Raw genomic sequence first — 72,089 nt, 5'->3', positions numbered from 1 at the left:
GCGCATGGACCTCACCCTTTTAGGAGACCACGACAGCGAGGCAGCACTTGCCGCGTCATTGATGGCAGTGTTCGCTCCGGGCGCACGACTTTCGGAGCGGGACGAGCTGAAGGCCGAGTGGCGGGAGGTGCTCATAAGAGCAGGACGCGACCGAAGACGGCGCCTCACGCGCAGCCTAAACGAAACGCAGCGTCGGCTGAGAATAGTTCAGGAGGGCGGCAGCCTTATCTTCGCGATGCTCGATTACATAAATCAGCTAAGAGTGAGGTACGACACCTTACTGCGGCAGTCTTCACCAGCCGCGAGTCTGGCGCAGACTAGGGGCAGGCCGGTGTCCAACCCCTCGATACTCCAGCACGTACGGGTGGGGACCATGCCGGACGAGTCTCCGGCACGCGTACTATTTGTGACTTTGGACGACGGCTCAGAGACCGCCGATCCGGGTCACATCGAGGAAACCTTTACAACATACTTTGAGTCTCTTTTCGCGACAGACGGAGTACAGTTCAGGGACGATATTTTCTGGAACGAGCTGCGCACCTTTTGTGCCGGCCTCCCTTCAGTGAAACCTGAAGCACACAGCATGCTGCGTGCACCCGCGACAGCACATGAAATGCACAACTTATTGCGGGGGCTGAAGATGAATTCGGCCCCAGGCTCCGACGGAATCCCCATCTCCTTTTATCAAAAGTTTTTCGGTCAAATCATGGATGCCCTTTTAGAGATGATTAATGAATTTCTAGAGTCGGGCAGACGCCCCCGGTCATTTTCAGATGGGCGGGTTGTCCTCCTCCTAAAAACAAACGGGCAGGGCTCCGACCCCGTGGCTTGGCGCCCAGTAGCACTATTAAACACCGGCTAGAGGCTAGTCGCCGTCCTACTGGCCAAACGACTCAGCGCGGTACTTCCTGACATAATAGGCCAGTCCCAGTTTTGCAGCATTTCTGGAAGGTCTATTTTTTCCGCACTCTCTCTTAAGAGAGATGTTTTATTGTATACTCAGCGAACCGGCATTGCCGGCTGCCTTGTGTCCGTAGACCAAGCAAAGGCATTCGACCGTGTGGAACATGAGTACCTCTTCGGGTTGCTCACGCAATATGCCTTCCCGGATCCCTTCGTACAGTTGCTGTGCGCCCTGTACAGCGACCTTGAAGTCAGGGTAACGATCAACGGAGCCCTTAGTGACCACATAAACGTAACACGAGGCATACGGCAGAGGTGCCCACTTTCACCGGCCTTTTTTGTAATTTGCTTAGAACCTCTCCTCAGTCGCATCATAGCCTCGTGCGACATTAGGGGATTACTTCTCTCTCCCCAGGAGCAGCTGCGGGTGCCGGACGACGTGTCGCTCTTCCTGCGCGATGCGGACAGCTGCGTCGCCTTCCTTCAGCTGTTCAGGGCTCACAGCCATCTTTCCGGCGCACTTTTGAACCCCGCCAAATGCAGCGCCATGCGGTTGGGCCCGTTCTCGGGTGCACTGCCGAGCGGCATACAGTGGGTTGAAAGGATGAAAGTCCTCGGCGTGACCTTTCTCCCCACAGGAGAGGTGTCGGCGCGAACTTGGGTACAACTTCGCCGCACAGCGGCACAGCGCTTTACCGTTGCTTCTCAGTTCAGGCTTTCCCTGTCTGAGCGAGTTTTTATAATCAAGACAAGTGTGTCATCGGCACTTTTTTATGTAGGGCACATCGCTCACCCCCCCCCCCCCCCCGGCCGTTTTTTGCGTAGTTTGCCTCAATGTGCAACGCGTTTTTGTGGGAGGGCAGAGCGGAGGTCGTGGCTCGTCAGCTGACGCGTTTGCCGCGAAGCATGGGCGGCTTGGGCCTTCCCTGCCCTACCACTGTATGCGAGGTACTTGCAGTACGAGAAACGTTAGCATTATTGCAAAACCAGGCATATGCTGGATACCACTTGGTGCAGTATTTTTCGGGGATCTCCCTCCGTCATTTTCAACCGGACCACCAGTACTCAGGCCCGAGATCCGTGAACCCGCCGGCACACTATACCTACGTCTCATGCGCTTTCACGCGGCTCACAGCCGCACTACCGAACGAAGACATCCGGCGTACGCCCCCGGTCCGCGTTTGCGAGGCGCCGGCTGTGAGCCGCCTGACAGCCGATAGCCTCAGGCGAAGCCAAGCGGCTAGGTGGCGGCAACTTCCTCTCATCTGCGCGCTCATGTACGGGATTTCGGTTGGCTTCGGGGTTGGCGAGTTTTGCCGACCGCGGATCGCCTGTCAGTGTGGAGAGTGATACCGTCAAACACTTGCCCCCAGTGTCGGAGCGTTGAGACACTCGACCACGCTCTCTTCGAGTGCGTCGTGGCGCGCGTGTTTTGGCGATTACTGTAGAGCATGTTTAAAATCCGGTTTCGTGCTCATTCGCGCAGGCGAGACGTGATCAGAGACTTGCTTGTGTGCCTAGGCGCATGTGTGAGAAGCTGCGTGGTATAGCTGCTTGGCGCAGGCGCCCGCAGCGAGCCATGCATCCCCTCTTACTTCGCTTCCGCCGTCAGATGGCCGAACACTTAAACACTTAAACAGTCAACTAGTTGTGCTGGGAGAGGCCGCCTTCCTTCGCAGGTGGCACACACGCTTCATTAAAATCGAAGGAGGCCGGTTGTCGCTAGTCGCGACAGCCTACTGACATCTTCAGGGTCCTACGCACTTTCAGGCACTATATCATGCCCACATAACTTTCTGGGTTGTCGCCCCTCCCCCTTTTTTTTTTCGAGAGTGGTTTACGGGTGAGCATAGTATTTGTGTATTCATGCTAGAGGTATTTGTGCAATTTATAACATTTCAGCTTGTCATTTTTTTGTTTGCTTCTTGCCGAGGCAGCAGGGTTGTCATTGTATATATGTGTATGTTAAAAGTGTATATATATATATGAGTATGTATGTACAGTACATGTATGCAGATGTGCATGACCTCTTTGTCCCCTCTGGATTTCTTGTCAATTTTGTATCCATTGTTTCACACTACATTAAACTTCTCATGATTCGCCTTTTACTAAAGATTACCGTCGGGAGGGACACTCTAATGAGCCTAAAGGCCAATTTTTGTCAGGTCTTGCCCGTTTGGGTGAGGCCTAATACTGAAATCCAGAGAAAGAATCATGCAGAAGAACACTATGGGCACGGCAGCGGGTCTGTGTGCATATAAGCTCACCAGAGAGCGCATCCTGACTGCGGTCATTTTTATTTCTCGCTGCAGGGTAACGACGATTGGAACGGGTGCCCGACCTTCTGTGTCCGGAAGGATGCGCAGGCACCGAAACCGATGTGCACGTCGGAGAGAACGAAGGGGATCATTTTCGCGCACACGGAGCTGATTCTTAATTAAAACGACAATGTAAGATAATTTCCAGTAGATTGTTGAAAGGCATCTGCCTCTCTGCATGCATGTGTCGACACAGCATTGCGAAGTGCTCCATACAAAAATGTCAGAACCATATAAAATATACATGAGCACAATTATTGTGTATTTATTTTCCTTTGACTAAGGGCTTACTCACACTCGAAGAGGTCGCGCGTTTGTTTTGGTCGAAAAGCGACAGTCGCAAGTGGTAACGTTGTCAACAGCCAGTCTCTTGCTGCTCGATTTTGCAGCCCTGCGACTGCGAGTCGCAAACCGCTGAACCAATCAGTGAGGGAGCCGAGCTTTCGGCAGCGACGCCGCTCGCTGGTGCGGCGAGCAACGAATTGCGCTTTCTGCTTTTCGGCTGCGTAGTCGTCGCTAAGCATAGCCGGTTCCGCATCGATGCCTCAGCTGAGGGCGTTTCGGAACTGACCAGCGCTGTACCCGAGATTCTACTTTATCGTGAACCCCGTCTCACAATAATATAAAAATATGCTCGATTTCCGCGATGCCTTCAGCAGCGGAGGTCGCCAGGTGATCGAGCCGCTTTGAGCAACAGCAGCAAAGCGGGCCAAAGCGGCTCTGAGAAGAAATTTGCTTGTATCCAGCAGCTCGGCATTTGCCAACGACCCTCAAAAACTGATTCATTTTTTTTTTAATTTCGACTTCCGAGAGCATAGAATGAACGCGAACAAACAACGTACCAGCGCATTTTTCTGACGCTAGCGGCCGGCATCCAGGCTGGCTGGCAGGCCCCTTGTACGGCCGCGGTGCACATTGCCTTTATATCTTCCTCTTCACTCAGGTCGTCGCAGTACATTGCTAATATCGAGGGACCAGAGCACTTTCGAGGACAAAGCGCGAGCGCCGGAGACGCGGCCAGAGCAGACGAAATTCTCGAAAGCGCGCGAACGGCGTCATTCCCAAGGGTTCTCATTTCAACGAGATTCGAACGAGAAGGCGACCCGCAGGTCGCCCTTGCAAGTGTGAACATCGGTGTTGTCGAACTGCGGTGTAGTCGCAGGCGACTGCTGGTCGCGCGACCTCTGCGACTCTCAAGTGTGAATGAGCCCTAAGAAAACTTCCTACTCAAAACTATTCAAAACTATTCAGACTATTCAAAATTAAGCTCACTAATAGAATATGGTTAAGAAATGCATAAAAAGGCACCTGATTTTGCAAGACAACTATCAGTATGATTCTGGAGGCCTGATTTCGAAAGAAAAGCCTGAATTTACGTTTTGTTACTCTCAGCTTGAATCATCAGCAAATATATGAAAACAGATGACATAATCTAATTAATGAACTGTGTGACTTACGAATGTTTCAGTGTGTGTTCTCACAAGAAAACCATAGCATGATATGTGCACGGCAACTTTTTTGCGGTCGTTTCCATTGGGAGTTGGTGGACGTTGTTCATGGCGTTTCTTATTCAGGCATTCGGCTACTGCTGTCAGGAGCTGCAAGAGATAGCACGCAGCAAGGAGGCGCCCTATCGGTTTGTGAAGACTTTCTTGAAGCAGATAATCACAGGATTTCTGAAGGGCGTTGCGAAGGCACAGGCTGATAATGCCGAGCTTTATTAACTTGGTATGGGCAGACTATTGTATCGATGGCAGCGATGGCGTAGAGATAGAGCATCCGCCTCGCGTGCAAGAGGACCGGTGTTCGAACTCTGGTGCCGCGCAATTCTCCACCGGGTTTCAAAAAAAAATCTGCGTGTCGATGGAATTGCATAACCAGGCCTGGAGCGTGGCCTGATCTCGGTGACCACAACCGACAACGCACTCTCTCACCAAAGCAGGATTTGGCCACCCTGGTGTAGTACTTGGCCACAACCTTCTATGATCAAACCAATTAACCCTCGGCCCTCAGTCCCCAGCGGCTGCTGAACTACTCACCACGGCGGCGGTCAGACCTGTGACGCAGCGGAGGGTGCTAAGAATCTCTGGCTCCGGACAGGCCGCCATTGGAATCTAAACCTGACAACGTTCAACGCTAGAACTTTATCTAGTGAGGCTAGCCAGCAGTGCTTTTCGAGGAACTAGCTGGAATTAAATGGGATGTGATAGGGCTTAGCGAAGTTAGGAGGACAGGTGAGGCGTATACAGCACTAAAGGACGGACACATATTGTGCTATCGCGGATTAGAGGATAGACGAGATCTAGGTGTGGGATTCCTCATTAATAAGGATATAGCTGGCAACGTAGAGGAGCCCTATAGTATTAACGAGAGGGTACCAGCTATAGTATTTAGGCTGAATAGGAGGTACAAGCTGAAAGGGGTGCATGCCTTCGCGCCCACATCCAGCCATGATGACCAGACCGTTGAAAGCTTCTATGAGGACGTAGAATCGGCAATGAATAAAGTAAAATCACAGTACACTGTACCGATGGGCGGCTTCAATGCGAAGGTGGGCAAGATGCAAACTGACGACCACGGGGTAGGTGATTATGGGATAGGTTCTAGAAATAGCAGGGAAGAGTTATTAGTCGAATTCGCAGATAGAAATAATTTACGCATCATGAATACCTCCTCCCGCAAACGAGAAAACACGAAGTGGACCTGGAAGAGCCCCAATGGTGAGACTAAAAATGAAATCGACTTCATAGTATGCGCTAAACCTGGCATCATTCAGGATGTGGCCGTCCTCGGAAAGGTGCGTTGTAGCGACCACAGAATGCCAAGGTCTCGAATTAGCTTAGACTTGAAGAGGGAACGGAAGAAGCTAGAGAAGAGGGAGACCATTAACGAGTTAGCCGTAAGAGGGAAAGTACAGGAGTTTAGGATAGCGCTGCAAAACAGATATACTTCTTTAACTGAGGAAGACGATCTTGATGTTCATACAATGCACGATAATCTGACATCAATAATTACGGAGTGCGCAGTAGAAGTAGGCGGTAGGACAGTTCGACAGGATACTAGAAAGCAATCTCAGGTGACGAAAGATCTGATTAAGAGGCGCCAAAGCATGAGGGCGTCTAACCCTACCGTCAGAATAGAACTAACGGAGCTATCAAAGTTAATAAATAAGCGCAAGGTAGCCGACATAAGGAAGTATAATATGGAGAGAATCTAGCATGCTCTAAAGAACGAAGGAAGCCTAAAAGTAGTGAAGAGGAAAGTAGGCATAGGTAAAAACCAGATGTATGTATTAAGAGACAAGCACGGCAATGTCATTAGCAATATGGATAAGATAGTTAACGTAGCCGAAGAGTTCTACACAGACCTGTACAGTAGCCAATGTAATCTGAGCCTTAATGAGAAAGACAGCAGTGCACACCAAAGCGTCATGTCGCCAGTAACTAAAGATGAAGTAAAGAAAGCCTAAAGAGCAATGAAAAAGGGAAAAGCAGCTGGGGAGGATCAGGTAACAGCAGATCTGTTGAAGGATGGTAGAGACATAGTGCTAGAAAAACAACACCCTCTATACGCAATGCCTTAAGATCTCGACTGTACCCGAAGCTTGGAAGAATGCAAACATTATCGTAATTCATAGGAAGTGAGACGCCAAGGACTTGAAAAATTACAGGCCGGTCAGCTTACTATCCGTGGCCTACAAAGTATTTACTAAGGTAATCGCTAATAGAGTCAGGGCAACCTTAGACTTCAATCAACCAAATGATCAGGCGGGCTTTCGTTAAGAATATTCCCCAATAGATCATATTCACACTCTCAATCAGGTGATAGAGAAATGCGCTGAATATATATATATATATATATATATATATATATATATATATATATATATATATATATATATATATATATATATATATATACAGCTTTCATTGATTACGAGAAAGCATTCGACTCAGTGGAAACCTCAGCAGTCATACAGGCATTGCGTAATCAGGGGGTAGAAGAGCCGTATGTCAAAATACTGGAAGATATATATCGCAACTGCACAGCTAATATAGTCCTCCATAAAGTCAGCAATAAAATTCTAATAAGGAAGGGCGTCAGGCAAGGAGACACGATCTCGCCAATGCTATTCACCGCCTGTTTACAGGAGGTATTCCGAGGCCTGAATTTGGAACAGTTGGGAATAAGAATAAATAGAGAATACCTAAATATTCTGTGATTCGCTGATGAAATTGCCTTGATGAGTCACTCAGGAGGTGAACTGCAAATGATGATCAATGAGTTAGACAGGCAGAGCAGAACGATGGGTATAAAAATTAACATGCAGAAGACCAAGGTAATGTTCAATAGTCTAGCAAGGAAACAACAGCTCACAATTGGCAGCGAGAGCCTGGAAATTGTGACGGAATACGTCTACTTAGGGCAGGTAGTGACAGCTGATCCGGATCATGAGAGGGAGATAACTAGAAGGATAAGAATGGGGTGGAGCGCATATGGCAGGTTCTCGCAGATCATGAGTGGCGGTTTACCAATTTCCCTCAAAAGAAAAGTGTACAACAGCTTTATCTTACCGGTACTCACCTACGGTGCAGAAACATGGAGGCTAACGAAAAGAGTTCAGCTTAAGTTAAGGACAACGCAGCGAGCCATGGAAAGAAAAATGATAGGTGTAACCTTAAGATACCGGAAGCGGGCAGAGTGGGTGAGGGAACAAACGCGGGTTAATGACATCCTAGTCGAAATCAAGAGAAAGAAATGGGCTTGGGCAGGGCACGTAATGCGAAGGCAAGATAACCGCTGGTCCTTAAGGGTAACGGAGTGGATTCCAAGAGAAAGTAAGCGTAGTAGAGGGCGGAAGAAGTCTAGGTGGGCGGATGAGTTAAGAAGTTTGCAGGCAAAGGGTAGACGCAGATGGCAAAGGATAGGGTTAATTAGAGAGACATGGGAGAGGCCTTTGCCCTGCAGTGGGTGTAGTAAGGCTGATGATGATGACTCCCAAAATTGGCCCTTACCCTCCAAAATATGACTTCGGCTGGTTTGGCCCAAAATCGATGTCCAATCTAATTAAGAGAAGCGCTTACCTCACAGAGGCGAGTATTGTTCTTTGGAACAAATTTCTCCCGCCGGATTCTGTGGAGCCGTATAGCTCGTCGCTTGTAGTCTTTTTTTCCGCTGGGAATGGCAAACAGCGTTTTTCCCGTTTCTCGCCGACGGCTGCACCCAAAGGCGCAGCAGCCAGGCGTTCTCGCAGTTTCTACGCAGGTATGAACTGAACAAGCGTCACGTCGCAACTGGAAATGCTGTGCACGCTTATCTCGGCCCATAAGAGCATGTGCTACGTAATGCTCCGAACAATCTGTGTGCCGGCGGCCGGGATAAAGAAGCGAGCGGGCCATTTATGGCGGGGAATGACCACGTCACCACGGAGTAGAGACATACAAGAACATTCATATAGATCAGTGTGCAGAGCGGAAAACGACATATTTTAGTCCAAGATATGTTTTCAATATACTTGTGCAATAAAGTTATTATACTTATTTATATCATAACTGACCGAGTGAAACAAAAACAGGGATGAAGGGCGGTGAGATAGCCATAGGCGTGATGCCTGCGACCCGTGCCTTCCTAGTGGGAGACAGCAGTATCATTCAGTTGAACATCAGATCTCTGAGACTAATCAAGTCGAACCAGGATATAGTGATTTCTAAGAGGATCAAAAAAAGATCGATATAGTGAAAATTCAATACACAGATAGAGGCTTAAGCCACCCTCAAAAGCATAACAAATTGTGACTTAGCGGTCACAGGAGTCATGTGCCACAAAGTTCGGGCACGGAAGGTTAAAGCACTTTATTTCACGGAGAAAAATTACTAATTTTCGACTGCTTTTTGCTCTGAGTAATGAATTGAAAACGCTAGTGTCGATCTTCTCGGCAGTGTCCAGGCACGGCAGCCCAGTACCTTCCATTTCGCCGCAACAACGCCGAATGAGGCTGAATGCTGACGCCAGTTCAGCGGCTGTGCACGGGTGCATCTCTTCTGGAACACAGTTGTCCTCATCATCGCTGAAATCGCCTTCTTGGGCGCCAGCTATTCCGGCCACAATGTCATCAGCGAGGTCAGCTACAGCCTGAACTTCGCTGTCAACGTTGATAAGTCCTCAACAGTAAGTTCCGATAGGACAACGCCGGGAAATTGGGACAAGTCGCGAAGCGTGTCCTCCAAGCATTCATTGCCGTCATCCAAAGCTTCAGGACATTCATCTCCAGCCCCTTCAAGGCCTGCCTTGCCGAAAGATTTGGCTACCGTGGCCTGTTTTATGGCGTTCCAAGCGCCAGTAATCATCTGGATGGCGCCGAGCAGGTCAATCTTGAGATCAGTTTCTATGAGGAGGTTTATGAGGAGCCGCTGAACAAGTTGCCTTCTGTAACCTACCTTGAAAGCCCTGGTCTATGGGCTGCAGTCTCGCTATGGTATTCAGCGGGAGAAACTTGAGTGCAATGTTCTGCAGCATGCACGTTATTAGATGGGCTGAGCAGTTGTCTAACAGAAGGCATACTTGGCGTCCCGACCTGCCCAACTCGGCGTCCCGAGCCTGACGCCATTCAACAAAAAGTTGGCGTGTCATCCAGGCCTACAGCCGTACAGCCGTAGTCGATGGGAAGCTGCTTGCCATTCTTGAAACAGCGTGATGACGTGCTCTTTCCAGAAACAAATGAACGCAGCTTGCACAGGCCATCCATTTTTCCCACAAGCAGAACTGACATACGCACTTTGTTCAATTTCCTGCCGTGACATGAGCTCCCACGAAGATCAAGTGCCTTATTCGGCAACATTTGCCAAAAGAGACCAGTCTCGTCTGCACTGAAGACATCGGCAGGAGAAAACTTTGCAGCGATCTTCGACCACTCCTCTGAAAGCCACTGCTGCATCTCCAGGCTGCTAGCAGCCCCACTTTCGCCTGAAATAACTTTTCCCACAATGCCGTGGTGGTTTTTAAACCGTTGCAGCTACCCAGTGCCCCCGCAAATGTTTTCTTCGCCAAGAAGACTATGAAGTGGCTCTAGAGTAGAACGCCGTCCCTTCGCCTCTTCAGTTTTTTACTGTTTTACGACATTATAATGAAAGCACTGTTTCTTTTTTGGTGACGGTCCGTCCGTCCGTCCGTCCATCCGTCCGTCCATCCGTCCGTCCGTCCGTCCGTCCGTCCGTCCGTCCATCCATCCCTCCATCCATCCATCCATCCATCCATCCATCCATCCATGTCCAATACAGGGAAACATCTCTTTCTGGTGTTTTGTAATGGAGGACACTTCAGCAGAGCGTGGAGCTCAGACAAGCAGACCTCAAACTTGAAACGTTTGTTTTTCTATTGTGTTTCTACCTATATGCGGTTCGGTAGTAGGCAGTTAATTATCTCTAAGCTTATGCTACTCATCCGATCATTGCAATCTAAGTTTTCTTCGTATCTGCGGTCTGAAATGTCACGTGTTATATACCGTGTTTCGAAGAGCAGCTCATGTAGCCTGTCCTTTCGAGTCCTTTCATGAAGTTATATCCTTTCTTAAAGTAGGCGAGAAGGTTCCCCTCGGGGATATCGACAGCACTTCGTGTTCATGTAGTTGTAGTTCAACTGTGCCGAGTTTTATGTGCATGCTTCAAAATCTTCTGTGGTTCCCCCTGTGGTGCACGGCCCTATTTGAAGAAAAACGTGCACGATAAATACCAACACAAGCATTTTCATAGCTTACATGAACACCATTGACTTTACAGCGGCCGTTGTAGGCGCGAGGCAGTGCCCAGAAAGTTTTACTTTCTCTGCCTTTGTACCCGCCGCGGTAGCTCAGTGGTTAGGGCGCTCGGCTACTGATCCGGAGTTCGCGGGTTCGAACCCGACCGCGGCGGCTGCGTCTTTATGGAGGCAAAACGCTAAGGCGCCCGTGTGCTGTGCGATGTCAGTGCACGTTAAAGATCCCCAGGTTGTCGAAATTATTCCGGAGCCCTCCACTACGGCACCTCCTTCTTCCTTTCTTTCACTCCCTCCCTTATCCCTTCCCTAACGGCGCGGTTCAGGTGTCCAACGATATATGAGACAGATACTGCGCCATTTCCTTTCCCCAAAAAAACCAATTATTATTAATTATTATCTCTGCCTTTGCGCCATCGATCTTTACTGACAAACATTCAGAGGAGATGGCTGGAAGGACGTTATAATGTATCGGCGCAACACTTGATAAAAAGAGAAAAAAATGCCGGCTTTCGTCGATAGCTAGGCCTGGTACGCGGCTTCTCTGCGGTGAAATGTTTGAGAAAATGTTTTTTTTGATCCCATCTTGGGCAGACCAAGCATTCGATACCCATGGCCAAGCTGCCTTTGCGCCGTCAAAATCGAACTGTCGCAAAAAAAAAAGCATCATGCTCCTCCACAACCAAAGACCAAAGAGCGAACAAGGGCCAGTCTTGGAGCAAGGCGGGCACAGTGTTTTCTCCGTCCTGTTCATCCCACACAGAGAGAACCACGGCATCGGTGGCGCGCCCCACGTCTCAGACAGGAGGTACTAGTGCCAAATCGCGGCTACACTGAATCCAGGTGATACGCGGTCACTGACCATACCTCGCCGAGTGGTCTGGTCGAACCTTTCTCCTGCGACGTGTGGTCCGTCAGAAATCCGCCGCCAGACACTTCCTAGTTTTGCGGTTTTATTATTTCCCTTACGCACGGCCTAACTTCAATGTAAGTACCCTTGCCAACCAACCTTCGCGTTCATTACCCTGAAGGAAACCAGTTAAAGTTGCGAAACTAACATTTCTTCAGCACCCTCGTCCCGTCTGGAATGTCCTCGACCGTGGCGTCTATCGATTGGAAACCAATGATAGCTTCGAGCAACTAGTGGCACAGGACTATCGGAAATTGAATACCGATAATGCCGATAGTTTTTAGTACCGGAATGAAATTAACGGCTGCACTTACACCTCCCTTGTTAAAAAATTTGGCCCGTCCACAGCACCGGAAAGCTCGGGAAAATAATATACATGTTTCAGTCGTATTCGAACCCACGCCCTTCGGTGCTAGGCTGACGCACAAACCACTCGGCCACTGCCGCAGGGCTGCAGTTGATATTTCTGTACGGTATTTCTGTCTACCTCATAAGGAACTGGTGACGGACGTTTTACAAACGGTCACTCGTCTTAAGTAAAGAAGGCGAAGAAGGCGACGCAAAAAGAGAAAGAAAAACAAAGCGGGCAGAAGGTCACAAGATAAAAAAGGAAATTACGCGATAGAAGGCGAAGCAGCTGATGTAAAGCAGTGGTAGGGTGTTAACGTAGTAAACCGAGTACACATGCGAGAGCAATGACACTTAAACTTCGCCGTAAGGGGTTTACAGGGTTAACGCCCATGTATGCAGAATTGGTCACTATGTACTTAACAGTCATACATCTCGCCGAGCCCCCGTAGCACTACTAGGCTGGCAGGTGGCCGTTTCTACCATAGCCACCGGTATGGATCGTGCGACCCGTGTTGCTCTTCCTGAGCAACCGCTCGTGATTAATCGTTAATTTAATTGCCACCTAGCAGGGCGGGGCAGGTTGTGATGAAAGCACAATGTTGCGAAACTTAGTTGACGCGAAGCCCTCCTCCCGTTGGCCACAGATGGCGCGACGCTCCTGCGAACTGACCCGGGTTGGTTTGGAGCACAAGACAAGATTGTTGGTACGTCCGGAATAGTGCTTTCGCGCCAAAAGCGCGTGCGCCGGCGGGAAGCGGATGATGGTAGAAAGGAGACGCTCGTGCCCGTCCTCCAGAAGGTTTTCTCCTCCAGGGCTAAGAAAACACGGTCTGTTGCCTACTGCCGCATCTGCAGCAAGACACCGCTGGCCCAGCTGTGACAGCGACTTTTACCCGAGCATATCTTCTGACGCCTGCTTTTACGACGCACTCCAAGGCTCTGACGGTCGAGGGCAGGCCAACCGCGCCGTGAGCAAAGTGGCATTCAAACTTTTGTTTGCGCTCTTGTGGAGGTGAGATACCAGGAATGTAACATTGTGCGTTTAAATATAATAAAAAAACGCCTATTTATCGTATTGGAACGCGCAGAGTGCCTTTCTTTGGTATGCGTTCTCTTTGGCGTTCGATCCCGCATTTGTGGCCTTCATCGCACCTGCGCTTGCCGGGGCTCGATGTGCTCGTGGTGTGCGTTGGTTCTCTTCGTGTCAGATTTTGCGTGTTTAGTGGTCTCGCCGTGTGCATTAAACGTGTGTGATTGTGCCAATGCTGGCGTCCTCGTTCCTTTGTTCCCCCCTGACGGGCTTCTCCCGGAAAACGTTACATTGCTGAAAAAGAAGGTTTTTAACATAAACACATCCCCCCGCCGAGATGCCGGGAACAGGAAGTGACTTAAGCAGACCGTACGTCCGCGCTCCATCATCTTGGCCGCAATATTCGCTTTGTAAACCTGCCAAAACACGACACTGCGCACATGTATTCCTGCAGTAGGTTAATCCAGGGGTAGCACGGATTAGGCCTCAACGTTTTCTTTACACTAGGAGCATTGTAAAAATAATGTCGCTAGTATTACAATAGTTCGTTAATGTTTGCTGTCGATAGTTCTATCGATACTTTTACAAATGTTGGCTTATGATAGCACCAAATATTTTGCAATAACTGACTATTAGTAACACTCAGTTCCTGAAGTTTCGCTGCAGTTTTTTTCGCGAATCAAAAAAATTATTATACGAAGCTGTGAATGTTCTAAATATGGCCATCGCTATAGTCATGAACAATACTAACCCACACCAACAAAGAAACTAAGCTCATAGAAGGCGACTGCGGGGCGGCTTATCGCATGAATATGCCATCAGAGATAACACTGAGGTCAAAGAGAACGACCTCCAAATCATCGCGAAAATTTTCCTGCGGCCATTTTTTTTTCTTTTTCCTACTAAGCCCGGGTCGAAGCAACGTGCGACAGTTCGCCACCAGTCGCGTTAAACGATAAAATTAATGGACGCGGCATCCGAAACAAATTCCTCCAATTTCTGAAATCTTGGAGAGGTGCAACACACAAAGAACTTAAAGCAGGTTAAAATGTAGGGTAGAAAAGCGAAAGTTTTATTAAAAATGCTCCGCTTACGGGTTCCGAAGTGTTCGCAATCGTTGGGCTGTTGTAATCTACATCGTCGGCTCCCTCACGCTGAGTGTTCCGCGCAAGCTTATCTGACACTACTGGCAGCTCCTACTGTTTCGTAAGCAGCAGCTAAACTACTAAGAGCAAGAAAATCTGCTAACATATTGGTTTAGGAGCAGGTGCGCCCAGTGTGGTGCGTCTCCGGCCACTGGTACCCTTATGGACGGCGCCGGTGGCTGTTGCCAGCACGACCAGGAGCTTCGCGGTACTACCACTATACCAATACCTTATCCAGTGACTCTGCGGAGGGTACATCTGTAGTGCTTGGTGACGAGTGGACAGAGAGCCCATCGTCTGTACCACTCATTCCGCGTGCTCGGGACACGCGGGAAAACGTCGCCAAGTTTATGCTTCAGTGTTTACAAGCGGCAAGTTTCTTGATCTTAAACTTTCCATAGCACTGTCGATTGTATTAGAGCGATAGCTCTACTAGATGCCCAGTCGGTCCGATCCTTGACCGCGACTAACCTTGATAAGCTGCTGAGCAGCTGCTTGAAGTTAAACGTAAGATGGCCAACTGACCGTGCACAACAAGATGGCAACCTTCAAATTTTGCCTGGGTCATTTCCTATATGTTTTACCATCGATAGTTCGACAGTGACTCAACTATTGATGGTACTATCGATAGTCTTGCATCACTGCGATCAACGCCTTTCGGAGGTATACGCACCGTGAAAATTGCGAGTGGTTAAGAGCCAGGCTCTCGAGCTTGATGCAGAAGCCAACGTCGCAGCTGGCCACTATGTTCTGCACCTTGAAGTCGGCAAACCTTGCCTGCGAGGGAGTTGTGGGAGGACGCTTGTGGCATTTGTGCAACACACGAATAGTGAACAGACTAGCCGTAAACACCAACGTTGTTACAAGCAAGGGGCCACGCACGTTGCCCGTATTTGCGCCAAATGGCTGCAATGCCCTCGTCGGCGGCGCCATGCACCACGCGTAAATCAGAACGGCGCGTTCTTCTAGAGACCGGCCGTGAGGTCAGCTGGAAATTTCGCGCCCGAAAATCGTCATGCCAAAGGCACAGGTTCTGCATACATATGCTCTCTGCTGCGGAAGTTGAAAAATTGAGCACTAAAGAAGCCGAAAGGAAGCACGAATGATGATACAAAATATACAGCTTGCCCCTACTACTTTTGGTGCCCATGTGCATTTCATAAAGTGTTCGGAGAAAGTGCTGCCTGCCTTCTTAACGTGTATTATTGTTCCTTGCCTACTTTTGTTATTTCTTTATAGTAGCTGAAATAAAACTGGAACATATATAAAGAGGTTTGCATGCAATGATGTAATGTGCCTCCGAAGCGGAAACATTACAACATAAAAAAACGAAGATGCGTTAGCTGAATATATATCACAGGTGAAAAATGTTGGCACGGCTATGCATGCGCCGTATTGATTTCGACGTGGGCTGATTCGTTGGTAGATGAGGCAATAACATTAACTGCCCTTTCATCTCCGGCATGAAAGAAAAACAGTCATCTGGTCCCAGGACAACGTGACCACGTGACTAGGTGAGAACTTTTTTGCCTTTCATTTCGTCTTGCAGGGGTCTGCCTAGTGTATCGGAAGCTTTTATGAACGCTGAACTAACTGCCACTTTATAGAACACAATGGAAGCATGTGCACCTTCACAGAGCGAGCCACTCTATGTGAAGAAATGCCGATTCTTTTTCATACCGACCAGTATACTTAGTAGGACATCATTCAAAGAGCATAGCTTACGTTGTATCCAAACTTCTGCGTGATTCGTGCAAACTTTCTTGCTGCAATCCTGGCCTGTAGTTCGCTGTAAAAATAAAAACAAATTTAGCATATTGTGCGAACTCTCATATGTCCGAGTAAAAAAAACAACTTCAAGCCGTCACGTGACTCAAAACTGTGGGCGATATATAACTAGTCAAGCTCTAACTCCAGAGTCCTTGAATCGAAGGTATACGGACAACTGCAGCGCGTGCCACCTAGAGCGACCTTGCGCGCCCGGGACAGACGACGCCCGTGGCGACTGCGGCAACATGAATATTTATGGGATCAAGGAGGGACTGCACGCAACATATCTGCGGAGTATGAAAATGAGACCAGGCGGCACTAAAAAAGGTGGAAGGTTTGCTATGAAATATTTTACTGGAAGCGTGAAGAGGTGAGTCGCACAATTTTAAAAATGTTTGAACTGTTAAATAGCGAAACCTAGCTGATAACGATGGGATTCGCGCCTCAAAGTGCAGAACAGCATTGGCGACATAATTTGGAAGCCCCAGACAAAGGCGAAACGCCTCAGGCTTCAACAGCACAAGAGGGCGAAGTTTATAGACAGGAGCTCCGGAGAATAACACACTCGAACTCCAAAATTGGGCTGACGTACATTTTATAAATCATCATAAGTGTATGCCTTCTCATGCCTGACCTAGCACTACAAAGCCTGCGTAGGATGCCAATGACCCGAACTCCTTTTGCAGAACCTTGCTCAATGTGTGGCCGCCAGGACAGAGTAGAGTCGTATATTACTCCGAGATACTTCACCGTCTGAACTTGAGGTATGTTATTTCTATAGACCAGGCAGATATTTACAGGAACAGAAACCGGAAATACTAACAATGCGCATTTCTTCACATTGAGGGACAGATGAATTCTTCCTAACCAGTTGTCAAGAACATTGAGGTAATTTTGCAGGGTTCCATAAAGAGTGTGAATGTCACCTGCTGATGCAAAAAAATGCAATATCGTCGGCGTACACATAAGTTTTCACATTTTGAATGCATTTTGAATGAAAATGTTAAAAAGAGAAGGTGAGAGAACTGATCCCTGCGGTACACCTCTTGTCTGTGGAAATCTCCTTGAGGAAACACCATTTTGGCAGCAGTTTCATTTTTCAAAAAAAAAACAACCAGAAATCCAGGCTACAGAATAGCTTGGGAAGTTCAGTTCCCGTAATCTTAGTAGCAGAGTCGAGTGCTCAACGCTGTCGTATGCTTTACTGACATCCAAGCTGGCAAGCGCAGCAAACTATTTTCAATTACGAGCTAATTTAATACGACTCTCTAGGTCAGTATGAGCACACCAAATTGAACAACCCGGCCTGAAACCAATTTGACATGGATTCAAGAGAGCCTTTTCTGAAATGAATGACATGACACGGCTGAGAAGGACCCTTTCCACCTATTTCACTAGGTTCGATGTTAATGAAATAGGACGTATGTTGTCCAAAGTTAAGCCCTTCCCTTGCTTTTTAAGCAATGGAACTATTTCAGCAAGACGCCACTCATGAGGTATCCAAGGACCTTTAATAAAATGGTTAACTAGAGCCAACGGATCTGCAGGAGATTCATTGAATAAAATTTTGATCACAAATGAAGCGACTTTATCGGAACCAGGAGACGCTGGGGATGAGCGCAGAACAATTTGCGACAGATCAGACATAGAGACGTCAGTGAAATCACTTGAGATGCATGTGAATATAGTAGGAGAAGGCAGAGCAGATGTAAAGCGAAGCTCTAGGCCACACGCAATACCCTCTAAGGCCTTTGCTATGTCAGCAGGGGACTGAACGAGGGATTCAATGTTGGCAGCCGGTGGAATCACCTTGATGCGCCTCATGAAATTAAACAAAGCTCGTTTATTTTCTGATTGTGAAAGGAAATTATAATGATTTGTATTATACTCCTCCTTTGCACGGGCGAGAGTGCGCTTAAATGTTGCTGCAACATACTTATAATGTAGCCAATTTTTTGGGCATTGATTGATGAGAAGTTTCTTCCAAGCTGCTTTCCGTCGTCTAAATGCACGCGTGCACTCAGCATTCCACCAATTGTTCGCGATTGCACCCTTGGTTTCCTTAACAAAAAATTCAGACTATTGCCTTGCATGGTCCAGCACTGAACATATATGTGTAGCCTTGCTTTCGGCACTTGTCTGAGTGCAAGAGTCTGAAGTGATTTGGAGGGCTGATTTTAACGTATCTTTAAAGCAACTTTAATTTATTAACGGCGCTGATGTCGCTCAGGAGGAGTTAATTTATACGCAAACTTGAAACTAATCGTGAGATGAGCACTGTTTTTTGCACAGTCAACAGGCGTCCAAGACATAACGAAGACTCCTGGGGAGGAAAACGTTAAATCCAAGGCAGAGTGGCATTGACTCCGAACAAACGTAAGCAATCCGGAATTGTTGCAGACCAATTTTGTTGGCAGAAGCCAAATCAAATGGTCTAGAACCAAAGCTGTCTGTTTTAAACCCCAACGTCACATGGTGCGAATTGAAGTCTCCCAGTACTAGAACCTGAGATCGGCTACTAGACATGAGTGAGTCAAAGGGCCAAGTGTCACGCACACCAGACGGGAAATATGCATTAGCTACCGTAAAGGGCTGTTAACCTGGGACACTGAGGTCAACCGCAAGGATTTCACATTAATTGTCCGCATATTGGAAAGAAATCCATGCCATGTGGCAAAATTTTGTACAGAAGAGCACTAACAACCCTCTCCCTCGTGATGACATGTCAAGCCAGAACGGACGGTAATCCTTGAGATGATAATTGAAATTTGTAGTTAGCTATGTTTCCTGTAAAACAACTAGTTCGGGTAGAAGCTGATTGCATAGGCACTTTAAGTCTGTTGAAGCTGAGAATATTGATCGACAATTCCACTGGAGTACACTTAAGAACCCTATCTTGGCTGGAGTGCCACAGCCGCGACCACCATTTCTAGAATCCTGGTCTTAGCATTTTTATTTGCGTTACTTTTCTTTGTCTTTGACTGGGGGCAAGATGGACCTGCAATATTCAGAGAAGACGCACTTCGTTTCTGGGCGCGGAGAACAGACTCCATATTCATACAGTCCATAAAAGATGCGTCCATAACGCTGTTCGAAGGAGAGGCCTGAGAGGTCTTTTGTTGCTCACATTGCTTTTGGCTCTGTGGAGCGGAATCGATTACTACAGAAGGAGGAGTAGCTTCCGAAGCCAAAGAAGGCAAGAGCGGAGCGGTGGACACCTGCAGAAGATTGGTCATCTGAGCAGCTATGACCTGAGAAATGCACGTGGATACCGTTTCCATAATGCGATACATTGCATTTGCCACAGCTTTCTCAACTGCCGCTGTAATAACCTGCGACCAACTGGAATCCATTATGGGTGGGCATTTGGCGGCCACACTAGAGTAGCCTGAGGCTCTCTCCCTGACTGCGGCAAAAGCCTCTCTCCGCGTGCATCTGCGCTTGTCTATAAGCTCAAGCACCTGAACTTCTTGTGCTCATGCAGAACAGTCAGGCGAATCAGGAGGGTGAGCACCATTACACAAACAACATTTCTCTTTCTGTTCAGGACATTCCTCTCTGCAATGACGTTCCCCATAGGCACAGCAGCGTAAGGCCGATTTGCAGGCGTTGCCGCTGTTGCCAAATCGCCAGCAGTTCTGACACTGAAGGGGCCGAGAGTTAAAGGCATCTACTCGAAAAGTCAATGGCCACACCTTAATCTCTGACGGGCAAAATATCCCTGCAAGTGTGGCAATGACGGACTCCGTAGGAATTTTGACTCCGTCAACCATCCTGCTGCATCGATAGACAGCAACCACTCCCGCAGGCGAGAGGTTCTCAAGCGTTTCCACAGTGCTCAATCGAGAGTCGACCCCTCGGACCAAGCCCTTGGAGCATGCTAGATGAGGCGGAATGAATGCGCTCATCGGCTGGTTGGCGAAGTTCGTACACTTCAGCAGGTCTTCAATACAGTCTTTATCGGTGACCTGCACAAAATACAACCCCTGCCGAACTGCGGGACATCAGTAATGCGCATGAGGTGCTTGGATGTGGATTGAAGAGCCACCTGTGCTGCCTCTGGGTTGTTCAGTCGGATAGTGCCTCCATCGGAAGGCACTAAAGCGACCGGAATTCTCGAAACTCCACTGCGGAAAAACAGATCAAGTTGGAGCTGATCTTGAAGAAGAGATGCCGACTAAGGGGAAAGCCCCTGGCCAGGAGTAGAAGTAGACATTAAACTCTCGTTCCGCGCCCAATCCCCCAGAACAGGTGCAAGCAGGCACAGACAAAAAGAAGGAGAAATTGAGCAAGCTAGCGCAACATCGCCAGGTACTTAGCCGCTACCCCGCAGCCTGGGTAGCTGGGCCACGTCACCTTCCAGAGCTCCCAACGGTTAACCTCCCTGCCTTTCCTCTTCTTCCTACTCCTCCTCTTCCTCCTCCTCATAGTAGCAACAATGCGCCTCACGATGGCATCAGATAGCCAGGTTTTAGTTTTTACGATGACGACCTCCAGAAACCAGCCACCTGAAAGCTTTGTTTTCTGACTGCTGCCAATTTATTGATTTTGTGCTACCTATAAGATGCAATCTATAATGATGTTCGCAGTATTAAGGCCGTGATTTGCCCCATGTCTACATTATGTTTCCAAGGTTTCCTCTAGCCATCTCTTCAGCGACAGCCTGAGAAAAGATACTCTCTTTCGGGTTTGCGCTGTGCAACGAAGGCAAACAGATGAGAGACAATAAGACTTCAGACAACAGGATTAAGTGTATCTGGATGTTCATCTTGAGCAAGCAACCTTGAGCCAAAGCCGCTGACACACACACAAAAAGTTCGCAGGTGCAGACATTTCCAGCAGTCTTAGACAAAAATTATGAATATTGGAAAATTGTATGGCACTGTTACGCAAATAATGAAAGAAATGGTCCTTTCTTCCGATGTGCACCAAAATCTTTTTTTTTTAACTTTTTCCAACGCTCGCATGGAGACGTTAAGTCGGCCATAGAAAACCAGTGGAGAACGCTTTTGACGAGGGCAAAAACGTTAACAGCAAATAATTCGGCAGAGATACTTAAGACTGCTTGCGTGTGAGAAGGCAAAAGCCCGCCCGCTCACCACGCGTTAACGCAGTCGTTCTCTGTCCATAGCACACGACCACACACAACCGGCCGCTATGACTACTTGCGGTGAAGTGACGCGGCAGAGGGGTAATCATCGCGTTGCCACGCAGCCAGCAACGTCCTACCTCTACATGACTGTTCGAAGCCGCCGCTGCGGCGCCGCTGCACCCTACGCGCGCTGCGGCGTGGTGTAACCCGATGTCACACTGCTTGCAATTCTACCTCTAAGCCGTCGACTTCGCCAACGCAGTCGCCGCCCTAGCGTGCGCCCCTCCCCCACCAGCTGCCGCATCAGGTTGCATTCGGATGTACCGACCGTCCGCATGAGGACGCCATCTTTTATGGGTACCATCAGGTGTTATCACACACACAGAGGAGTTTCCGCTCAGTGGGGCAAATCAGGCTTTCGCCTTAAAAATGCAAGCCTGTCAAAGGGAGATCTGCGCATACATTGGTTGTTATAGTGACATCTTACAATATATGAAAAAAATGCGTTCATATACTCTTTCCCGTTCGAGAATACTTTTGTCCAGGATTGTTTAGCATGGCTGCAAAATTCGATGCCTTGCTCATTTGTAAGAACATCTATCGCAATGGTGCCAGGTTCTTTTCTGGTCTTCTCATTGCCAGGCATTTTACAGCTCTTCTAGGCGTATTTAGTGGCTGTATGTGTCTTTCAACATTAAGAATCTGTTTTGCCCAGAAGCTCGTGAGCCTTGGGCAGTGAAGTTTATTTTTGTAGCTTTAACCATTGTTGAAGGTAAACAGTACATGTGTACTGCACTTGGTTGCAATGTTTGGAAACATTTCGTGCACCTGATATATTCAGTCAATTTTTTTCTTTTATGATATTGGTATGTATGTTGAACTTTTGCTGTAGCAATCACTCAATTTTCGTTCCAATTTTTCTTGTGCTACAATTCAACGTTAATTCTTCAAATATTGTCATTGAGAAGAACGTATTTTCTACCTTTTATTAACCAAATATTGTATAATTATGTACTGTTTTCTGTACTTTTTACTCCGTTCTGTAATGCATTCAGGCTCGAAAACTATGTGAAATAAATAAACAAATAAGTTTGCTGATGTGTTTAGACTCTCTATCATCTTTAAATAAATGAATTTGGCGAGAAAAACTCTCCTTTTGTAACACACTCAAGAAACACATTATTTGAGCCAGCAAATGTTTTGCAGCTTGAATTTCTGATAAGTCAGAACACTGAAACTTCTAGGAGCTTTATGCTGTAAAACAAATAACGTTTTGCATATCTCAAACCTTAAAGTATTTTTTTGTGTTACAGACATAATGTCCAGTATTTGTCATAAATTTTTTACATTAGACGAAAATTTTTTATCATACTGCCAAAAATTTCTATAATAGGTGCATATTATAAAAGAGCGCACTGATATGTTACATTTTTATGTGCTGTTTGTTAGTGTGACTGCCGTATATTTTCCATCAAAAATAAAATTAACCCATAAAAAACGAGCATTTTTTCCACGGTAAAATAGTAGGAAGGGTGGTGGCAGCGCAGACATAGCGAGGGCTGGCGCCATTAGTGTACTTGGTCATACACTGAAAATAACATTTTTTTCTGGAACTGCTAAAATGTTTCTGTGACTTCTGGCAGCAAAACTGGAAGACACGGGCTTAAAACACGACAGGCATTTTCGGACTATTTTCTGCAAATGCACAAATTTAGCTGCAGATTCCTATGAGCGGTTTAATGTGCTTTTGTGGTGTCATAAAGATCCTCAAATACTTAGATATCTTCTCAAAATAAATAAGCTGAATGCCGGTTACGCAAGCGGCATCGCTCTTGAACACTTAGGCACATGAGTGAAATACCATCGGCAGCCGTACGTGATATCCTTCTCTTTCCTCATATGCATGCTCGGTTGTTATCTCGCATAGTAGTGCGCGTTTTGAAGGCTCATATTTCGTCAATCACCTTTTTTATTGTTCTCTGCTTGTGCATCCCGCGTGGGATGCGAAATAATTTTTTCCCGTCATGGATGCGGCCTGCCGACCGCACGCAGCGGAAAGGCATCCCTGCCCTTCCACAATGGAAGGCCTGGAGTGCCTGAAACACATGATATAAACGGTTTAAATGCGTGTTGTGTTGTGTTTTATGACACATAGGCAACTGAGGCCATCATGCGCCAAGAACAAGGTATAGGAAAAGTCTTTTTTTTGAATATTATATAAATGCAAGAATCATCCCTGCTCCAGCGGCCCTCAAACATTAATATTACCCAGTGAACACATACACAAATATTATAAATGGCTACAAATAAAGCTTTAAAGAGGGCCGGGTAACATCAGTAGCCCTCCTTGGCTGCGGAAGGATATCGAGGCTTCCAACCAATCATAATAAAAGCCTCAGCTTTTTTCTCAGGCATGAGAAATTGGCTGAGGTGTACTACAATTCAAACAAACCAGTGAGGAGAAAATTTAGAGTCTCTTCAGCAATCCAGTTTCGTTAAGAAAGCTAAAAAGACATGATATATTAACAATTGCATCATCTCCTAAAAGCAGTGCTGGATGAAAAGGAATGCATTTATTATAAAATTCAGTAAAATACGTTTTTCTTAGTTCTTCCAATTCCACACAAGAGAATAAAATGTGGTTAACCGTGAGTTCATCTCCACATTCTTCGCAAACAGGTTTCTCTTGTTTTGTTAGTAGGAAGTTGTGCCTAAGGTGCGTGTGGTCTATTCGGAGACGGCATAAGATCACTTCCTTGAAACGTTCTTGGTGCACACACGACTTAAATTCACCTAAAACTGGTTTTACCAAGTGTAGTTTATTTTTACCTCATTGTTCCATGCCGACTGCCATTTTTTTCTTAGTTTCCTTGCTACTAATTTCATTCAATCATTAAACGGCGTATTTACTTTCATTATTTTCTCGCCACGTGCTTTACCAGCACACACATCTGCTCTCTCATTGCCTTTTATTCCCACATGACTCGGGACCCAGCACAGTTTTATATTTGGTCCTTGAGCTGTCGCAGTTACTATGTTGTGTATGATATCACCAAGAAGAGGGGAGCTTGCATTCTTAGAATTGAGAGCTCTAAGTACACTTAAGGAGTCTGTGTAAATAACAGCATTTTTGAGGTTCTCACTTAGTATTTTTTCTATGGTCATACATACTGCGTAGTACTCCGCGGTGAAGATGGAGGAACAGTGTGGTAGTCTTTCTATTTGCTCCGAATTTCCTCGCACCACTGCGCTTCCTACGCAACTATCTCTTTTTGATCCATCAGTATAAAATTCTGTAAAACTACTGTATTTTTATTCAAGGGCACGGGATTCTTGTAATATATGTTGCTGTGGAGTTCGCTTTTTACGAAAATGTGCAAGAGTGAGGTCACAGATTTCAGGAAAATTGAACCATGGAGGCAGTGGACCACGTCTTCGAGCAACGCCAGGTAATGCATCCTTTACGCCGAGGTTTTTTCACATATATTCAAAACGCAGGAGAAGTGGCCTTATAGCTAATGGTTTGTTGATATATAGTGTTCTAGATGGGCACTTAGTGACTATTTTCTTACTGATATGTTTAGGTAGTGAACGTATTTTTAAAACGTACGAGCATGTGAGCATGGTTCTTCTCTCTGTAAGTGATGGTTCGTTGGTATCCACATAAAGACTGTTTATCGGTGACGTCCTGTATGCACCGGTGGAAAGAAGCAAACCTAAATTGTGTACTGGGTCTAGCCGTTTAAGGTACGAGTGCCTCGCTGATCTATAAACTATGCATCCTTAATCTAATGTAGAACGTACTACAGAGCGATGAATCTGTAAAAGACAAGTCCTATCGGAACCCCAATGTTTTCGTGAAAGTACTTTTAGTATATTCAGAGATTTAGAAGCTTTCTTTTTGAGTATGTTTATGCGCGGTAGGAATGTGAGCTTTTTGTCATAAGTTATTCCTGAGAAATTTGTGCTCATCTTTAATTGGTAGTGCGACTTCATTTAAATACAGGGAGGGATCAGTGTGCAGTCCTATTCTAAGCGAAAAAAGAACAGCTACTGAATTTTGCGTAGAAAACTTGAAACCGTTTTTGTCTGCCAAAGTTGCTAGTTTATTTACTGTCATCTGTATTTGCCTCTCACACGATGTAACGCTAGAGGATGTGCAAGCAATCTGGAGATAGTCGACGTAGACAGAATACATGATAGACTTCGGGATTATTTTTGCTAGGGAATTCATTTTTACTATAAAAAGCGTGGGGCTTAAAATACAGCCCTGAGGCACGCCGTTCTCTTGAATGAAATTCTTAGAAGGCGTGGCACCCAGGCGTACTTGAAATGAACGGTTGGTCAAAAAGTCACTCAATCATTTTAGCAGTCTACCAAGGATTCCGAGGTCTCCAAGGTCCCGCAGTATGCCAAACCTCCATGTTCTGTCATAGGCTTTCTCTAAATCGAAAAAGACCGCAAGGCAGTGTTGCTTGTGCAAAAATGCTTCTCGGACTGTGTTCTCTAGGCGGACTAGGTGGTCGGTTGTAGAGCACGCCTTTTTAAACCCACACTGATGGATGTCAAGAAGATCACGGGATTGTAATATAAACATTAATCTAATGTCAAGGACGCTTTCGAAGGATTTGGCAAGTACGCTTGTTAGGGCTATAGGCCTGTAATTGCCAGGGGATGTAGGCACTTTTCCCGGCTTCAACAACGGTGGCTCTGGAATCTCTCCATGCCTCTGGAATCTCTCCTGATAACCATATTTTGTTAAAAAAATTTCAGAAGCTAGTCTACAGCATGTGCGGACAAGTGGGCAAGCATTTCGTAATGGACTTCATCTGGTCCTGGTGCAGTCTGTTTACCCGAAGAAACTACACTGTTAATTTCGTGTAGTGTAAAGGGGCGATTATATGCTTCCTGAGCAATGCCCTTTATCGGCAGTCTTTATTTTTCGGCTGTGTTCTTATATTTTAAAAATTATTCTGTATAGTTAGATGAACTAGATACAGTGGAAAAATGTTCGCCTAATATGCCTGCTTGTTCTTTTATATTTGTCGGTACACCATGGGCGCTCAGAAGAGGGACTGTGAATGGAGAGTAGCGACCATCCATTTTGTGTACTGCCTCCCACATTTTTTTCGAAGAGATTTGGCTCCTTATCGAGGAAATGAAATGCTGCCAGGATGATTTTTCGGCATTTCGACGTATGTACCGCGCTTTTGCTCTTGCTTTTTAAAGTTTATAGGGTTCTCCTGTGTGAGGTATCGACGAAATATACCCCAAGCTTTATTTTGTTGTTTTTTTCCTTCTTTGCAATCTCGTGTCCGCCACATTTTATGGTTGCGTTGTGCTATTCCTGAAGATTGAGGGATAGCCAAGCGTGCGGCAGAAAGAATGCAATTTGTGAACTTTTCATTTATTTCATTTACATTAAGATTTTCTAACGTAATATTCTGTAACGTGGCTGCTGTTCTAAAAAGCTGCCAGTCTGCTAAATTGAGCTTCCAACACCGTGGTTTTGTCTGGGTGACTGATGGTGGGGATGACAGGCAGATTTTAACAGGGAGATGATCGATTCCGTACGGGTTGTCTAAGACATCCCATTTAAAATCGTTAAAAACTGAAGGAGAGCTAAAAGACAAATCTAAACCACTCATTTTTCCTGAACTGGGGGAGCAATAAGTAGGTTTACCGGTGTTCCATAAACAAATATTCTTGGGTAGTATAAAATCCTCAATAACCTGACCTCTGCTATCGGTTTTCTCACTGCCCCAGAAACAAGAGTGTGCATTAAAATCGCCAACTATCGAGTATGGCTCTGGTAACTGTTGTAAAGGCTCTGCAATTCATGTTGTCTTACTTCGAGATGTGGTTGAATATATACGCTACAAACTTTAATGGTTTTGTAACCAGCCACGTTGGCTTCTACGGCTTCGAACCTAGTTTTGAGTGTGATCTCGCTAGCTGCTACGCCAGGTGTCACAATGATGCCTACGCCTCCGGAGAGTTTGCTCGCCCCCTCTCGGTCACGGCGGAAGACAGTATACTTCTTTAGCACCTTAGTATGCGGAGGGCCTAGACTGGTTTCCTGCACACATAAAGCGATAGGGTGAATTGTGTTTAAAATATATTTTATGTCGTTAAAGTTATTTACGGGGCCTCTGCAGTTTCAGTGTATTATGAAAGCCATCTTAATGTTGTGTGCATGTGTGCACATAAAATTAGATTAACTTTGATTTAGCCCCTTGACTCGGAGCCTCATATTTTTTGATCGATCCAAAGACCTCCGCCGTCCGTCCTATGTGGACGGCACGTTGCTTCCCTGGGTCGTGTCCATCGCCTCAGCAGAGGCGCTGGACGACCGTGCAGGATGCACGCTGACTTTTGAGTTAGACCTCGACCTATGGGAAGAGGTCTTGAGGCCCGCTGACCCGGGGGTCTGCGCAGCCTGCTTTGGGGTTGGCGGAGTAGTATCAGCTACTCCACCAGGGGGCGCGGATGGCCCTGCCACAGGCCCACTGCGGGCGGCCTGGACAGGTGCCGAAGCCTGGTGTGATGCGCCGCGCCCACGCACCACATCGGCGAAGGTTGTTTTCGCAGTGAAGAAGAATCGGTTTGTTTCGGCGTATCGCCTTCTCGCTTCCTTGAAAGAAATGTTTTCAGTGGTTTTGAGAGCAATTATTTCTTTTTCTTTTTTCCACAACGGACAAGCCCTGGAGTATGCAGCATGGTCTCCCTCACAATTTGTGCATCGCCGGGCAGGAACACATTCATCTGACTGGTGGTCCTTCGAGGTGCATTTCTCGCAAGTTTTGCGGCTGCGACAACTCTGTGAGCCGTGGCCGAACCTCTGGCAATTGAATCATCTGCGTGGGTTGGGTATATATGGCCTTACATTTATTTTCAGGTACCCGACTTCAATGCTTTCAGGTAGTGTGCTGGTGTTGAAAGTAAAGATAATGTGTTTCGTATCTATTTCCTTGTTATCCTTCCGGATCTTTATCCGCTGAACATTTATGACATCTTTGTTGGCAAGGCCTTCAAGCATTTGTTTTTCAGAGAGGTGAACAAAATCAATTTCTGATATAACGCCTCGGACTGTGTTCAAAGATCGGTGTGAAGTGATGGAGACAGGAATCTCCCCTATTGATACAATGTTTGCAAGTTTCTAGTGCTGTACGGTGTCACGTATTTCGAGCAGTAAGTCGCCACTAGCCATTTTTGATACCTTGTACCTAAACCCCAAGGTATCTGTCAGGCACTTTCCTACCAAGAATGTGGAAATCAGTCTTGCTTGTTGTTCTTCAGCTTGGCTATGAATGACATGAAATTTTGGGAATGACACTCTTCTTTTTTGAAAAAAAATCTTCATCGTTCCGCTCTCTTTTTAGAGAGCGATCAGGTTGGGAATGGAGGGGAGCCATAAAAAAAATAGTTTTTCAGCCACGGTTGCAGCCACCCACCACGGAGCCCAACAAGGGGACGGGACAGCAACTTGCACGCAAGTCCTGCCCACGCCAGCTGTACATCTCAACTATAACCAAATGTGACGAAACCCATGGTAGTTCGCCACACAAGGTTAACCCTAGCAGCCCATGAAGAAATGAAAAAACTAAGAAACAACGAGGAGACCGGACAGTGGTCAGAAAGAAGATAGGAAAGTAAAAGATGTAGAGGAGGACAGGAAGGGGCGACTGCCGATTTCCCCCGGTCGGGTCAGGCCGGAGGTGCCGTCTACAGGAAGCTGGGGCCAAAGTGGTGTGTTGCCTCCGCCGAGGGGCCTTAAAGGTCCAAGTGCTCGGCATCGACTCAACCACCAGGATCCCATTTTCCCCGGACACGGCGATGCCACGCACGGCGAGGCGCGGGTGCTCGGGTTCGTGGTGATGCACTGTTCACCATCATCCCCCTGCGGGGTTGTCCCTGCGGATGCTCGGGAACCCATGGTGTCGCCACTAACCAACGCCTGCAAGTTGCAGACGCCCCCCTGCGGGGAGGTTTAAATGCATTCTCCCGTTTTGGAACGTAGGAAATCATCGGAAGACGGAAGGGAAAGCTCAAATGCGAAATGGTCGCGATAGTCGCTGTACTGTGTTCGCAACCGGGTAGATATATCATCACTCCTTCCGTTGGCATGCTGCAAAATATAATTGTTCTTCCTTCGTGAAAATTATTGTGTTTTCTTTTAATGCCCTCGACGTTTTCTCGGGATTTTGTTCCCCATTCATGAGCCCTTTTTTCACACTTGCTTTGAGATTGTTTTCTGGTGCACAGCCGCACTTGATGTACAGAAGCCGCAGTGCGGCTTCTAGAAATTTCAGTTGCTAACACCACCGGCCATTTGTTTCCTCTTCCGCATTACTGTCCCCTTCGCGGTAATTTGTTCCCATTATAATCTATTCGTTTCCATAAGCACAAATTCCGCTCTAAAGCTTTACGAGCGAACCGATGGTGGCGATGAGCGTAAGCCAAATATATTCATATATGCACTCCTTATCAAGGCCAACTCCGCGAGACTGAGGACAACTGCAACCAATCGGCGCTCTAATAAATAATCGAGTCTACGGCTCTTTCTGGGTCATGTTAATGTCTGCCCGTCAGCGAAAGACGTATTTATTGCTGAGGAAATTGCACTCAAAAATTTTCCCGCCAATCTTATCAAACTCGTGAAGACTGCACCGAAATGGACTCCGTGATCGCGGTTTCGAAGTGAATGACGATGTAGCCTAGCCTCTGGGATCTTCACAAAAAACACCCGTCGACGTACCACAGTTTACTTGAGAAATCGGGCGATGATGGCGACGCCTGTAGTTCATTTTCTCTCTTTTTCTAGCTTATAAAAGCTCCGTTTCAAGTTAAAGTAGTGTCCTTGTCGATAGAATGCGGCAATGTATCGATGCAGATCAACCTCGGTTATTTCATATACTCTGCGGTATTCTTTCTGTAAAACTGCACTGTCCGGTGTCATCGTCCATAATCGAAAGCCCGACCTTCCTTCTTTTTCTCACAATGCGTGTTTCATCGAAGAGGGCGAGAAGCCACTTGCCCGGAGAGTGCGGAAGATTACTCTTGCGTTATGTCATGTGAAGTCACAGGAAGATTACCTCTGACTTCCTTACCTGGACCGACCAAGGAGAATAAAAAGTATTCCGCCTTGAAAAAAAGACAAAAAAACGCCTAGAACGGCGGTGAAATAGACCGCACCTGCGAACCCCAGTGTAGACGATCTTCCCGGATTGGAACAGCAGCGCCGTGGTGCGGTGTTCCCGGCTACGCATGATGACGGCTGCGAAGCGCCGTGGGTTGTACTCGACGTTGCGCGCGCGCAGCGCGATCTGGCGAAGGTCCAGCTGGCAGCACAGGTTCACCGTGGCCACGATGTTCCTGCGGTGGGCAAGAGGTAGCAGCTGTAGCTCGCCGACGGCCTGTAACGAACGTTTCTCCGCACATAAACTTTTGCAGCACGCGTTGACTTCGTTTTGGTCCTCCCTGATATTAATGACTGTTTAGCTTCTTTTAGTCCTACGGCTACCCAGCCCCTCAGTCCACAAATTTTCAAAAACCTTGCGGTTCAGAGTTGCAAGATGCATAGCGGACGCCATCCTGAGCTGGCTTGGCGAGCACCCTTTGGTATGGACGTCCTCGGCCACATTTCGGGAGAGACACGCCGTTTATTTTTGAACTGGACAGCCAAGGGCACTGTCGGCGCGAAATTTTTCACAGGCGGCAGCACGTGACCTTATCTCTGCTTGCTTAGTGCTGGTTTGAGACACATGCCGAGTTCGCCAAATAAGTTTGTTTTTCACTCTGTCAGTGCCCTTTTTGAGTGCCGTCGCCGCTAAGCGACAATACATTCCGTTACTACCCCTTAGATGGGAAGGCGTCATCGAACCCGCGGCCCCATTCCGCCGCTCTCGCGGCATTAGCATTGCAGTTCTCGCTACGGACGGAATGAGTCGGCCGGAGCCGTCTATGTCGTCGAGACGATTTCGCCAAACCACGCAGAGCTGAGCTAAATTGCAGCCATTTTTTCAGCGGTCTTGCTACAAGAGTTCACAACGACACCTATACAATTAGATGGAGGGCCCTTTGGCGTGTAGATTTCAACGACTCGAAGATGCACGTTAGGCGCGTTGCGATAAATGTCGACCATCCGCGCTATTTTTGGCTGCATTTACATCGCGCAGTACGCGGTCGAGCACTGCATGTTTCGCAGAGCACATTTCGCAGGAAGGTTTGTCTTGTTTTTTCAACAAACAGGTACTTGTAAAGTGTGTGTGTGTGTGTGTCCAATGTGTGGACGACATAAAAACTTCTGTAAAGCGTTCTTTATGTCTACACGATTTCCATTCTCCTAAAATGGGCTTCACAAAATGTAGTTCTTTACCTGCTCTTCCCATGTAACCTGTCACTTATTTCTCAGTTTACTCTGAATTAACTTTAAACAATCCCTGTGCGGGATCTTGTTTTATTTGGCCAAATCGTGTTTGTGCAGCACATGCATCCACTTTTTGATTACCCACAATTCCGACATGGCTAGGGACGCGGCGCATAATTTGTATTCTGTTCTAACTTTATTTTTTATCGTGGTTTAACGTGCCAAAGCGACTCAGGCTACGAGAAACGCTATAGTGAATGGCTCCGAAAATTTCGCCTTTATTGAACCTCAACTGCAGCGGCCAGGATCGAGTCCGCGTCTTTCGGTTCAGTAGCCGAGTGACATAACAACTGAGCCACAGCGGTGACTAACTATGTTATGTATAATGTTTCTTATTAATGGTTCGGCACCGTTTCTAGAGTGCAGTGCTGTGAGCATACCCAGAGAATCAATTTAAATTATTCTATTTTTGACGCTCTCTTTTACTATTCGCTGTACAGCCACAAAGATGTCATAACGCTCGGCAGTAAAAACCGATTCACACAGTGCCAGCCACATCATTTTTTATTTTTGCCTTGAACTACTGCACTATTGAAATGCATTCTTGTTTTTGAGCCATCAGTATAATATTGTTTGGTTTCATATTTTTCTTGCAGTGACAAGAATTCATGTTGTATGTACTCCTTTGGCTTTTGCCTTTTGTGTAAATGTGTTATTAGAGAGTTATAGCATATCGTTACCGTGTTTACGTTAGCGTTGACAACAATCTAGACTCCGATTATATTGAGGAAAGGAAGGCGCATGCATAATTGTCTCCCTGGGGCAGTGGACGCCTCAATCGCGCTTTGAGATTCCTGGCAGTGGGAAGAGAGAAATGTCGGCTGCATGCATTAGCGCGGAGAACGTTGCCGCGGTGGCTCAGTGATTAGGTCGCGCGGCTACTGATCCGGTCTACCCGGATTCGGACCTGATAGCTGCGGCAGCGTTTCGATGGAGGCGAAATGCAAAAGGCGCCCGTGCGCTGTCAGTGCGCGTTAAACGTCCCCAGGTGATCGTAATCATTGTTGGAGACCTCCACTACTGCACCTCTTCCTTTCTTTTACTCCCTCCTTTATCCCTTCCCTTAAGATGCGGTTCAGGTGTCAGCCGAGATGTGAGACACATACTGCGCCATTTCAGTTCCTTTTCCCCAACAACCAACCAATTTTCAACGTTGTGGCAGACACACCACTGGAGCAAAAAACCGGATCAGCGTTCATTGAGTGACCAACATCTCGCGATCAACCATTAATTTAACGGCCACCTGGCAGGGTGGCCGTGTTGTCCAGTGTTCGGAACGAACTCATAGAGGCCAAGCCGCGTCTACTTGCCGGATACACCACAGCTTTCGCTCTCTTACCAGGTTCAGCATAGTTGAATGACCGCAATTTTTATTTCTTCCTTTTTCTTTCACTCTCACCTTTATCTCTTCCCCAACGGAGCGGTTCTGGGGTCCACCAAGACTTGTGAGACATTTACTGTGCCATTTCTTTTCCTATAAACCAATGTTCATTTCTTTTTCACTCTCTCGCGCTCTGCACAGACATGGAGCCTCAGTGAAACGTCAACCTTCAAAGTACTGCGAAAGCAACATCCTATATTTTGTTGCGTTCTGAGGTTGTCTGCCTAACCTCTGGATTAGAAGACTAAGGCCTTCTCTTACACGCAATTCCGTTAAGTCTGCGGGATAAAGTATATTTTAAATACCACACGTAATTAAGCTCAACTTACGCTGAAAACCGGCGCGCCTTTGCGCGTTCTACAGAATATAATGGCTGAGCAGCTGCAGCAGCAGGCTTGTTTTAACCAACAGTTCGCGCGATCTCCATCTGCTGTGTATGTGTTTGCAGATGCACGCAGACTTCTTAAGTCTAGTGTTATAAGCATTACCGAAACAAGTAACTAAATACATAACGATAAAAAACGAACGTTTTACCGCCCTACGTTACCTATAAAAAAAAGGAACGCGTTAACGTTACCGAAAGAAATTAATGTGTATTAGCCCAGGTAATCCAGGATATACAAAACGAAAGCGAGATTGAGGCCTCCACTGACCCACGGAGCCGGTTGTGCGCCTTTCCATTCGTGAATATTAACGGTCTTTGCAAAGTTGTCAACGCCAATGAACTCTATAAACGCCGTCGTCTCACTTGTTTTGATTGAGTTTTGAGAACAGGAAATGGCACAGTAACCGTCTCACATATCTCTGTGGAATCTCGAACCACGCCTTAAAGGAAGGAATAAAGGAGGGAGAGAAAGAGGAAAGAGAAAACGGAAAATTGAAATTTGTATTTTGAGGAAAGGCAGGGCGCTGCGCAATGGCGGAACACCTGTGGCTCAGTGCTACTAGTGGCGCGTGCGCAGTAGTGACTAGGGAGCAAGAGAGAGAAACAGGCGACGAAATCGGCAGCGGCCACTTGCGCCGTGCGTGACGTCACTCGTGCTCAGACATACGCCGGCTCGCGCGAAGCGCGGTGTTGACTAGCGTAGTGAAGCTTGGATGGATGGATGGAAACGTCTTTTATTAGAAAAAAAGGAAAGAAAAAATCTTCCAGGGTGGTCTCCTACTGGTCCAAGATTCCACGGGCTTGTGCCTCACATAAGGCCCGATCCACCAGCCATTTCTAGCCGGCGGGTTGAGCAGTCCGTAAAGCAGCCTCCCAGGAAGAATGAGTGGTAGTAGTAGTAGAAAACATTTATTCCAAAAAGGTAGGATAGGGAGGCGAAAATACAGATTTTGGGTGGACTCCCCAATGTCCACCGCAGTTTCTCTTGCTTGGGATATCAGCTTTCGCTGTGTCAAGTCAGAGCTGAGCAGGGCAGACTCCCACTGTTCCTCGGAGTGATGTTTGTCTAGTTCGGGGGGCTTGGGACCGGAGCAGCCCCATGTTACATGGTATGTTGTTGGAATTCCGCCACACCTGGGGCAGATTCCGTCATATCTGTCGGGGAAGATGATGTAGTACTTGTGTAGGTTAGGAAAGGTGTTCGTCTGTAGTTGTCGCCATTCCCTCGCCTCTGCCGCCGTTAGCTTACGGTGTGGTGGGGGATAGACTTGTCTGTGTTCGGAGAAGGAGGAGGCGCTCGCCGTACGTAGAGGGGAGAGGGGCGAGGTCGGGGAGGTTAGTCGCTCGGTTAGTATATCTTCGAGCTAGACTGCCCGCGGCCTCGTTTCCCTCGAGCCCCTCGTGCCCAGGAGTCCAAGTGATTTGGTACTTGTATGTGGAATTTTGAACTTGTGGGGTAGTCAGAATGGGAGCGACGGAGTGTGGAAGTCTGCCAGAGAGAATGAGACACGCGGACTGGGAGTCGTAAAATTTTTTAGCTCATTTCCCGTAGCATCGCCGTGCTGGATTGCGAGGGCAATTGCAGCAGTTTCTGCTACTGTGGGAGAGCAGTTTCGTAGGGAGGCGCCGGCCATTTCCTTGAAATTGGTGTCGAAGATGCCGCCACCGCGTTTGTTGAATCGGGGTACATGGCTGCGTCGACGTATACAATATTTTGTGCCTGTCGATGTGTGCGGCGCAGATAGTCCACTCGCGCCTTTCGTCGTCCCTTTTGTGAGTCCGAGTGCATGTTGTTCGGGAGTCGAGCGACACACACGCGAGTTCGCAGAGTTGAGGGTAGGTCTCGGTTGTCCTGGACGGCGCGTATGTCAGCCGGGGAACCCACTCTTTCCAAGATTGCGCGTCCAGCTTTGGTGGTGAGGAGGCGTTCCTTTTGCGATGCTAGGACGGCTTCTCGAATTTCTTCTATTGTGTTGGTCAGTCCCAGATCCTCAAGGTGGCAGCTGGCCGTGTACATCGGAAGGCCTAACGCATGTTTGTAGGCGGTACGGATGATGTCTGGTTTGTCTAGCTCATTGCCCAGAATTTGTAGGAATGGGAGACCGTATGACAGGCGGCTCATAACTAGAGCCTGTATTAGTCGAATTGTATCCTCCTCTCTCATACCGTTTAGGTTGCGGGTGATGCGCCAAATCATGCGGGAGATCTGGAGGGCAGTTGTCCGGAGACGCTGTCACGTGTGGTTGGATTTCCGGTCGCTCTGAAGCCAAAGACCCTGGATGCGGATAAGAGAGACTTCCTTTATTCTGGTGCCTTCGAGGTAAACCTCGATGTCACAGGGAGATTTGTAGGCATAGCCCTGAATGCGGATAATTTCGGATTTGTCGGGTGCGCAGCGGAGGCCGCAACTTGCTGCCTGTCTTTCTACGCAATTGACTGCCTCTTGTAGGGTGTTTTCTTTGTCCGCAAGGGAACCCCAGGTGGACCAGATGGTAATATCATCGGCGTACATAGTATAGCCGATGCCTTCAATACCCTTGAGTGATTTTGCCATGCCGATCATACCTATATTGAAGAGGAGAGGAGAGATGATAGAGCCTTGGGGAGTGCGTTTGTTGGGTGTCTGCTCTTTGCCAGAGCAGACATCTCCCATGCCAATAGTGGCCGTGCGGTTGCTGATAAAGTTTTTGATGTGGTTGAAGGTCTTGGGTCCTTAATCGAAAGCGTTGAGTTCTTTCAAGATGGCGTCGTGAGAAACGTTGTCAAAAGTGCCTTTCAGATCAAGTGCCATATTTAGGTGCTCGCCGCCTCTCGGGATGTTACTGAGTACTTCTTCCTTGAGAAGGAGGAAAGCGTCTTGCGTAGAAAGACCTTTCCTGAAGCCGATCATAGTGGGTGGAAAGAGGGGTTGTTGTCCTCTATGTAGTTTTGGAGGCGGGTCTGGTTAACGCGCTCGTATAGTTTGCCCAGGCAAGGGGTGAGGGTGATGGGTCGTAATGCTTCCAGTCTTGGTGGTTTGCCTGGTTTTGGGATAGTAACTATTTCGGAGTGTTTCCACTCTGCAGGGAGTTCTCCCGCCTCCCATAGGGTGTCATTTATGTAGGTAGTGAGGATTTCGATCTGCGACTTGCCCAGGTTTCGAATCATCCCATTTGGGATCTTGTCCGCGCCAGCTGCCGTGTTGCGTGTGCAGATCGAGCCGCGGCGTAAACCTCGGCAGTGGTGATGGGGGCGTCCAGCCTCTCATTTGGGCCTCCCGTGTACGAGAGTGTGCTGGGAGGATGGGGGGTGCTGATGTATTTGGTTTTGAGGGCGGTGAGGAGAGCCGCGTCGTCTCCGGGGTACAGATGGGCGATTTTCTTGAGTGTACGGTTAGTGGCAGACAGCGATGTTTGCGGATCGACGAGGCTGCGGAGGATCGCCCAGGTGCTGGAGGTCCCCAGCGTGCCGCGTAGTGACTCGAAAAATTGCTGCCAATTCTGTTGAGAGAGGTGTTGTGCATACTCTTGTGCTTCTGCCGTGATCTGTGATATGCGGAGTCTCAGGGGACGATCGAGGCGTTGGCATTTCCATCTGCAAACCAGAGTCCGTCGGGTCTGCCACTACTTCAGAAGGTGACGATCTACCGCCGGATTATCGGGTGTGCATTGTACTTCGGTGGTGGCCTCCTTGTGTGCTTTCCAAATGTGTTCACTTCATTCGCTGATTGATTGAATGGGGTCTTCCGGAACGGGCTGTGCACGGTATTTAGTCCAGTCCGTGATTTTTGCTGTTCCCAGGGTGCGACGAATGTTTGCGGAGGTGATAAACGTGCTTACGATGTAGTGGTCGCTACCTAAGCTCTCTCCGAGATTTGTCCACGTAGCGTTATGGATTTATTTATTTTAATTAGAGTACACCGTGCAGCGCCGAAGCATTTTAGCATTGGAGTGGGTACAGCATAAAGTGACGAGTACATGAATATAATAATCCTAAAAGGGAGGGATGACAAGGAGCAATGCATCAATATCAGTAGAACAGAAAAAAGACAAAAAAAAGGCATGCATGCGCTTTAGGACAAAGCGTACAGTCAATGGCTTAAAAGAACAGTGCAATTACAAATCACTGATTAGATTTAAAAATACCTCTCAGGGTGGTGGTGGTGGTGGTAGTGGTTTTATTAAAAATAATAGTAAAAAGGAAGGAAAAGATTTTTGCTAGCCCCGGCATCTGCCATCGATACTGAAGCACGTGAGCTGGGGCAGCGGAAATAAAGGACAGCAGGCAGAATGGAGAAATGAAATGAAAGAGGTGAGGGGACAGGAATAGAGGACAGGGGGAGAAGTAATATGTACAAACTATTTACACAATAAGTAATGTGTCCAGGTTGTGGGCGTGATTATTTCATTTAAGAGGAATTAAATCACACACGCGCACAGCACTGTGTAGGTTCCAACTGGAGTGGGGCGTCCAGTTATTAATCGTTCAAGGTAGAACTCGCGGAGCGTTCGGTCACTGCGTGTAACTACCTGACGGAGAACAGACGGGACGTCAAGCCCGTGTGTTCGAGGAATGCACAGAGGCTCACCAAAGTTCGCTCACGAGTGCGCGCACTGCCCTGCGGCCACAATAGCGTCTTGATGGAGTCTGGTAGTATGCCCTGCGCCCTATAGGCCGCGAGCATATCGCGACGAGCATCGGCGAACGCGGAGCAGCGAAGGGGCAGGTGTTCTAGTGTTTCCACTGCACCGCATCCGTCACACACATCACTCGTCGCGATTCCGTGACTCACCCGTTGTTCCCCGGGCCACACGCAGCCAATGCGCGCGCGGAGGATCATTGCACGTTGCGACCGTGTAAGTGCGCGACAGCCGGTGACACTGTCGATGCGCTCACCTCCCGCGATGCGTGGGTCGGGGTGCTGCTTTCGGAGATGGTCGTGAATGGCCGCACGCACGTCCTCCAGCGCAAGGGGCAGATCGCTGGCAGGTAGTTGGTGTGCAGCGGTCGCGAGGTCGTCAGCTTCTTCGTTGCCGGCGATGCCGCAGTGACCGGGCACCCACTGTGCACGCACGGCACAACCTCTCTGCGCGTGGCACTCGATGCGCGAGCGAATTTCCCGCACTAGTGGGGTACCGCGGCCGTTAGATTGCAGGCGGCTGAGGGCGGCGCGGGAGTCGCACAGCAGAGCACTCCTGGGCGGCGGAGGGCCGAGGGAGCACCCCCGACGTCAACCGGCAACTTATTTCATTCAGAAATACTACGGGGAAAAAAGGAATACTCTATGTAGTTTGGTTTGCAGGTAATTTCGCAAATTTTGAAACTGTGGTCTCTTCTGTTTGAAACATAATGGGGGGTTTGAGGTATGTAAGGTTGTCAATGCCTGTCGAGTCAGTGTATATTGCATGTAGCAGTTTCAGGCTATGCTTTTGGCGTCTTATGTGTAGCGGTTCTAGTCCGACTTGTTTCTTTATTTCTGTAACGGATAAATGTCCGGAGTACTGCCTTGATATGAATCTGGCAGCGCGGTTTTGTATGGCTTCTGTTTTATCAATCACGTACCGCTGGTGGGATCCCATAATGCGGACACACATTCTAATTGCGGCCTTACCAGCGACCTATATGCTGTAATTTTTAGAATATGAGGGGCAGTCCTAAGGGTTCGTGTAAGTAGGCTAAGCATTTTCCCGGCTTTTTGGATAGTCGTGGTAATATGATTAGAAAAGGACAGATCTGCCGTCAAAAGAGCACCTAAATATTTAACTTCATTAACCTTTCTTAGCAACGAATCACCCAGTTTGTAGGTGGGTTCACTAGTGATTTTAGATTCAGTAAATGTTACCTGGTAACATTTGTCTGTATTCAGGCTAAGTTCGCAGTTTTGGCACCAGGAGGCTATACTGTTTAGGTCATGCTGGAGTGCATCTATATCAGGTTGATTGCAAATGGCTCTGTACACAACGCAGTCGTCTGCAAATAGTCTCATTTGTGAGGAAATGTTTGAAGCGATATCATTGATGCAAACTAAAAAGAGTAGTGGTCCTAGCACAGAGCCCTGCGGCACTCCTGAGGTGGTTTGAGCAAAACTAGAATTCTTGCCACCAATAACTACGCTTTGCGTTCTGTCGTTCAGGTAGTCTTCAATAACCTTGATGACTTTTGTATCTTAGTTAAGAGTTCTCATTTTGTGTATTACCAGATCATGTGATACGGAATCAAATGCTTTGCGATAATCAAGAAAGACTTCATCGGTACGCATTCTTTTTGCGGCAGTATTTGCAAGCTCATGAAATAGTTCAATTAACTGAGTGGTGCAGCTCCCTCCTTTGCGGAAACCATGCTGATTTGTAAACCATGATGATTTGGATTTGACGATTGTAAGGTCAGGGCATGACTCGTGCGTGACGCTGTTTACTTCGCGGGTTGGGTATAAAGGATCAGTAAGTATTTCCAGGCCCAGGGCATCCCGAGCTCGTACCACGCTCAGACCACGCAGCGAGTTCGTTTTGTAGCCCCATTCCCTGTGGGGGGGGGGGGGGGGCGTTAAAGTCACCGAGTGCGATAAGCCGATGCGAAACAGCTAGCTAATCTGCCTCTTGAAGTATGTCAGAGAAATCGGCCTTGGTTGCTCGTAGGGGGTGATACACGTTCAGAACGAAGGTGCTCTTGCGGCCCCTCTTTTTGGGAATGACCCTGATCATGTTGTAGTTGATCTCCTGTTCTCTCAAGGAGTGTTCGACCACCTGATTTAGAGAGCGGAGCCATCCTGGTGGCTGGCAAAGCTCCTGACCGATTCGTTGTCGCTACTCATAGCGACCACCGCGGTCGCGGACCGGTAGGTTTTTGCTCGAGGGTTGTCAGAGCTGGTAACACGTTTTCTGCTAGGCGCTTTGGTGCTTATCAGTGCTTGTAGGGTAACAAATTGGGCGTCATGTGAGTCCAGGCGCGCACCTATTTGTGCGATTTGGGCTGAGAGCTGGGAGGTGAATGTTGTGAGAAGGGGGTTTATGTTGTTCATAATGTTATTCAAGAGACGTCCCTGTATTTCTTCATATGTATTGGGGAGGGGGGGGGGGGTTGTCGGTTGGCGAGGTGTGGGAGTGGGTGTCGCCAGTGGTGGTAGAAGCGGTTTGGGGGAAGTCTCAACGTCCCGGGGCGCGGGAGGTGGGGGAGGTTGGACATGAGGGGTGGTGAGAGGAGTGCACTTGCGGGCTAGATCCGCTACCTGGGATTGTAGCTTCTCGATAGTGGGTGCCATTTTTGCGCAGCCTGAGCATTTGGGTGGAGTTGGTGTGTTCGAAGGAACAGTGGGAGAGTTCTTAACGAGCTCTGCCTAGCTCACCTTTTTGTCCGTGGCTTTGGCTTGCCCCTGGTGTAGCCAGCTAATTTCCTTTTTTTGCTTGGGTGCAGGAGGAGGGGTTGACCGGTTGGTGGACATAGATCTCGATCTGCTCCTACTGCTGCAGCTTTAGCTGGATGACTCGTCGTCCGTGCTGAACCAACGCGGCGTCCGAGTTCGGGCCTGGTTGTCTTTCCTGGACCGGTGTTCTTCCTTGATGGGTGGGGTGGAGGATCGGACGTATGGTGGCTTTTGCTTGAGTGGTTTCAGCCGATTGGGGTACTCCTTGCTGCCGGTTTTGTGTGTTCCTCCGCACAGAGCACACTTCGGCAGGCACTGATGTCCGCGAGGAGGATTTTGGGCCCCGCATTTCCTGCAGGCCGCCAGGTCTGGTGTGGGGCACACATCGGAGCGATGACCCAGCTGCATGCACACACAGCAGAACTGTCGTGCTAGGCGGTACAGATGGCAACGAAACTCCGCGCTCTTGAAGTACAGAACTTTGGGGGTGGTCGGGCCGATGAAAGTGATCAGCATTGACGATGTTTTGCCCATGCGTCGTACGTCGAGCGGATATATAGGCCCGTCTGAAGAGCTTCCGGTGTCACGTGGTCCGGAATTATGTGGATTACGCCCCGTCTGTCGTGCTCTGTGAAAGGTATGTAGGCGTTCACGTCATGAGTGAGGTCTCCAAGGGTCAGTGTCTTGATTTCTCGAAGTTCATTGGCAACTTCCGCGTGCGGAGTGCTCGCTACGAGGATATTTGATCCGTAGTGGTGGCGGAGGAGGTGCCTTCCTTCCACCTGCTGCGGCTCTGGACAGGCGTTGCTTACTGCTTGGGCAAGATCGAGATTTGAGAAGTTCTTTAAAGCGAGTCCTCGGCGAGGTCAAATCACGATTTTGATGTCCGTTTTCGGTAGAGGCGGCAGGCGGACTCGAAGGCCGCGTTTCTTTGGCGTAGGGTGTTTCTGATTTGATGGGGGGTCCTGGGAGTCGGTGCTGCCCTGCATTTGGCTGTTGGTTTCAGTCCGGGCTGCTTTGCGAAGCTTCCTTTCTTGATGTCTGCTCAAGGCTATCTTCCAGCCGTTGGGCAGAGGGGTAGTAGGCGGTGACGAGGCCGGGGACGAACTGGTCGTCGGGCCGTTCTCCTTTCGGTTGAGAGAGTCGGTTAAGTCCATGTCGGAATCCAAGACTTCATTTTTTGTGGGTGGCAGCGACGCCTCCGAGCTCATTTTCATCGCCGCGCAGCGTGGCGCGGGGCGAGGCGCGGGCTGGAGGACCGCCCTTGTGCTAGGAACAACGCGAGGCCTAGCGTTTTGCGCCTGGCTCGGAGCGTTAGAATCTTTTTCGGGTAAAAGTGGTCGGAATTGCACAGAAAATGGTGGGAACGGGTGCCGAACACCTTAACTGACCAATTATGGGTGGTATCAGTCCATTTCAGGTCGAAAATCCGCCGTCCCGAGTGAAAATCCACGCAGCCGAGGTGAAGTGCGTCGGCTCACGGCGTTCCTGCGTAGGGAAGAATGAGTGGGATTGGGGATGGGGGTACTGCCTGTGTGGAAGGACATTCCCAAAGGTAGTGGAAAAGTGTAGATCTGGGCACGCCACAGGTGTTACAATGAGGAGAAAAGGTGGGGTGAAAGCAAGAGAGACGGTACGGTGAAATAAAGGAGCCCGTCTGTAATTGTCGCCATGTGGCGCTGGGTAAGGGCAACAAAAGTACTGTGCGGTGGGGGTAATGTCATGCGGCTGAGTTTGTAGAATGCGGTTATTTGATGATATGTATAAAGGACCGATAGGGCTTCTTTCGCAGGGTTGGATGCCTGATCGTCCGGGGTCCGGGAGACGAGTTCTCGGGCCAGCGCATGAACGCTCTCATTACCGGGGATCGAGGCATGCCCAGGGATCCACGACAGAGCAAACGTTCGGTCGAGAGAGGTGGCTGTGGCAAGAATACGATGTGTGGCCGGCGTCGCCACGCCCTTTAGGTAGTGGCGGTATGCGGCCTGGGAATCTGTGCATATTTCGGTTATGTTCTTATCAATGGTGGAGTGGGCCAACGCCAGTGCGATGGCGGCTCCTTCCGCCTCTGCAGGTGAATTATTTCGGTTAGTGGCGGCGGCCCCCACAGATCCGTCATCATAGGCTGCGACTGCCGCAAAGAATCCTACTTTAGAATTTCCTGCCACGTCAACATAAAGGATATCGGAGCGGTTGCTGTATGTTTTGGTGTAATAGCTCGATCGAGCCTGCCGCCTACCCTGATGGAGGCTCGCGCTCATATTGCACGGGAGGGGCTTCTGATATATGTGATCCTGCGTGCGCAGAGAAATAATTTAAGGTGTAGGACTTGCTGGGGTGAAAATGGGTGGATTGAGACGGAGCTGACGCAGTAGGCATTGTCCTGTTTCCATGCAACCCAGGTTGACTAATTGGTTGGTGCGTTGAACCTCTATTAATTCGATCATGGTATTGTGGGTACCAGTGACCAGGAGGAGTTTCGTGTTAACCATCCGTGGAAAACGTAAGGCGGAGGTAACAACCGTGCGTATTAGGATGTCTGCCTGTTGCGTTTGGCGCTGAGTGAGTATGTGGTATGGGAGGTGGTATGTAATGCGGCGGATGATTAATGCATGTCATATTGAGGGTCTCGCGTTCAGACAGCTCGTGATTGCGTGCTGCCACCCGCTTGATTAGTGCAGCCACCTGTTTGGTCTGTCTTTGCAAGAGCTGCAGGGTGGGGGTAGCATCCAGTGTGTTGTTAATGAGAAGGCCGAGAATCTTCACCTGAGACACAAGGGGCACTGGATTCCCGTACATGTGCAGTTCAGTGGGGAGCGGGGGGGATCACTGGGCAGGGGTTTCAGCTGCAAGAGTTCTGAATTATTTGGAGAGCAACGAAGGCCTGTGTTTGCTAATTGGGTGCTGGTGGTGTCTATGGCAGATTGCAGGATATCATGGGCTCTTCCAATGGATCCCCCTGTTGTCCAGAGGGTTATATCATCTGCGTATATGGCTTTGTGGAGCCCTGGGATAGCAGCAAGGGCCTTTGCCAGTGGCGCTAGGGCAACTTTAAAAAGTAAAGGTGATAGAACCACCCCTTGTGGGGTTCCCCGGTTAGGCAAGGGGAAAGGCTTGGAGGCGACATCCCCAAGATTTTTGCCGTGCGTTCCTGAAGGAAGGCCAGAACATATTGCTATATTCGGGTGCCACAGCCGGTGGTGGCTAATGTCGTCAGGATATGGTCATGGCTTTTAATGTCGAAAGCCTTATGAATATCCAGGGCCAGTATGGCTCGCGTAGCGGCTGTACGGCGCTTGGTGTAAAAGAGAGACTCTTTAAGGGCTAGAAGTACGTCTTGCGCCGAGATGTTTGGACGGAAACCAAATTTAACGTTGGAGAGGAAGCCTGTTGTTTCTAGGAACGGTTGCAGGCGATTGAGAATGACATGCTCGATGAGCTTGCCGACGCAGGTCGTCAAGGAGATGGGACGCAAGTTTTCAAGGTTTAGGGCTTTGTCCGACTTTGGTAGGAATCGCATGCTGGCCTGGGTCCAGGCAGGTTGGAACGTCCCAGCGTGCCAGTGGTTATTAATGACCTCCGTGAGTTCCCGAAGGGAACTTGTAGTGCTTTGTACGTTGTGCCATCCGGCCCCGGCGCCGTAGAGCGGTGAATACTAAAGAATGCCCGGCGGACTTCGTTTAAGGTGATGTCGGCATCATGTTCCGGGTTAGGTGGAGGTAGATTGGGTGTATCTGCTGACTGAAGGGATGCGGGTATATAAGTGCCCCATAGAGTGCCAATTAAATGTGTGCCCTATTGGAGCTGTAGTTGTATTAGACGTGGTTTGTTTACTTGTGTCTGAGATTTAGTGGTTTTGGGATCTAAGAGCGCTTAGGAGGGACCATGTGCTTTTAGTGCTTAATGTACCCTTCAGATTGTTACAAAAGGTTGCCCAGTTTGCGCGGGCTGGCGTGTTCGCGTATTCTTTTGCCTCACTAGTGAGAGCGGCTATGCGGAGTCTCAATTTACGATTATGTCGCTGGTGACGCCAGCGCTTGAGAAGTGTGTTGTGATGTGTTGAGTTCAATGGCGCATACGAAACTAAAGCTATCATGCACCAGGCTCAAGATATAAGGAATTGTTTCCGCAGTTTTTTACAAGGATAAAATATTATGGCGGTGTCGAAAGCTTGAAAAGGTATTTCCTTCTACCTAGTATTCAGAGCAAAAACAAGATTTATACATGGGCAACATTAAAAGTTGTAAAGGAGGTCGGGTAACCTTATCACCCGTCCTTGGCTGGGCAAGAGGTGGAGGTCCATAATCAATCAAATAGAACAACCTCAGCCCTTTTCTCCGGAATGAGAAAGTGGCTGAGGTGTACTAAATACAAACAGACCGGTGGGTACAAAAAAAAACGTTAGAGTCACTTGAGAAATACGGTTTCTGTAAGAAAGCTAAAAACACATGATATATCAATAATTGCATCATCTCCTAAAATCAGTGCAGGATGAACAGGAATGCATTCGGTATAAAATTGAGTAAAATGCTTTCTTCTTAGTTTTTCTAGTTTCGCACGAGACAATAAAATGTGGTCAATCGTAACTTCGTATCCGCATTCTTCGCAAAAAGGTTGATCTTGTTTTGTCAGCAGGACATTGTGCCTGAGGTGCGTGTGTCCTATACGAAGCCGGCAGATAATCACTTCCTTACAACATTCCTGATTGGTGCAGGACTCCCATTCACTTATCACTGGGTTGACATTGCGTAGTTTGTTTGTTTTATTTCGTTGTTCCACGCGGACTGCCATTTCTGTCGTTTGTTACGATGTATTAAGTTAATGCAACCTTTTAACGGAATATTTACTTTCTTTATATGCTTGTCACGTGCTTGAGCAGCGCTTAAGTCTGCTCTCTCAGTGCCTTTAATTCCAATATGGCTTGGTACCCAGCAGAGTTTTAGGTTTGTCCTTTACCTGTGGCTATTACTATGTTGTGTATGATATCACCAAGTATAGGAGTGACTGCATTTCTAGAGTGGAGAGCTGTAAGTAAACTTAGCGAGTCGGTGTAAATAATACGTTTTTTGAGGTTCTCCTTTACTCTTTGTTCAATGGCTACATAGACGGAGTAACATTCGGCAGTGAAGATTGATGCGCACTGTGGAAGCCTTACTATTTGACTGCAGTTCCCTTGTACCACTCCACTTGCAACGTAAACATCTCTTTTTGAGCCATCTTTGTAAAAAGCTGTGCAAGTACTGTATTTTTCCTCGAGTGCAAAAAATTCTTGTAATATATGCTGTTGTGGGGCTTGTTTTTTGGTGAAATGTGTAAAAGTCAGATCACAGATTTCCGGGAAATTGTACCATGGCGGCAGTGGATCTCGTCTTCCAGCAATGCCAGGCAATGTGTCTAGTACGCCGAGATTTTGGCACATCTCTTCAAAACGCAAGAACAGTGGCCTTGTACTTCGCGGCTTGTTGCTAAACAGTATTCTGGATGGGCACTCTGTGACTATTTGGTGACAGATGTGTTTAGGTAGTGAACGGATTTTAAGTAGGAACACGTGAGCATCGTTCTTCTGCCTCTAAGCGATGGTCCGTTCGTTTCTACATAAAGACCGTTTATGGGCGACGTCCTGTATGCACCAGTGGAAAGACGCAAGCCTAAATTATTGATCGGGCCCAGCCGTTTAAGATACGATGGTCTCGATGAGCCATACACTCTATATCCATAATCTAAGTTAGAGCGTATTACAGAGCGATAAATTTGCAGAAGACGTGTCCTATCTCCGTGTTTTTGGAAAAGTACTTTGAGCATGCACAGGGATTGAGAGGCTTTCTTTTTTAACGGCTTAATGTGAGGCAGGAAAGTAAGCTTTCTATCAAATGTTATACGTGTAAATGTAGGTTCATTTTTCACGGGTAATTATTTCGTTAAAGGAACTATGCAAAGAATTCAAAGTCGCTTGTAAATGTTTTCTATGTTTAGAAATGGTGCTAATGAGCATTCACACCAAGCATAAGTCTTCGGAACTGAGGCAGAAATTTATTATAAATTTAAAAAAGACGTGTTTTTTTTAAATTCGCAGGCCGCTTGGTGTGCTCGTAGTGACCGATTTTGTAACTAAAATCGTGGAAGAAAGACGTCACTGTACTATGACGTCGCCAGGCAACCACACGCTGTCATTCGCTGGAGCCACGGCAGCCACGACGTCACGGGCACACTTCCGGTAACCGTGAAAATCGTCTGCTCGTGCCGCCGCGCGACCCTCTCGGGCAAGCGCGGGCCAGGGCATTGCCTTCGCGCATATGGTTTCAATTTTTCTCTTCCGCCTCCTTCTGTCGGGAGTTCCGGAGCCACTCGCACGGCTCTTGGCAATGGATAGGGGTCCACCCTAGTGACCCTATGATTTCTATAGTCGACCACGAAACGGTAGCTTCCATCAAGTTTCGCTACCAGTAAGGCTGGTGCAACCTACGGTGACATAAAATGTTAGATGACGCCGGCCCTAAGCCGGTCTATCTGTGCTTCCATCTCCATTTTAGCGAAAGGGATCCTTTAGGCTCGACGGTAGACAGGAGAAGCGTCCCCAGTGGGTATCTGCTGCTTAATGGCCTGGCAAAGCTCGAGGTTGGTTCTGCTGGTTCGGAATATTGAGCTGTTCTCCAAAATCAGACTTTCGATATCGATCCTCTGTGGTTCCCCAATGTGCGAGCGCTCAAACATCCTCAGCAAATTATGCCGTGAATCTCCCGGTTTTTTAGAGTTAATATTTAGAATCAGCTTTTCTACCGTCACGTCTTATCAAATACCTGAGTACCTTGTTTTTCCCGAGGCGTATGTTCTGAAGGGTTAGGTTGGCCACCCTGACGGGGATAGCTTAATCTTCGCGTGTTGTAATGAGGGCGGGCGCTCCCACAAGTCCATTAACCTCCAGTCGAGACACCTCTATCACCACCATCTGTCCGCTTGATACGGGTCACAAAGGCCTACAAGATAGAAGGCACTCACTAATCGCCGGAAGCACCGTAGTCTCGATCAGCGTGACGGGTATGTTCCCTGCGGGCCCACCGCACGCGTGATTCTGTATCGCCGGCCTTTGGGCACCCAGTTATCGATTGGGATATAAGCTCCGCCTACACGAATACCCGAGTACCCTACCCGCCTAACCTGGCTGAACAGCCTGTCGATCCATTGGTCTCTTAAGGAGTCTTGTCTGATGATGCCGGCTACAGAAAGCACGCCACTGTCGTCGCACACAAAAAACTGCTAATGAATACATGGCAGCCAAGTGCCAAAGGCATGCGGTAGACGCTGAACGTGCCTTTGCAGTCTCCGGTGATGCCGATAAGGATTATCTGGCTCTCGCACCTTTAGAACACCTTCTCCTAGTTTGGGTTTATACCTGTCAGTGCGCTGCGCTTTAACAGGCTGACTTTGGAACCTGTGTCCACGAGACACTTCACAGGCTCGGCTGATATCGCCCCTACTGTGGCAACGAACGTTTCGGAGTGTAGCAAAAGCCTCGCTCGTAACGCGCTCCACTTGTCACCGCCAGAGTTTCGTCTGCATCAGGAGGAGGACCCTACATTAGAGGTCTGTCAGAGGAATCTAGGGCAACACTATCCTGGAAAGGGACAGAGCGCCCATTCCCTTCATCTAAAGAACGGCGTTCTTTTCCGATCATACCAAGTAGGTCCCAGTCAAGTAATCGAGCAAGCAGTGGTACCGAAGTGCTTGCGCACTCACGTCCTCATGCTGGCGCATGACAGTGCACTCTCCGGCCATCAGGGCATAATAAAAACTACAGCTAGGGTACTCGGTGATTTTTATTGGACTGTGGTTCAGGCTGACATAAAAAAAATTGTCATGTCTTGTGATGCGTGCCAACGCACCGTGCCAAAGGGGAAGCTGAGGATCGCTCCACTGGGCCGAACACCTCTCACTTCTATACCACTCGAGCGAGTGGCGGTCGACATTATCGGGCGTTCATCCCCATCCTCGTTTAAAGGGAAGCGCTACCACCGGAAGGGAAAGAGAACCGCATTTTTTCTATGGACGAACGTTTAGGATCTAAACCGACCATCAGTCGCTCAACTATTAGTTCCAGGCCAAACATTTTAACAGCCGCGTGTTCCGATGGAGCCTCGTGCTCCCGAAGTATTTGTTCCAAGTTGAGCACAGTAAGGGATCCACAAATGTTGGCGCGGATTATTTGAGCCAGCTGTGAATTTGGAGGTGTTACTTTAGGCATAACACCCGTGTGATATTGTGCATAAGGTCTTGAACGCTTTTGCCCACATGCTTTGTTGACTGCTTTGTTCACTTCTATTGTATGTATACTGAGTGTCAAGCGCATGTGCGGTGAACCGTGGGCCAGCGTGACCCAGCGGGTGGCGGGTGCTGTATGTGTGTGGTGTGTCTTGTGGGGTGTGCCTTTTGCGGTTAAATGTCTCCAGCTTGTCAGCGACCTCATCAGCCATCAAGAGTGCGCCGCCGTTCCTATAAAGTTTCTTTTCCCTGGAAAATACTATTCGCGGGGGGGGGGGGGGGGCGGTGGCTTTTCTGTAAGGCACCGGTGCCACACTGCGGCTGGCGAAGACGCTCATGACGAGAAGAAGAGAAATGAGACGTGGCTTAGAGTTAGAGCGCGTGCTGGGGCAGAACAGGAGGATTGCAGTCGGCAACGAACGTGGACTCTTGCTGCTGGCTCCCCGAGCTCCCAGGCTTGGGCCTCCGCTGCAGAAGTCCCGGCTTCCAGACCTAGACCGGCTGCCGTCGACAGCCTGAGCCACCAGACCCAGGCGCCGGTGCTTCCTGCTTTTCACGTGGCCGGCAGCCTCTGAAAGCGGGCCGCCTCCATAGCCCCGCTGCTTCCCCGGGCTACCTGACCTGGGGGCCGCGCCTGCGTTCCACAGGTGAGGCGAATTCCTACGGCAGTGCTGACGCCTGCCGTGGAGACCGCCATCCATTCTCCACCACCGCCATCCATGCGACGCTTCTCTCAGGGCATTGACCGGAGCCTACTGACTGCACTCCCCACGCCACACCGCCTCTCTTGAAGCACCATCTACCAAGCTCATACTTTCGCTGAACATTGAACGCTGAGTGAACCTTTCCTTTTTTCCTCAAGCTCTTCTTTGTCTTATGCGAGTGTTGTTTTTGTTTGTTTGCTTTCCTGTTCATGTGTTCGTGAATCCTTTCCTCTCAAGGCTTAAGTTTTTTTTTCCGCATGCCGCCTGGTCTATTTCTTCAACCAATTTCATCTACCGTTAAACGTGCGGTAATCTGAACCTGCAGTCTTTCCCCTCCTAATCACGAAAGCAATTAAGGAATTGGGAGAGAGGTTGTTCATTTAGGATCTTGTGTCTTGCACTTTTCTTCGACGTGTCCTCGCCATCAACGTCCCTCATGGTCTCCACATCGAGTCTCTTCAAACGGTTCACGAAAGAGAGTGAATCTTCATTAAGGTTCTGGTGCGCGTTCAAGAACTTTACAACATTCATGCTCACCGGTTCGTTGTCGAAACGCTTCAATGCAAGCGCTTTGAAAGATTTGTATGTGACAGCGCTATCCACTTCCTCATCCCTCCATGCGAAATCCTGAGCCACCGCGACCATTTTGCACCACTCCATCCCAATCGTTTGTTTTTCCTGTCATCCTCCCATGTTCACCACCTGTTCAAAAATTTGCAGAAAGTCTCTGATTTTGGGACCAGTGTCATCCCCTATGAACGTCGGAATCATACTGCCTCTCATTAGTGCACTAGCTCCTAACATTCCGTCATAAGAATTCTGTGATTGCGATAGCGACATGTTGGCCCTTACTCCTTGGATGCAAGGGTGAATGTCTCGCGCCACAACTTCAGCAAAATGCCACCGCTGCCACCACCTGTGATGTTCCCGCCTGTCGGGGGTCGGTCACACAATCTACGAGTCTTGCTAAAGCGAGGAGAATTGAGCCAACAAGGCGATAACCCGGCAAAACATTATTTATTCTTCCCTGCCTGAAGGCGAAACTGGTGGTTCGCTCACCGCTGGCTTTTAGAAGTCCTGGCTGTCGGTCCGGCAGGTTGGGGCTCCACTCCGCTCGTCTTGCATCAGCGGGCCGCGGCTGCTTCGGCTCTCCCGTGGTCTGCCTCTCTTCCCGGCGTCTCGGCTGGCAGTGCTGTGATGGGTCAAGGCCTCAGGATTCTTGGGCGTCTCAGCTGGCGGTCAGTTTGCTACGGTCCCCGAGGTCCGGCTTCGCTGACTGTAGACCGGCGCGATCTTGCATCCGTTCGCCTCATCCATGTCTGCTCGAAGTTTTTTCCGTTGTCCCTTTTGCCTCCGCCGCGTTTCTCCTGGAATTTCCTTTCTCATTCTCGGGTAATCCTCGCCCAATGGTTTTCTGCCGTCGCTGCTCATGCAGCTGACCAAGGGCACCCGCCAAATTCCTAGGAACCCGTGGCTGTTACGACGGGAAAGCCGATGGCCTCGTTGGGGATGTGTCGAAGGGGATCAGGTGTCCCTCGGAGGGCAACGCTTCTCTGGGGTCAGTGTCTCGCTTCCTCTACCGGCAGCCCGTCTGGTGCCAGCTACCCGCCTCCCCCGCCACCTCGATCCGTTACGCCATCTGTCGTGCCCGCTGCCAGTAAGGCCATCTGTCGGCCTGCACACAAAGAGTACAAACGTGACCGCCTAGAACGATAAATTTGACGACAGGCAAAGTATCTTTGGCAGTAGCCGGTGGAGTGAGTTCTTTTCAGCAATGCCTGGGCCTCCCGTATGCAGCCCTTCGCACCCAGTAGATATAGCAAGGCAGCTCATAATAAAGGAATGGTGGAATGCTCAGGAGTGACAGCCAGCAAGAGGGAGTACATGGGCAGTGGCCGAGACAGCGGCTAAAATGAAGGTGTTTGAGAGCCTGCAGTAATGTGCCTACACTTTGAACACAGCTAAGAGGTGCCAGTCAGTCCCACCCTGAAATAAGAAGAGCGACACAATGCAAGTGTAGCTGCAGTAGGCTGCAAATTCAAATTCATTTTCCAGCTCAGCAAGCACAGGAACAAGAGTTGCAGTCTGATCAGTGCTACGCCTGCATTACCTTTACTAAAATGCATGTGTGCTGTGCCGAGTTCTGTTGTCATGCATACACAGCAAGTGGTGTCAATAAACAAACCCTTATAGACTCGTTATGTTGCATCATTATAAGCACTCACATGGTAACAATGGTCTGTCTACATTATCTACTTGGTCTTCTGTTTTCGTCTTCTCAGCACGAGCGTCTGCGTATTATTTTTAGCATCCTCTTTTCAGTAATGTGCCATATTCCGTGCGAGGTCAAGCAGGGCGGATATAACAAACAATTGAGCTGGAATGAGCACAGGCATTTAATGCATACACTAAGACAACCAAGCATACTAACAAAACAACTGTTCCACACAAACAGAACAAACATGGACACTATAAGCATATGTCAGAGTGGACAAGAGCACGCATGAGGGAGGGAGGCCGCTAACTTGTGATCAAATGCTTGGGTGGCTTATATGTCCGTGCAACACCCGCACATTCATCAGGTGTACATCACTACGTACCAAACCACAGGCCAGATCTCTTAGAACAATTGGTCCAAGCATGACATCAAACTTTGTTGAGTGAACAAAGATATGAAGAAATGAGCACTAAGGCATTTTCTTTCTTACTGTACTATGCAGCCTACGGAAAACTCACTTGATATGCCAGTGCTGTCAATGTTGTTTCTACGAGATTCTATCAATATTAATCACAGACAAGCCTATGCGGCTACAGACCTCTCCCCAGAGTGGCATTTTTATTGGTGATGTGCTAAGGCTTGCCTCCCTTCTAGTGCTTTGTTACCTAGGCATGCCTCTTCAAGACAGATTTGAAACTGCTTCCTAATGAGTATTATAACGTTCATGGTTAGTTTCAGAGCTTTGTTTCCTGCTCGTGTGCAAGTTCCGCAACACGCAATATTCTAGAACGCTTTGTACGAATGAAATGTCTTTTCTTGAGCACTAACACAAAACAGAAGAGTGACGAAGTACATCGCTTGATTTCGTGCTCGCTGAACACCATTTCATGTTTGGTCACCATAAAGGTAAAGGTCATTGCCATGCATCACTATTCGCAGGGTGCCAGACATATGTGATAAAGGGGTCAGCATACAGCAAAGCGACAATTACCCCAGATTAAAGGGGAGGGAGCCTGAACCCTGTGTAGCTTGGCGAGGGGAAGTGGCGACGAATCCGGGCGACGACGGCCCGTTTCAAATGCTGCGACTGGACCGAAAATATCCGCTGTAGTCGGTGAGACCGCAGTGCGATTTTCGGTCACTGCTTTCACATGCGACACCGACACAACGAATTCGGTCGGAAAAACCGGCAAGGTTCCTTGGTGTTTGCATAGGCAACGTATTATTAAACGCGACAGAAACATCCCACAGAATGTGTTGATGATTTTATGACCAGCGTATTTTTAGATGCAAGGCATTATTCCGTATGTTTTGATTAGGATAAAAAGTTTTGCTTCCACCGCGGTAACAGTTCCCACGTGACCGCACGTCGCACGCAGTCTCGGCGCTCCCCAATGGTTAGTCGCAAAGCGAACACACCGACGCTGCGAGTGAATTCCAACCGGACGGAACTCGATCGCAAGCCGTCTGCGACTAGACCGACGGCCCTCCCCAGTCGCAGAACGACAGAATTCGCAGTGTCGCAGGCGAAAATCGCATGCATGTGAAACGGGCCGCAGGCGGGTAGCAGTACCCTGTTGCCTCTTCCCAGCCTGCCCCAAATCCAGTTGGTGATGAAGAGGCGGTACGCGACGAAGCGGTTTTGCCTGAAAATAACAAGCGTTGCAGCGAGCCACAAATACGCGCACCTGCCATGCGACGCTTCTGCACGGAGTTGACCTTTGTGAAGCTCTGCCTACTTGCTCACATCGTCGCCATGCCTAGCGTTCTCTTCGTTTTCCTCCGCCAGAGCTATGTAGTACGCAGCCCGCATTAGTACTTGCGGCGTACAGCATACGCTCTCGAAGGCGAGGTGGCCGGTGATGCAGCCGTCGCCCTGTTCATTCACCACCTGTGGCACACTGCGGCAACAAAGCTGCTCGTCGTCCGTCGGCAGGCTCTCAATGCAGCCGCAACTGCACCTGCGAAGGCGCCGAGGCAGACATGAATCAGGATTTCATGAAAGAGGCAAAATTATGTGCCTTGGCGCGCAAATAGAAGTCCGCTCTTCACGGAACGCACCATGGGACGCTGTCGTATTCGCTGCCACGCGTATGGCTCGAAACCCATCGCGGCGGTGGCCGGGACCGGCGCAGGTCGGAAAGCCAAGCCAAATAGTTATTCCGACCTCATAATAACAAAAGCGTTATTTTCACCCATGGATAATGATTTGGCTTGGCGTCATTTAGGATTTGTGGATCACGGTCGTGCGTGCGTTTCGCATCACTTGCTTGTTTGATCGGTCTCGTGCGGCACATTCGTTGTGAAAGGACGCTTGTGTGCTTGCGTGGTTTGTGTGCTCGCACTTGTGTAGTGCCTGTGCCTTCGAAGGCGCTCCAGCAAAATGAAAGTTTTTTCGAAGCTTTCTCAGGAAAATTTTGTCGTAATTAATTGACCGTATGAAAATACGCTTTCATTTCGCGTAATTTATGGGTTGATCGAGTGGGCATATGCGCTCTCATCTGTTCCGAGCTTTCATCCTGATTTGCGCAGAGTATAGGCAAGTTAGTAATGTGAATTCTTTACAACGTGATCAGACACGGTGGTTCTGCAGTCCCCGAGGCATTCGTCGGTCGAAGCGAGCAGCGGTCCCATACGTACAGGGTCGTCCACCGTGAACACGCGAGTGCGTGGCTGTACTCTGGAGGGCCACTGCATCCGACACGGCCACTCATCGCAGTCGAGTGGCGCAGAAGTTGGACCTGGGCGTGGCGTTTGGCGTCATCTGCCACTTCGCTTCGATGCGCGGCCGTGTCGGACGCAGTGGCCCTCCAGAGAGCGCAACCATGCGCTCGCGTTACGACAAGAGAAGAAGGCTGCTAGTGGCACGTCGACAGGACCAGATGGTATTCCGATTACGTTAATAGAGAATGTAGGACCAAAATCCAAGCAAACATTAATAGAGGTAGTGAACAAAATGATAGTGGATGGCAAAGCCCCCAATGAATGGCAATCAAGTAGAATGAACATGATTATAAGGGAAAGGGGGACAAAGCTGACATAAGCAAATACCGTCCCATAACACTGAAGTGTGTGGTTTGTAGGGTGGTGATACAGATAATAAAGGACAGACTGCAGGCTTGGGTGGAGAACAGGGGTGGGGGGGGGGGTTGCTAGGGGAGCAACAAAATGGGTTCCGGAAACAGAGGAGGTTGGAGCTAGGACAATGTGTTTTCATTGACGCAGTATATGGAGATTGCTGAAAAGGAACAGAGGCCCCTATGGCTAGCATTTCTGGATATCAGGCGAGCCTATGGCAACGTTATTCAAGAGGATTTGGGAGGCATACTGGGCACATTGTATGTGGAAGATGGAGTAATCAATATTTTAAAAGGTATATAAAGGTGACAGAGTGCTTATAAAATCTTTAAAAAATTTATGTCGGGGCCTATAGACACACAGCGGGGGCTTAAGCAAGGATGTCCTCTGTATCCTGTGTTGTTCATGTTGTACCTGCAAGGGTTAGAGACCAAACTAGAGAGGAGCGGACTAGGCTTCAACCCTTCTTTTTTAAAGCAAGGAGAATGGATTAAACAGTCATTACCAAGACTAATGTACGCGGATTATGTAGTGCTAATGACAGACAATAAGGAAGATTTGCAGAAGTTGATTACCATCCGTGGTACAGAGGGAGATTACCTTTGAAGTTTAGTAAGGAAAAATATGCTGTCATAATATTTAATGATAAGGGCGGCCAGCATAGAATACAAGAGTTCACACTAGAAGTCGTGGATCAGTACAAGTATATTGGGATGTAGGTAAATAACGGTGAATAAAAGGGTGATGGAAAGGTGAATGAATAAAGCTAGTAGGAATGCAGCTGCCATGAAAAATAGGGCACTGGAATTAAAGTAGGTATGAAGTGGTAAGAGGGATCTGGAAAGGGGTAATGGTTTCTAGTCTGACTTTCAGCAATGCGGTCCTGTACACGAGACCAGATGTTCAAGCAAGGTTAGAAATCAAACAACGCGGCGTAGGGAGGCTAGCTTTGGGAGCACATGGCAATACATCAAATCAGGGGGTACAGGTTGATATGGGATGGGCGTCGTACAAGAGCAGAGAAGCTAGCAGTAAGGTGGCATTTCAGGAGTGATTGAGAAAAATGGGGGGAAAAGCAGTGGGCTAGGAAAGTTTTCAGATATGTATACATAAGAAACGTGTAGACACGAAATGGAGAAAGCGAACCAGAAAATTAACAAGCAAATATCTGAACAGCAGTAGGGGGGGCAAATCAGCAATTATCAGTAAATAAACAGGTTAAAGAAACAGAGAGCTCTCTGGAAAACAGGGGTGCTGACGAAATCGTCAAAGAAAATATCTATGATAATTGTAGGGGAAGCTCTTTGTTGTTGGAGAACAGGACGGGAGTTTTGCAGACTAAGACATGTAGAGTCAGGTACCCCGAGATAAAAATGTTGTGCATTGCGTGCGGAGAGGAGGAGTAAATGGCTGAACACTTGATACTTCTCTGTAAAGGCTTCACCCTGCAGTGGTAAGCAGCGGGGCTGATTTTTTCAAAGCATTGGGGTTTAAGGACAGTGAAGGAAAATTAGATTTTAAGCGGATAGAAGCAACCAAGTGAATGGTATCTGATTGGTGGCTAAAATCAAGACAAGAGTAAAATTTCATAAGTGATGACTAGGTGGCTTGAACCACCGCACGACTTAAAGAGTTCTGCCTTATCTATCCATCCATTCATTGTATTCATACTAAAGGTGGACGGCCCTGTACATTGTAGATATAAGCGAAAGGCACAAATCTTCGAAAGGCACTAGGTGAATATTGCTCACGTGCTAACTATTAAATTGCACGGGATCTTCAAATGTTAAAGATGCCCTGCCTCATTCGAAGTTCCTGGAATCGTTTACAAGATACCCTGCGACGATTGTCTCAGTCTACATCAGGAAGACACGAAATCTACCAAGGGGGCTAAGAGCACTGCTATGATTTCGGCAGGAATCAAACAGCCTCAAGTGCTGTGGCAGAACATGCGCAAACAGGGCGTGAAATTTCTTGCGATAATGTGGAGATTGTTGCCACTGAAAGAAATTCGTAAGCGTGGCTGGACCTGGAATCCTTAATACTACAGACCATACTGAATACACTCAACAGAACAAAGAGAAGCCTTCGCCAGGCCTAAGCAAAGTCATTGCGCCGATTAGTTAAAGCTACACAAGCTTCTTCTTTTATGATCGGTCCTTCATTGCGAACAAGAAACCTGTAAGGGTTCCGAAATTTAAATCAACGCGTTCGGCATGGTCAGTGACCCAAGTTTCATTCTTCCTTTAATGCAAAGTGGGAACTCCACGACCGACAAAGGGTGCCCTATGCACCTAAGCTAACAGCAGTTGTGCCCTGCTCTCACAATATATTCCACAACTGACGTCAAAAAGCAGGTTCGCCAGCAGGTTCGGAATCCATTTTGTACTTCTTCTCTTAAGCTGTCCTGCCTGAATCCACGCATTTTTTGTGTTGGCAGAAAGCACTGGTGGCAGAAAAACACCCTAGACAATTGGTGTACTACAGTGGTGTTCTGTGGGGATATTTCTGGCAGTAGGTCATGCTAGATGGCATTTCAGTGGAGTATACCCCCCCTTTAAAGCACATCCACTTGCCTGTGAGACTGAACGTCTTTTAAGAGATTAGGATACTGGGTATAATAGCGTAATAATATGAGCAGGAAATAAATTGTCAGTAAAGCTTTGTAGGGGGCTAGTTGGTCGTGCATACTGAGACTGGGGAGGGCTAGATTCTAGAGAAGGGAACAACACCACATAGGAAGACCACGAGACACGAGTGCTCAGTCTCATTATGAAATAAATTTGTTTGTTGCAGCTTATTTATCATATATTCATTCCTTGTTTGTGTGTCTTAGCTGCTCAGACTGATATGCTTTCTTCAGATCTAAGCCAACTTTCTCAATAACAAGTCACATTGTAAGAAATGCATATAAGCATAATTGTGACGGCATGTTTCGCTTTGCCATAAGTGTCACAAAAATACTCAAAATTGGCAAATTCATATTGGTTGGCATCAAGTAAAAGCTTTTATTCATTTTAAAAAATCTTACTACTGTGTTGATATTTATGTATGGTACTTGCTATGGGAATGAGGTCCTCGACATGCGCATGGCCAGCCACAATTTCATGGCAATTTGTACACTCACTTTTTGCTTCTGTTAAGGTTTGTTGAAGTGCTGTTAAAAGAGCTGGGATCACGTCTTGGGACCAGCTTAACGGGAACCAATGGAGCTTACAGAAGCACAATGCATCCTTCAACTGGGGCCATTTGATTTTCCAGCTTAATGATTATTTTATTCTTGGATAGTTGTAGTGCAGCTCTTGCTCTCCTATTAATATGAGTGGTAGACACCTTTGACGATGCCCTAAAATCTCAACCTGACAATTCAGAGGTATGATCATGTTATCCGTAAAGTGTTTCAAACTGTACTTATAAATATTACAAGTTTTGAGAAAAATTTTATCTGTCTTTGGCATTGGCAAAGCAGCAAAGACTAATATTAAACATGGATCAAAGTAATATTTTACCGCACAATTTAAAATTGTCCACAATTCTTGCTGAAATTTCGAAGAGATATTAGGATGCCAAAATGTTTTAAACATTACAAATGTCCTTTGACATTACAAATGACCTATGTCCCACATTACAGTTTAATCCCTCCTGTATCTTTCTGCTTGATTAAAATTCCATTTCTTTCATTGAAAATGAAATGGGTCCTATATTGCTACAGCACTTACTTGAAGGAGCTTTAAACCTATTTTTTTCTGCGGTCGAGAAGATATGATATCAGGTTGTTAAGGTGAAACATAATGTGCCTTTACTGGGCAATTGCCATCTGGGTTTACGTACACGCAAGAGAAACATCCTAATTTTGAGAATTTGGCATAGTTGCAGCTCATATGAACCAAGATCACCCAGTCTCAACCAAGAACCTGTTGGCCACAGTTTCAAAGAATCATAGTTGTTTGCTAATATGTGATGGCACACCTTCCCTTCCAAAGCATTGTTAGTGCTGGAACTAAGTGAAACTATAATCAAAACTGAGGTGCACCTCAAACATAACGGCAGATAGTTCCAGTCAGCGACTTAATAGAAACTGAATGCTTCTGTCTTGAATCAACAGTACGTCAACTTCATAAGCATGGCAAATTTCCAATGGTCTGCACTATGGAAACCACAGGATTCTATGTGGTCTCAGCTCGGATATGTCATATTAAACTGTCTACATTTTCAGTTGGTACTAGTCAAAAGCCTGCAAGCATGCATTGCAGCAGTGTTAAGGCTTCTTCTGTAATCTTTCTGTGCGAGATGTGTCCTAGTTTTGATTAGTTCTTCTTTTATAAGGAATAGCTATTAAAGAGATCTCCTTTGACATCGGCTGGACACCGGCTGAACTTGGAAAAACAGTAACAGGGAATAAAGTGTATATATGCTTTAGTGCCCGTGGCGGGAACTGCTAGAGGAGATAGCTGGCTACGCACTTGTAGGCGTGGCTGCAAGCCCTTCTGGCCCATGCAGTTTCGCCCATTTTGGCATTGTAAGCTCATTGGGCTGCAGGCACAACGAAAATCATATTTTGAAAAATCTAAAAACTGATGCGGATATTACGGTCAGCTATAATTAACCTTTCAAGAAATAAGCCACATTACTGTAATTGGTAAAAAATTTAATCATGTGTTAGATAACCAGCGTTCTGGTTAAATAAAACATATTAGTTTATCTTGAAGCACTCTTTTACCACAAAAAATCTAAAAATTATCACGTCTTCGAAGAAACACACTGTGGACACTCAATTTTTGAGTGATTATAGCATGTAGAAGGTAAATTAGGCACGGCATATATACATCTTGCAACTGAAGACTCTCACATGCACCTGCTGAATGGCATTTATTTTCTTGTTTTGTGCAATACGTCTTACTTATTTTCTTCTTCCGTAACTACTACATATTTCACACAGCAAAAAAAACTAGTTCAGCTGCAATTGCGAGTGCACATACTGGGATGTATTTCTCTAGTTATTATTATACTCTGCTGCAAGTGATCAACTTGCATCAGCTCGTCCTGTTACCGATTCTTCTGGCCGAAAACCTTAGCTGCAGCCATGGAATCAGCATTCTTGGGCATGTGTGACATCTGTGGTCATATCATCCAGGTGGTGATGTACGTGATTTGTGTGCATCTGGGAGAGGCTGGCCCTATGGGCTATGTGCACCTGATATCTAAATATAATATTTTTATATGCTAAAGTGCTGAATCATATAGATAGATTTTGGTATTCTAAATATGATTTAATCTCATTAGATATACAGCAAAACATTACTTATTTTATTTAAAGTTCCAAAGGCAATATGAAGTTCAATTTTAGGGCTGCATGTACAACCTAAGGTGAGAATTGAGTGTGCACTTGTGTTCATATATAATTGTTAAATGCACCAAAGCGTTGAAAGCTACAGAGCATTACCGCCGCGTTTTTCACGGGACCACGAAAAGAAAAAAAAAAACAACAGCCAGGAAACGCCGTAGCCGAATGTTTAGCGTGAAAAAAAATGTGCAGCGTTGCCTGCAGTTTTTTATTATACTGACATACGCACCATATGTTTCTCTGGAATTAGCAAGGCTGTGTGGTTCTCACGATCGTTCTGCATGCGCAAAGCTTCAGAAACGAACTGCGATGAGTCTCGGTTATCCTGAGCAGCTGTATGTGGAAGGGATTTAGCAGTGAAGAGAGAGCATGCCTAGAGCGTGCGAAGATGCGGCACGCGTGGGCTGCTTCGCTGTTATCGCGGTGGTCGCATTAATCCCCTAGAATCATCGCCTTTCGGAATCTAGAAATTGTGCATTTTAAGGTGGAGGTGACAAGAATAAAGCGGATGGCAGACACAAAATTGTCGGAGCCAACCGACGCAGCCGCATTTCGCACAGCGCTGCTTGTGCCGTCTGACGCGGCAAAGTTTCCTTTTTGTGCTTTGGGTCGTTCGCGCTAGCGCCGCAGCTGCGATGTAACTTTGCCAACAGGCGCACAAAAATCACTGTCTGTGTGTTGGCGTTGGCCTGGGTGCTTCCTTCCAGAAGTCGCCGAACGCAGCGGCGACCAAGCGCCTATATAGAGTACGTACGTGTATGGTCTTGCTTTTTCAGGCCGGCGTCACCATTACGCGCGCATTGAACAAATTCCGGGACGGTGTAAACGACCATCGTGAGATGACTTTCTCGCCGTGCGACAAGGGAATTATGCAACATTGCACGATGTAACAGATATAGGCGATCGAATTTAGGCTGCAGGGGTTTCTGTGCCAGCTGAACTACCTGGCTCATATGAAGAAAAAAAAACGTAGCACCGGGAAAAATGCAGCAACCGCGGACGTAACAGCGGGGTTCTACTGGATGTTTCTTTTGCAAAGGGAAAAATCAATCCTGCCTCTTTTCATTGCGAGGGCTAAAAGCGCCATCTGCGGAATTTTATCTCGTATCGATATCGCCGTTTCGCTGTGCCGTATGCAAGAACCATGATCTGTGCGTTTTGTGGTAAAACCTTTTATGCGCGATCCTTCCTCAAACACACGCTCACACAGTGAACTCTCGTTGTTTAGTGCTCGCTTTTATAGAGCTAAAACTTTCGGTCAATCTATTGGAACTGAATTAAGAGCGCCAAGTTAGTGGTCGCGCGTGTGCGGCGGTAGTTTTGTAGCCGTGCTCCATTTAGCAGTCTTATAAATAAATTTGTCGCTATAATAAACTTTTGAGATTTGCGACAAGTTTTTCGAAGATGAAGACAATATATTCAAGGGCCATTACATTTAGGGACAAATTGTGCGCGCGCCATGGATGGGAAATATATATATGCCCACGTACCAATGGTCAAGCATTCGACGTCTCGATACTTCAAGCTATTAAGCGACCGAAAATTTGTTCAAACTATGCTGATTAGAAACGAAGGGTAAGGGGACCAAAAAATAGTTTTTTTATGCTGAGTTCGGAATAAAGAGAGCCCGACCAGAGGTGTTGGTACTGGTATTTTCATTCTTATGCGACCGCTCATCAGTACTGACAGCATTAATAGCGGCGTCTCATAAATTCCACTCGAACGGCCCTGCATACGCTAAAATAAACTGGTCCCACGTCGTGACAGCAACCGGAGCGCAGCTGGGCAGAGAAACTGCACTTCGAAAGCACCGTGTGACAGGGGTAGTAGACGAGTGGTTCTCCACGATGGCCGCATGCAGCACGCTGCATTACCATGCTTCATCGGTCAGGACAGGTAAGCTGTACGGCCGTTGCGTACGCTTATATTATTACCGGCAGCTTTGTTGCACTGAAATACGCGATTTTGACGGGAGTGAAGTGCCAGTTTGTAAATACCGCAGGTTTGAATTAAGCAATTTCCCTGCCCGTGTACAATACGTACCTTACATACCCCGCTGGCAATAATCGTCTTCAGCAGCTGAGATAGAAGAAGAAAAAATTAATCTGACATTACAGGTGATGCGAATTCACTCAGGCCCCTGTTCTGCTTGAGAAAAGATAGGTCACGACAATAAGAAAAGTCTATAAATCAAATTTAGCAAATATTTAGGGCCTTTTGCTAGCAGTTAAAGCCTGATATTACCCAGTTTGTGCACCCGAAGCATAAATCATGAAAACCAGGTTAAACCCAATTCCTGCTCAAAAAGTGCCTTCAAGAGAAATGTAGTTTTCCAGTGCAACAGGCTGAAGCTACCACATAGAAACTGGAATATGTCTTGCACCTCAAGGCAATGAATAAACTGGTCACGTGATGGTTTCCATGTCATATTGCATGGCATGAATTACAGTGGAAAACATCGTTTTCTTTATTCTCTTTTACAGTGCAGTTGCGGCTAATACCAATTTCACAAACTGCCAACAAGAGCCCAGTGCTACAGAATCCGCCTCGTTTGCAGAGAGTTTCAATCCCAGTAGCACTGCTAGGACAGTTACCTTGCCTTTGTAAGATACCTACAAAGAACATTCAATTCAAAGGACCTCAATTACCATGTTCAGCAAGGGCTTCCCTAGCACTGTCAATGCTCAAGTGCTGAATGAGGTTGTGGTATGGGTACACGCATCCCACTCAGTGATGATGCAATTAGAAAAGGCACTACCCACCTGTAAAAGAGTTGAAACTGGCCCCTCCTATGCATTAAAAGTAGACACGAGCAGTGCCCACAACCATCCTGTTCAGTACCTGAGTTACATTCTCACCTGGTATCAGCACCCTTTTAGCAGTTGTCTCAAAGCAGTATGTTGGTGAAATTTCTATTCCTCGTTAGCTTTGTGGAGAACTTTCTGCTGCAATGGTATACACAGGAACGCAATATGCGGTTCTGCAGCAACACTTCAGGCTGTGATGGAACACACGGCAAGCACTTACCTCAAAGATGAGTAGGTTACTCAAAGGAAACAATGTGGTGGCTGGGTATGGTCTTAAAAAAAGCTGCTTTGTAACACAGTTTTCTATATGGCCAACGAAGTTGTTACTCATTTATTCATAGGCTCCATTAATTACTAACAAGGCGTGTCGGCACGAATACTTTACTGGACGCGGCAGTCCTGGCCGACGTGGGTCTAATGCGACTCTGCTTGTAGGCCAATGTACAGACTTGTGGGCACAATCTTGAGCCAGTACAATCTTGAGCACAATCTTGAGCCTGGAACGGGGAATAGGTGCCTTGGACAAGAGAATGCCGCGCCATGCAAAGTCAGCTGCTGCAGTCCCTCTACTAGTGTCAGTCATACACAGGGCTGGATGCCATTAAAAGATTAAAAAGTAGGCAAGCTCAGAACAATAAAATGCAACTAATAACCACTAAGAGAAGCCCACAAACAAATACGCAAAAATAGAATGCATATGAGACAAAAAAGATAAGGACATCTCCCAACAGACTATAGCAGCAGCCCACGCACTCCTGTAGTGGCTTTGCGTATGGAAATTAGAAAGGTCCTCAAAAAAAAAGGATAAAAGGAACATTGTTCAAGGTGTGCTGGAGAAACCACACACAAAAAGAAGTCTGTAGAAGGCAGAGAACAAGAATGAATGAAAATAGTCAAGACAAACAACGAGCGTGTTCCTGAAAGGCTTCTGACGCTGGCACACAGGAGGTCACAAGCACCATATGCTAAACCCAGAACCTTAAAGGGGCGAAGACACCAAATTTTTGGCTGGAGTGTTCTTAGTTTCAAACATTGCATACTCCCACCAGACGCGTGATACGTGCTCCGCGATTCAAATATGCGCATTCAATATTATCGCATTATTTATACTGAGCGATTTCTATTTGGGTGTCGGGATGCATTACATCACTCCCGAGAAATAGCAGCAACCCTGGTCACGTGGGCTCCAAAAATAGTGACACAGGGACCGTTGCATCGTCTGCTCTCGTACACATGCTGTGCATGGCGGGACCTTTCGAAGTGCCGGCCAGTACTGCGATATTTGAAAACAGATATTTGAACAGATATAAAACATATATTTGAAATTCCAATACAAACATGTTTCCACAAAATGAAGCGATGAAAAGAAACATTTCACACAAATATTTTATTCCTCCTCATCATTTATCACAACCTAAAGCTTATTGAGCATCTCAATTAATGAGGGGAAATCATGTAGAATGGTACAATTTATCTGAGCCATAACTGTGTTCAGGAAAAAAAAACATGACAGCTTGACTTTGTAAGCTGCCGAACGACAATATTTCGGCTTTTCACTTCTCGGCCTTTTGGCGAAGAACACATATAGCACCGAAGAGCGGCCTTGTGGTAGAGCATCCGCCTCACATTCGGGAGGTGCTGTGTTCCATTCCCAGCGCCGCCATGTACCCGCCGGTTTTTTAACGGGTACAAGATTTCCCCCGGCATGGTGCTCGTCTCATCTAGGGTGAGATGCTTGGGAAAAGGGTCTTCGACCAAGCCGCTACCTTGACGGATCAGAGATAAGTTCCGCCATCAAGCAACCGTAAATCCGCCTTGTGAGGTAGAAGCCAATCTCTTTTTTTACCCTTCATGCACACCTGGTGAAGCGCCTGAGCCAGCCACAACGGTAGCGAGCAAATTCCGCTGCACTTTGCTCGAAGAGGGTTTCTGAGCGGAGAGTGCTATGACACATCTCTCTTGAGGCTAGAGAAGTGAACATTTCTTCATGAACGTTGTAAGTTTTTTAACTGGCACAAGGTGAGAGTTTTGGACTGTGGGTTTTAAGCACGTGGAGTCGTTTTTGTGCCCGCATTTGATGGGGAATTTTGAAGGGCAGGCTATCCTTCCCACGCGGTGCACCCCTGGAGAGCCGAGCACCAGGTCGGGGGACCGCCTGTTCACATGGAATAACCAGCTGGTGGACCAGAGGCCGCGGGAATCAAACCCACGACCTCCCGTAGCAGAGGCAAGCACTCAAGCAAGAGGCCACGGCTGCGGTGGAGATGCTCTTCTTGTCACAATTTAGAAGCTGAAAAGGCATATGACGTGATTTAGCATTGTTGAGAAGCATAAAATGACAAAAAAATCGATGAACAGCAGCTTAGGCTACAACAAGAGAGACAGCATTAACAAGACGACCTCTTCCAAACTCCCTTGTGACACCAGCTGTGGCATGCTGCCCCAGTGGCAGCATTGTTGACGGGACATGGCCTGCTTAACTCTTGTGTATTAGTCTGACCACACTGGAAACCCTGGCAGTAACGAATCCACAGATGCTGGCACATTTAAACTAGGAGTCTGTGCAGGAATTTCAGCAGCTGTTTTCCTTCTCACTAGAAGAAAAGTGCCTGACTGCTCCGGACTCTTAGATTTGGAAGTTTGTTAAAATCATGCTCACAAGTTTTTGCTTTCTTTTAATGGTTCATAAGAGTGGTGGCCATATGTGCTGACATTACATGTGCTTTCACAGAAGAAACAAGCAACCCTACTTTGAGAAAATTCTGGAAAATTTCTAAACGGAACACTCTGCATGCTTTCAGGGGCTTCATACACTGTTAATTGTACTGCAAAAGAATATTTCAGGCTTTCAAGAAGGAACCCTTGAACAAGAGGGCTGACAAAGGTTGGTTTGCTCATCACTGAGAAGCACTGCCTTTTACTGCCTTTCCAGTGAAGGCACACTCTGGCATCCCTTTCGGTAGCAGCAATGCCACAGGACAAGCACCAAGCGATTTCCACAAAAAGTAACAGCTTTTTATGACCTCGTCATCACTGCTCGAACCACAGAGAAACTAGCCTCTATTTGTTTGCTTCTGCAATAGCCTACAAGAATGACGAGGCCTGAGAGCAAGATTTACAGATTGATTTTGATGCCACACTAGGGTGGCGTGGCACCTCGCAGCAGCATACTGAAAGTGCATGAATTCTGCACATTACTATGACTACGGCTTATTCCGAGAAAATACTTTTTAACGTAGCTGTGTCTATTCATATGCACCAGCCCAAATTTAATGAGTGTGGCAACCTGTACAGAACCAACATTGCTCACTCAATTGAAGACAAGAAAAAGACAGCTGAAACAGACAGGCTGCGATGCCTAATAATCATTAGAAGCAAAAAATACGTCATGCCAATGAGAACGGACCGTGTGCTGGATACTCAAAGTATAGTTAAAACTCGCAGCAGGCCCCTGCGTTAGTTTCAGTCCGTCCTTTTCCCAGACTTGGCCGCTTTTTTGGTGGTATCCCTCACAATTCTCAGACTTTTTCAGGTAAACGAAATTCCTCTGACAATTATAGGTTGCTAGACACCCTTTAAAACCGTCACAGCCATTCAAAGAAATACAGTAGAACCTTGCTGTTCTGTTCTCGGTTCGTGTAATCTGCAGTATCATAAAACCAAAAACTATGCGTGTTGTGCTATTTCAATTCACAATGCAATTCCTGGATAACTTTTTGAAAGGATTCCCTGGTATACATGTCCATAATTTTGCCAAATTCTGACCATATGATGCTTGGTTTGGTTTGGTTTATGACGGTTTAACGTCCCCAAGCGACTCAGGCTATGACAGACGCCGTAGTGAAAAGCTCCGGAAATTTCCGGAGAAGACGCTGCTGCTGCCCTGCACAAAGGTAAGGACACAAAGCATCTTAAGAGCAGCTGCGGCTTTTCCACAATGCAAAAGGGTAACGGGACGAAGTATCTGAAAACGGTAAGAAATAGTTGACGGACTGGACGTGCCATGAAACTTCAGCTCCATGGAAAAAAAAATATAGAAACAACTTACCAGCGCTAGAAAAGGAACTTCTAAAAATTTGTGCCAGCACATTCACAAAAGTTTTAATGAAGTTAAAGTGCCAATAATTGCCAGGGACTAGGAAATGGCACAAAACCTGGACATAGAAACAATCACGTTCTGAACCGCAAATTTTTCGTAGGTGCTAACTCAAGCTTGTTGCAAAAACATTGCATTCATAACATCCAAAAAATATATATAAAGGGGGAAAAAGGGGGCGAGACAAAAATAAAGGGAAGGTGGCACAAACCTTTGCCTTAAAAATGCAAAATGCCTTGTCTCGTACGATTTGCGGACGCTATCATGTCAGGATTTCGCATTCATTGAAAAGCAGTGTGCAATCGCCTTGAAATCGGTTTGTGGCAGACTAGCCAGCAATTAAATTACCGTAATAAAATGACAGTAATAAAATTACTTTTCTCAGTAATTTCGAATGTAATTGATTACTTTTGCAGCCTGGTAATTTAGTAATGCAATGAACTACTTTCAAGCAGTAATTTCACAGAAAAGTAATTAATTACTAGCGAAATTACTTTTGCTGCATAACGAGTCCATGCTTCTCGTATCTGCCATTCTTTAGCCTCGCGTTTGTGGAGATGAGCATCCACAAAGCAAAGATGTAGTTTATGAGGGTTTAACGTCCCGAAGCAATCGACTCGGGCTATGAGGGACGCCATAGTGAAGGTATTCGGCAATTTTCACCACTTGGGTTCTTTAACGTGCACTGACATCACACAGTACACGGGCCTATAGCATTTCACCTTTACCCAAATGAGACTGCCGCGGTCGGGATAAAACCAGAGTCTTTGGGGTCAGCAGCCGAGCACCATACAACCAATATAGCCACCACGGCGACTCCCTAAGCCAGAATAAATTACGGAAGGCACTTGAGACTACTTCCATGCTTTGATGGCGAAATCATTCACTTTTTAATTTATATTGTTTCCTTCCTTTCTAATGACGCAACTACTCATTCGTTTACAGTCATAGGGCAACACATACATTAAATAAATAATTACTTGCAAAGAAGCAACGCGGTTTAGTGGCCCATGAGTTGAGCGATCGTCTCGCAATATGAAGGCCCTTGGTTAAATTCTCTGCACCCTCGGAAGAAATGTTTCTCTTTGCTGACGATGTCATTGGGGGTTGTGGACCACTTTTCTTGGACATCGACAACGACGCCGAGTATCGATGTTAATGTGCCACTTAAGGCTTGTGCCTTAAAAGCGCGCAAGCAGTAATAGCCAGAACCCTAGGGAAGCGGTGCATACTGACGAGAGGTGATGTGCGCGCTGGCGTCAGCACTGCTTTAGTGAAGAGTCTGCATACGGTCTCACACACAAACGCACTGCATGGCCACCAGGAGAGCTCCATCACTAAGGCATGCCATATGACACCTTCGCGCAGACGTACTGCGAGTTCTTGAGCAAGTACTTTGACGTCGCCGCACTGACAAGAAGTCTCAACTGACACATCTAAGAAAGTTGGTCGTGACTTGTCGGGGTTTTGTGGCCTCATTTGAGGCCCTATTTCTAACTCAACGGCAACACAGGCAACAGCGTCCCAGCGACATGCAATGCATTCCCACTAACATGTCTCTAGAACAAATCAATTGAACAGCAGAATTGGCAGCTTCTCGCGCCCCTGTGCACTTCTTGGATGATGCGTGGATAAGCAGTCAATGCACACCCGCTGTTTACGTGGATGACAAATTCTTCAAAATCAGAATGGTGAGACCTATATTACACACTGAACGATGTACTCCTGATTTAAGAGCGATATGAGAAATATCTCATCTACATCAGCAAAGTGGCTGTTCAAACTGACAAAAGAGGGGCAAAATTTCCGACGCCCATTTTCAAGCCCAGTGGCGGTGCGAACAAAAACTCTAGAAATTTTGCGCAAACTATGACCAATGCACAACATTTTAGCATCGAAACTAAGAAGTAATTTTCATTACTTAAGGCAGGTAATTGTAAAGTAGTGTCATTACTTTTTGAGAAGAGTAATTTGTAATGTAATTTAATTACTTCTCAAAAGTAATTTTTCCATGTATGGTGTGTGGTCAGCGGCTGCCTAGGAAGAAGAAGAAGAGAGAAAGAATGAAAAGGAAACGCAGGGAGGTTAACCAGATGTGAGTCTCCGGTTTGCTACCTTACACTGTGGATGGGGGATAGGGGTTAGAAAGATGACAGAGAGGAAAACGCAAAAAGAAGAAAAAAAAAGGAACGTGCACACATGGAGACGCACACACACAAGGCGATTTAAGTTAAAGTCTTTCACACAGGCCGGTAGATTGTAAGAAGCGCAAAAGCGCTTGCACGGCCTTCTTCTGCGACGGTAGGTCCTTTCGATGTTGTAGAATTCTTTTTTCGGATAGCGGTTGGTCGTCCAGTTGGTCAAGTTCGTGGCTAAGGCATGCCCTCTGTGGACTGTAATGCGGGCAGGAGCACAATATATGGCCAATTGATTCTTCATGGCCGCAGTGGTCACAGGTTGGGGTGTCGGTCATCCCTATGCGGAAGGCATAGGCTTTAGTAAAGGCAACACCCAACCAAAGACGATATAAAAGCGTGGCGTCTCTACGGCGAAGCTCTGATGGCGCTCGAAGACTTAATGTTGGATCAAGTGAGTACAGTCGCGTATTTCTTAAATGCGGCTCATTCCATTGCGACTCGGTGCACTGCCAGTTTTTTACATGCGACAATGCTCATGGGGAAAAGGAATATCGTGACGAAGACGACGAAGCTGGCAGTGGCACGGTACGGAGCAATCGCGCTAGGCCAATGGCCATTAAATCATACCTCTGCCATCGTTTATCGCGCCTCACTTTTTGGCCGGCCACCACGTAACAAAATTATACACCACACAGCATGTGCATTGCAGGGAATGGCCAAGAGAATTTTTCATTTGGTTTTCTGCATGCTAAAGGAGTATAGACACGTAATTTTGGTGGCATGTTTTCTTCTCTACAACGATGCAGAAAACACTACTACGCATGCATCACCGAGCGATATATGCCCATGGCCCTTAAATAATTTATAATTGAATTTTTTCTGTCACGCTGTTTCAGTTTCAAGAGCCGAACAGTTGGTGTGACGTCAAAGAGTACTTTTGTGTCACGTGAGGCATAGAAAAACGCCCATATAATCGCTGCTTTGTTATAATTTATTACAGTGCTGAAACCAGCCTTCCTCAAGAGCAGGAATGACAACTAATGTGGAAGCAGCGATTATATATGGCAGTTTTTTCATGCCTCACGTGACCTGTAAGAACACGGCGTCATAGTCCTCATTCGGCTGTTGAAACTTAGACCAAAACAGCTCGAGAAAGAAATGCGATTATAAATTATTTAGTGGTTATAGGAGAATACCAGGTGGTAATCCATGTATAACAATGCCTTACGCATCCTTACAAACAAAAACAAGCACCCGAAAGTTAAGTGTCTATACTCCTTTATTTCTTTATTAGACCCACCGTTCTGCTCACTGATCTTGCATTGCAGTTCATCTCATGAGCAACTTAGCGATATCACCTGCGAATCGCAGATTACTAAGGTGTTCACCATTAACTCTTACCCCCACTGTTCCCACTCCAGGCCTCAGAATAGAGCAGGTATACCTAAATAACTCCTGTTTATAGAATTACAGGAGGTATGTTGTTGCAGAGGAGGCATTGTGGAAACTCATTTTTTTTTCATGATTGATGATGTATTAGACACTGCAGTCACTGCAGACACTGCAGGATGGAGATGATACCCCGCATCTCACACCTAATGTTACGCGGCGACCAGCCAAATAATAAGCGGCGATTAATGATGGCAGTGAGATGATTTCAAAGGCCGCTCGCTATAACGCGACCTTTCCGTTCCCGCACCACTGCCAGCTTCGTCATTTTCGTGACAATATTGCCGCTTTGCACATAGTTTTTCTGCAGTGCCACGAGGTACGCCTTAACGAGGTTCTACTGTACCTATGAGTACTAAGGCTGCTGAACTTGATGTGCCTTAGGGCCCGTTCACACTTGTCCAAAAATCCGGCGAGCGAAGCAGATTCGGCCGCTTTTGATGACGAGCGAGGCGGAAAGCGGCGCGCCTAGGGCGATCGGGCTGGACGAAAATTTTTCATGTTCACCGCCACCGCGGAGAAACATGACGACGCCCTTCGACGCAGGACCCCTCGCCTCGGAATGAATCCGTCATTGTTGCGGCCTTTTTGAGCGCGTTCACTGGCCATAAATCAGACACCGGTACATCGCTTCGTCTCACATCACCTATAAGCAAAATTATAACTGATAAATTTGCTTTATTTTTTATTTAAACGACAATTCTGCCGCTACTAGGCTTAAGAGGAGCACCGGTTTTGTTGACAGTACAAGTACCGTCCTAAGCAGATGGCGCCACTAGGCTGGGCGTTACTTTGCGAGTCTGTTTGCATACGCTGAACTAAAAATGGCAATGTGCCTGTGTTTACGTACGTAAGCGTGCATACGGTTATGGCACACAGAGAGCATCGATTTATGCTCTTTCCTAACCATATCTGTGTACGCCGCGAGCGGTGACGTGGTGGCCGGGAAGTGTGTGGAAAAGCGAGAAACGGCAGCGGCGTGGCGCTTCCGCCTCGCCCGGGCATCAACAGATGGGAACAGCTCCTAGTTTTCCCGGCGAGCGAAGCGGATTCGCTCGCCGGATTTTTGTATAAGTGTGATCGCGCCCTTAATGTGACATCTAAACCGATTCATACACCTGCTGTAAGACCCATGAGCCAACTATAAAAGTGAAGTTATGATCTATTGCTATGCGATGTGTTCAGAACAGGAACTGC

General features: G+C 47.4%; 1 protein-coding gene across 1 annotated transcript; it reads right to left on the bottom strand.

Annotated features, from left to right (window-relative positions):
• Nucleotides 1-11,824: 11,824 nt before the first annotated feature.
• LOC144117387 (uncharacterized) lies at nt 11,825-48,575 on the bottom strand. The gene is made up of 5 exons (XM_077651237.1): nt 48,537-48,575; nt 30,464-30,684; nt 16,132-16,195; nt 15,080-15,183; nt 11,825-11,867 (listed from the first exon to the last, which is right to left on the bottom strand). The coding sequence occupies exons 1-5, from the start codon at nt 48,573-48,575 to the stop codon at nt 11,825-11,827; spliced, it is 471 nt and encodes a 156-aa protein (XP_077507363.1).
• Between the last annotated feature and the right edge of the window lie 23,514 nt (nt 48,576-72,089).

The sequence above is a fragment of the Amblyomma americanum genome, chromosome 1 (assembly GCF_052857255.1).
Source record: "Amblyomma americanum isolate KBUSLIRL-KWMA chromosome 1, ASM5285725v1, whole genome shotgun sequence".
Lineage (NCBI taxonomy): Eukaryota > Metazoa > Arthropoda > Arachnida > Ixodida > Ixodidae > Amblyomma > Amblyomma americanum.
This window is presented reverse-complemented; position numbering and strand designations above follow the sequence as displayed.

Coding starts and splice junctions, on each gene's coding strand:
- LOC144117387 (XM_077651237.1), bottom strand. CDS start 48,575: ATGGCCGGAGAGTGCACTGTCATGCGCCAGCATGAGGAC. Junction 15,184..16,131: donor CGCAGAAGTTTGGATACAAC/GTAAGCTATGCT, acceptor ACTCCCTCGCAG/GCAAGGTTTGCCGACTTCAA. Junction 11,868..15,079: donor AACCACTCGCAATTTTCACG/GTGCGTATACCT, acceptor CACACGTCGCAG/GAGAAAGGTTCGACCAGACC.